This window comes from Eumetopias jubatus, unplaced genomic scaffold (genome assembly GCF_037043125.1).
Source record: "Eumetopias jubatus isolate StellerSeaLion01/CBP00866 unplaced genomic scaffold, mEumJub1_p1.0 scaffold_15, whole genome shotgun sequence".
NCBI lineage: Eukaryota > Metazoa > Chordata > Mammalia > Carnivora > Otariidae > Eumetopias > Eumetopias jubatus.
The window spans coordinates 82,852,729-82,924,817 of NW_028274821.1; the positions used below are offsets into that span (position 1 = coordinate 82,852,729).

At 39.8% G+C, this 72,089-nt stretch overlaps 7 protein-coding genes across 7 annotated transcripts; 6 read left to right on the plus strand and 1 right to left on the minus strand.

Annotated features, from left to right (window-relative positions):
- The first annotated feature begins 510 nt into the window (after positions 1-510).
- LOC114212902 (olfactory receptor 1J2-like) lies at positions 511-3,398 on the plus strand. Its single transcript, XM_088018820.1, is given in 3 exon segments — positions 511-530; positions 2,442-2,889; positions 2,952-3,398. Coding segments are annotated over 3 exon segments (915 nt in total).
- Positions 3,399-9,088: 5,690 nt separating this feature from the next.
- On the plus strand, positions 9,089-10,025 carry LOC114212799 (olfactory receptor 1J4-like). Its single transcript, XM_028107784.2, is given in 3 exon segments — positions 9,089-9,755; positions 9,758-9,829; positions 9,832-10,025. Coding segments are annotated over 3 exon segments (933 nt in total).
- A 10,659-nt stretch (positions 10,026-20,684) lies between these two features.
- LOC114212903 (olfactory receptor 1N2-like) lies at positions 20,685-21,713 on the plus strand. The gene is given in 3 exon segments (XM_088018821.1): positions 20,685-20,934; positions 20,982-21,264; positions 21,266-21,713. Coding segments are annotated over 3 exon segments (939 nt in total). The 5' UTR covers positions 20,685-20,726.
- Positions 21,714-21,990: 277 nt separating this feature from the next.
- On the plus strand, positions 21,991-30,590 carry LOC148162451 (olfactory receptor 1J4-like). The gene is made up of 3 exons (XM_088018822.1): positions 21,991-22,043; positions 29,648-30,080; positions 30,144-30,590. Exons 1-3 carry the CDS (start codon positions 21,991-21,993, stop codon positions 30,588-30,590), a joined length of 933 nt encoding a protein of 310 aa, XP_087874948.1.
- Positions 30,591-38,826: 8,236 nt separating this feature from the next.
- On the plus strand, positions 38,827-39,789 carry LOC114212904 (olfactory receptor 1f45-like). The gene has a single exon (XM_028107925.1). The coding sequence runs from the start codon at positions 38,827-38,829 to the stop codon at positions 39,787-39,789; it is 963 nt and encodes a 320-aa protein (XP_027963726.1).
- Positions 39,790-53,893: 14,104 nt separating this feature from the next.
- LOC114212706 (olfactory receptor 1Q1-like) lies at positions 53,894-54,838 on the plus strand. Its single transcript, XM_028107602.1, has one exon. The coding sequence runs from the start codon at positions 53,894-53,896 to the stop codon at positions 54,836-54,838; it is 945 nt and encodes a 314-aa protein (XP_027963403.1).
- Positions 54,839-63,883: 9,045 nt separating this feature from the next.
- Positions 63,884-64,833, minus strand: LOC114212712 (olfactory receptor 1f45-like). The gene is given in 2 exon segments (XM_028107617.1): positions 63,884-64,593; positions 64,596-64,833. Coding segments are annotated over 2 exon segments (948 nt in total).
- Positions 64,834-72,089: the final 7,256 nt, after the last annotated feature.

The window sequence follows — 72,089 nt, forward strand, 5'->3', positions numbered from 1 at the left end:
GAAGGAGGGAGAAAATGACAAAGTGTAGGGACAGACAGGAAGAAAAAGAAAATAAAAAAGATAAAAGTGAAACAAGAGATAAAGAGATACAGGCAAGCGGTCTTCAGAGGAATTTCCACTTGCTTTAGGCCGTGACATAGTCCAGTTGCTGAATGTGGGAAAGGGTGTTTTATTTTTTTAATTTTTTAAAAAATTCTTTATTTAAATTCAGTGTAGTTAATATATACTGTATTATTAATTTCAGGGGTAGGATTTAGTGATTCATTAGTTGCATATAACACCCAGTGCTCACTACATCAAGTGCCTTCCTTAATGCCCATCACCCAGTTACCCCATCCCCCCACTTCCCCTCCATCAACCCTCAGTTTGTTTCCTAGAGTGGGAGAGGGTGTTTTATAGTCAACTTTGTGACTAGTGGCAAATGCCTCTAATGAGACAGTAACCTCCTGTCCCTACATTTAGGTAGGAATTAGCTTTGCGAAGCAATTGCTTCATTTTGTTGAATACCACATGGAAGTTGGGAAGGACACGTGAGTTTTATTGCATACTGGTGCCCAGATAACCAGAGTATTTAGATATTCCTGAGATCTTTCCAATATTGGTGTATTAGTTTACTATTACTGCTCTAACAAATTACCACAAAGGTAGTGGCTTCAAAAACCCACACATTTATTATCCTATAGTTCTGGAGGTCAGAAATCTGAAATGTTGGGACACCTTGGTGAGAGCTCCAAGGGAGAATTTGTTTCCTTGCCATGTCCTGTTTGTCTGTTTGTGTCCAGTTTTTAGAGGCCACCTGCATTCCTTGACACATGGCCCTTTCCCCACTTCCTACACCAGCAGCATAACATTTTAAAATCTCTTCCTGACTGATTCTTCTGCTTCCCTCTTCTACATTTAAGGATACTTGTGATTATATTGGGCCCTCCCAGATATTCCAGGATAATCTCATGCTAAAGTCAGCTGATTAAAAACCTTAATTCTATGTGTACTTTAACTCTCCCTTGTCATGTACCATACCATATCCCTAGGTTCTGGGCATTAGGATGGGGATGTCCTTGAGGGTTATTATTTCTGCTTACCACAACAGACTAGCAGGTGTTGAAAGATGACAGGAACAACCAAAAGGGAGATGAAAACTTGGGACACAAGCTAAAAACTCACTTCTTTTGGCATCTTTTGATAATAGTCCTAATTTTTCATTATGGGATGTTATTATGTTGCATAGGGAGGAAAGGAAGCATATTCAAAAAGATATACTTGGCATGTAATTTAAAATGTTGTTGCATCATCACAACCTTCTATATGTTGTCAGTAGAAAATAAACTATAAATAAATTTGCATGAAATACTTGCTGGGAGTCAGCCTGATCTTTGCTTTCTCAACATGATAGGAGATCCCAGGAAACCCACAACCACCAAGGGGGAGGAGTCTAAGTGATGTCAAATGAAAATGTGTCTTTCTAAGGAAGTTGGAACAGAGAAGTCAGCAAGAGTGAGAGAGGTGGAGGTAAGGGAGAAGAGTTTGGAAATGCAGGAGAGACACAGATTTTTCAGGGTCTTTAAGACATACTAAGGTTGTAACACTCCATCTTAAAATCAATGGGAATCCTTTGAGGGTTTTCAAACAGGGAGAGTTATTTAGATTTTTAAAAAGAAATATAGGGGTGCCTGGGTGGCTCAGTTGGTTAAGCGGCTACCTTCGGCTCAGGTCATGATCCTGGAGTCCCAGGATTGAGTCCCGCTTTGGGCTCCCTGCTCAGCAGGGAGTCTGCTTCTCCCTCTGACCTTCCTCCCTCTCATGCTCTCTCTCTACCATTCTCTCTCTCTCTCAATAAATAAATAAAAATCTTTAAAAAAATAAAAAGAAATATAGGTTTTTAAGAAAAAAATATCTCTCTTCAGCTGCAGTAGGGAGAATGGATAACATAATTAGGGTTTTGTAAGAACCCTCTACTGAACTGAAAGAACAATCTACTAAATTAAAATAAAAATGTATGTATATCAATGAGTGTTCTTTAGCCAATACTATTTGTATCCTTTTATTTGAAAAATCCACCTCCCATCTGAAATTTAACAATTGAATTCAAATTGTTGAAGTCAAATCTTCTAAAGTTTGCTGTGCTGTGGTTGATGACTTGAAATACCCAGCACAGAGCATTCTTGGGGCAATAGCATGGCTGAGACATCATATGCCATGGTCTGATCCTCAGTGTCACAGATGGAAGAATGCTGGTTTGTCACTAATCCAAGAAAAGCTGGCTCTCATTAACAGTCCTTCATCAACAATTTTCCTAATTCCTTTATGTGCCAACATATAAACAAACATATGAGAAATAGGTTGTTTCCCACTTTCTAAAATAAAACATACATATTTACATATGACTGCTAAAAATGCTTATTTCAGAGTCCTTAATATTTTCAACCATTCTTCATTCCTAGCAGAGGAACGAGTATCACGAGGAGGGAAAACCAGAGCAGCGTGTCCGAGTTCCTCCTCTTGGGGCTCCCCATCCGGCCAGAGTAGCAGGGCGTGTTCTTTGCCCTGTTCCTGGGCATGTACCTGACCACAGTGCTGGGGAACCTGCTCATCATCCTGCTCATCAGGCTGGACTCTCACCTCCACACCCCCATGTACTTCTTCCTCAGCCACTTGGCCTTCACCAATATCTCTTTCTCATCTGTCACTGTCCCAAAAATGTTGATGGACATGCATGCTAAGTACAAATCCATCCCCTATGCAGGGTGCATTTCACAAACGTATTTTTTTATATTTTTTACTGACCTGGACAGCTTCCTTAGTATATCAATGGCATATGACCTCTACGTGGCTATATGTCACCTTCTTCATTATACCACCATCATGAGGGAAGAGCTATGTGCCTTACTAGTGGCTGTATCTTGGATCTTGTCCTGTCCCAGCTCCCTTTCCCACACCCTTCTCCCACCCAGTTATCCTTCTGTGATGCTAACACCATTTCCCACTTTTTCTGTGACCTTAGTGCTCTGTTCAAGCTGTCCTGCTCAGACATCCTCCTCAATGAATTGGTCATGTTCACAGTAGGGGTGGTAGTCATTACCCTGCCATTCATATGTATTCTGGTATCTTATGGCTACACTGGGGCCACCATCTTGAAAGTTCCTTCCACCAAGGGGATCTCCAAAGCACTGTCCACATGTGGCTCCCACCTGTCTGTAATGTCTCTGTATTATGGGTCAATATTTGGGCAGTACCTTTTCCCCAAATTAAGCAGTTTCGTTGACAAGGACATCATTGTGGCTCTTATGTACACAGTGGTCACACCCATGTTGAACTCTTTTATCTACAGCCTTAGGAACAGGGACATGAAAGAGGCCCTGGGGAAACTCTTCAGTAGGGCAACATTTTTCTCACAGTGATATGACATTTATTTAAATCAGAACCTCATTTTGGTTGACCTCATGTATTTGATTTTCCATTTCAATACTTTTTAAAACTTTAATGTTTCCACCCTAAGACAAATAGTGACATGTTGGATGTGCTTGGTAAATATTTGTTGTCCAGAATTTCATTCCCATATTAACAATGCTCTCTTTTATAAATACCTTTTGATCAGCAAATGCTGTTAATTTTATTACTTATTTCTGCAACTTGGGGGCATGAATAATACAATGATCTACAGCTTGGTTATCCCTTATTTGAGATTTTTGGAAACCCTTATATCTGGGGCCCATAATCTCAAGCTTTAACCCATCCCAGAATCTAAAGAATTAGCTATATCATTTCACTACATTCTCTGATGTATCTGTTTTTTTTCAAATCCTCCAATTTTTTTTTAAGATTTTATTTACTTATTTGACAGAGAGAGACAGTGAAAGAGGGAACACAAACAGGGGGAGAGGGAGAGGGAGAAGCAGGTTCTCCACTGAGCAGGGAGCCCAATGAGGGGCTCCATCCCAGGACCCTGGGATCATGACCTGAGCCGAAGGCAGACGCTTAACGACTGAACCACCCAGGTGCCCCAACAAATCCTCCAATTTTTAATAAAAGCTCCCAATTGGATTTTTATGTAAGCTTTCCAGTTTTAAAATACTATATGGATCAAACAAAATGTGTACAGTCAGGGTAAGGTCTGCAAAGGTCACCAGCATTTAAACCCCATTGTAATGGGATAACTCAGTAATGGGCATTAAGGAGGGCACGAGACACGATGAGCACTGGGTGCTATATGCAAACAATGAACCATTGAACATCACATCAAAAACCAATGGTGTACTATACCCTGAGTAATTGATTTTAAATAAATAAACAAACAAACAAACCCCACTGTAACATGTCTTGACCTGTATGACCTGCCCAGGAAGAGAGAAATTACCATAGGCCAGATGGTAGGAGGATGAAGCAGTGGGGGAAGCTAAAGGCCGAGTGTCCTCACTGTACACTTAAGAGAATTAAGGCCCAGGAGAGGGGTGCCTGTCCAGGGAGCAGTGGTCTCTGGGTGTCCCATGCAGAGCACACGTTCTTCCCACTGTTTCCTGTTTCCCTCAGAACCACACTAATGGTGGTAATTGTTCTATCTCCAAGACCCCAGGGACTTTCTGCTGAATGCCTATATGCTTGCCAGAAAAAAAATGTGCAAGGTAAGGGTCAAAGATACTTAAAAGCCTTATTTTGGTAAATCTTATGTATCTTAAACAGATTTTCCTTTCATCTTTATACATCTTTTGAAATCAAAGTATCCTGGGTGGCTCAGTTGGTTAAGCGACTGCCTTCGGCTCAGGTCATGATCCTAGAGTCCTGGGATCGAGTCCCACATCAGACTCCCTGCTCAGCAGGGAGTCTGCTTCTCCCTCTGACCCTCTTCCCTCTCATGATCTCTCTCTCTCATTCTCTCTCTCTCAAATAAATTAAAAAAATCTTAAAAAAAAATCAAAGAATCCAAACTGCTTGTCACTTAAGAGGAAGTGTATTACTCTCTGCCCATGATATAAAACGTTACAACAACAGCTCTAAAGACAGAGGGCCTGTAGGAAATCAAGACTCACCAGCCCCCTTTTGCCAACACTGTGTGGTTGTTGCTGCTTAGCCCCCATACACAGTCATAAATGAGAGCCTGCTTCATGCTGGCCTCCTTTGTAAATTAACCAAATTATAGAGCATACTCTCAGAAAGCATCGTTGCTTTCCTACAAATGCCACTCCAGGTTTAACACTGACTCTCTCCATGGACATTCCACCTTCCCAAGTGAAGAATAAAAGCAAAGCTTCTCAAACTTCAGGGTGCATTTCTGTCACAGGAATAAAAGGCACAGCATAGTGAATATAGTCAGTGTTATTTTAAGAATGTTGTATGGTGACTGATGGTAGCTATGCTTGTCGTAAGCATGGCATAATGTACAGGTAAGTCGAGTCACTGTTGTATACTTGGAACCAATGTAACATCGTTTGTCAACTTAAATTACTCAAACTAAAAAAAAAATTCCTGGAGAAGTGATTTAAACACAGGTTTCTGGACTCTACCACCGAGTTCCGATTCAGTAGTTCTGGGATGGGACCCCGAAATTTGAATTTCTGACAAATTTCCACATGATGTTGATGCTGCAGATCTATGAACTACAATTTGAAGAATACTGGTGTAAAGACTTAAATTATGGAAGTTGTGGGATCCCACGACATCCTAAGCTATGACCTAACTAGGGGAAACAGATATCTGGCAGGCAAGGGCCAGTAAAGAGATCTTTCCACATCTCCTTTTGGGTTCACACTCTGATATTCTTCCTAAGGACCATGTTTCCTCCAAGTCTGCCCTTAGAACCATCTGCCTCTGAATTACCTGGCCCCAGATCTCAGGGATGAGCATCTTGGGAGATGGAGCTGGGATCTGCATCTTTAACAAACTCCCAGGTGATTCTGCTGAACATCAAAGTTTAGGGACATTGCCCTAGGGCATCTGTACTGGAGGGAGGAAGAAGAGAACTGAGCAATTAATCCATGTTTAATGCATGTCTTTAACCAAGAGGTTGGTGCCCTGTCCCCTTGGGCTCTCTCCTGGTGAGAGTGGAGTCTTCACATCTCCATTTCTGAAGCTGGTGAATTGAGAAGAGTAAGCTCCAGGCTCATGACTTTTCCCTGTGTCAGTGAGAGAGTTAGGACCACAGAAGTTGTAGGCTGAATATGATCTCTGGGTATCCTGCCGAGAAGCTGAGAAACCAAATCCATACTCCCAGGAGCAAGATGACTTGAGCATAAAGCTCAGAGCAGAACTGGGTATCCTTCCTCAGGAGCAGGGGTGTGTGTGTGTGTGTGTGTGTGCCTGTGTGTGCTCATCACTTCTCTGTGCTCTCCCTGAAGTCACTTCTTACTAGTTCCTAAACAGAGGGATACCACACTCACCACTGGCCACTGACTGTCAGACCTTTAACCCTCAGCCTTGGGGAGATGAGGAAGAGAGCCAGCTGGCTGCATAAAATTAGTGGGCATATCCCGATCCAGGCTGGGGGCCTCATCTCATCATTCAAGTCCTAGATGTCAGAATTCTAGTTCTCAGTTGCTTAGTGTTAGTGTGGCTTAGTTCTTAGCTGCTCTTAGTGAATGCAGTGTCAACCAGCTCTTTCCAATGCTTATCTCCAAAGTCCCTGATCACTCCCTCCCCTTTAGACAACATTGTTGTTTCCACCTGAAAGTATATTTGAAAGACAACTTTTACCTAGAGAGCTTTGGTTCCTTTTTTTGCTTTACATATAGCACTTATATCACAGTTCTTTCTTAGAATCTGTTTGATGATTTCCTGCCTGAAATCCCTAGTATAAGTCTCATACCTTCATTGAAAGCATCAAACTTTGGGCCCAGGAAAGATCTTTCTTTCTTGTTTTTTTTTTATCTTGAAGGTTTTTTTTTTTTTAACTTAAATTCAATTAGCCAACCTATAGTAAGTACATCATCAGATTCAGATGTAGTGTCCAATAATCTATCAGTTGTGTATAACACCCAGTGCTCATCACATCATGTGCCTTCCTTAATGCCCATCACCCAGCCACCCCATCCCTCCCACCCACCTCCCTTCCAGCAATCCTCTGTTTCCTATAGTTAAGATATCTCTCATGGTTTTTCTCCCTCTCTGATGACTTCCCATTCTGTTTTTCATTCCTTCCCCTACGGTCCTCTGCCCTGTTTCTTGTATTCCACATATGAGTGAAACCATATGATAACTGTCTTTCTCTGATTGACTTATTTTGCTCTGCATAATAACCTCCAGTTCTGCCCACATTGATGTAAATGGTAAGTGTTCATCCTTTCTGATGGCTGAGTAATATTCCATTACATCTCTCCCCCCCCCCATATATATGTCACATCTTTATCCATTCATCTGTCGATGGACATCTCAGCTCTTTCCACAGTTTGGATATTGTGGACATTGCTGCTATAAACATTGGGGTGCATGTGCCCCTTCGGATAACTACATTTGTAACTTTGGGGTAAATACCTAGTAGTGCAATTGCTGGGTCATAGGGTAGATCTATTTTTAACTTCTTGAGAAACCTCCAAACCATTTTCCAGAGTGTCTGTACCAGCTTGCATTCCCACCAACATTTGTCATTCCCTGTCTTGTTAATTTTAGCCATTCTAACTGGTGTGAGGTAGTATCTCATTGTGGTTCTGATTTGTACTTCCCTGATGCCAAGTGATGTGGAGCATTTTTTCATGTGTCTGTTAGCTATCTGTATGTCTTCTTTGGAGAAGTGTCTGTTCATGTCTTCTGCCCATTTCCTGACTGGATTATTTGTTTTTTGGGTACTGAGTGTGACAAGTTCTTTATAGATCTTGGATACTAGCCCCAATTACATTTTCCTGGGTTCCACTGAAGATAAGACCCTGAGTTTTTTCACTGGACTTCTTTGCATTTTATATTTAATAGGAGCAATATCACCTCATGTAGGATGCCTCCTAGGAGTGAGGTGTTTTACATACATTACCTTATTTAATTTTTTTTGATTCAGGAACTAGTATCCCAGTTTTAGAGAGGAAAACCTGAGGCTCCAAGAGGTGCAATGCCTTGCCCAAAGACAGATCTGACAAATAGTGGAAAGGTGATTTTTAATCCATTCTGTCTGATCTCAAAGCCCATGCTTTGCCCTCTACAGGACACAGTCTCGCTGTCAAAGAAATATCAGTTATCAGTAAGCTGTGGTTGAAGTATTATTGACCAGAAGGCTGGATGTGGTGGAGTGAGAGTCCATATGTTCTTTACAAAAGGTTTATGCAGAAAAAAAGAGGTACAATCAAGTTGTATCCAAGGGATTTCTATTAAAATCCCAAATCCTATAGACTAGATAGGTTTACTAGTTTAGGAAGGAGTAGTCCTATTTATAAAGCATGAGGAAAACCAGACAGAATAGAGAGAAAGTGGGAGAAGTCCAGAACAGTGGCCTATTGGAGGTGTCATTCTCTACCAGGCAGGATGTGGTTGGACTCTGCCTGTATTCCCAAATTCATCATTGCTGTATATGACCTTTGCCTACATCAGGTCATAATCCCGCAATGAAGTGGCTTTGTGGCACCTGATCCCTGCTCAAAATCTGCCTGTCGAGGGGAGTGAGCAGTCAAGAGGGAGAAATAAAGGGATCTCATGAAACAGAGGACAGGAAACTAAGACTAATTTGTGCCGACTATCTGCTGAGGTGCTTCACTAATGTTATCTTATTAATATTCACAAATTTATTTTTTTAATTTTATATCCTTCTTTATTGGCTTCATTTTATTTTCAGAGTGTTACATGCCTAAAATCTATTCTTAAATTCACCCTGCTTTACAATATAATTTTATTTGGAATAATAAATAGCATAGCAGCAGAACCCATTAGCCATGTAATTAAACAGTTGTTATAAATTCAATGAGTGAGGTGGGATTGTACATAATTTTTTCATGACTGAGGCTCGTCGTCATGTCTCCAATTTGGAGATAAGAAAATTGAAGCTCAACTGGGTCACTTACCCAGAACTCACAAACATGAAGTGGTATTGCCAGAATGTGAATCTATTTCTAATTGCATTGCTTCTCTAATACCACCATATGGCACTCAGACATGAGGCTCTATCCTTAATAAGAAGAGCATGAGGAAGGAGAACCAGAGCAGCATTTCTGAGTTCCTCCTCCTGGGGCTCCCCATCCGGCCAGAGCAGCAGGGCGTGTTCTTCACCCTGTTCCTGGGCATGTACCTGACCACGGTGCTGGGGAACCTGCTCATCATCCTGCTCATCAGGATGGATTCTCGCCTCCACACCCCCATGTACTTCTTCCTCAGCCACTTGGCCCTCACAGATGTCTCCTTTTCATCCATCACGGTCCCCAAGATGCTGATAAACATGCACTTTCAAGATCAATCCATCCCCTATGCAGGGTGTATAATACAGATGTATTTTTTCGTATTTTTTACTGATCTGGACAATTTCCTTCTCACCTCCATGGCATATGATCGGTATGTGGCTATCTGTCACCCTCTCCACTACACCACCATCATGAGAGAGAGGGGGTGTATCTTGCTAGTAGCTGTATCCTGGATCCTCTCCTGTGCCAGTGCCCTGTCTCACACCTTCCTTTTGGCCCAGCTGTGCTTTTGCGCTGACAACACCATCCCCCATTTCTTCTGTGACCTTGGTGTCCTGCTCAAGCTCTCCTGCTCAAACACATCACTTAATGAGCTGGTCATTTTCACAGCAGGAGTGGCAGTCATTGCCCTCCCTCTAATATGCATCTTGATCTCTTATGGCCACATTGGAGCCCCATTCTGAAGGTTCCATCTGCCAGGGGGATCTTCAAAACCTTATCCACATGTGGCTCCCACCTCTCTGTGGTATCTTGTATTATGGGATAATTATTGGGCTTTATTTTTTCCCCTCATCTGGCAGTTCCAGTGACAACATAATTGCCTCTGTGATGTACACAGTGGTCACTCCATTGCTTAACCCTTTCATTTATAGCCTAAGGAATAGAGACATGAAGGGGGCCCTGGCGAAACTCTTCAACAGGGCAAGAGTCTTATGTCGGTGACATCTGCTCATCTTTATAACAGACATGTGTATTCATGTCTCCCCAGATGCCAGACCCCTAATCTTGAGCCTTGCATGCAGTAAGTGCTCAGTAAATATTTGATAACTTCAATTACATTCTGTCAGTTATTGTCTCTTTTCCTACCAATTCTTTAGTGTGAATTATGAATTCTGAGTTGATAGCACTGATTATTGCTCTTGCCTATTAGACTGCGATATCACATAGCTAAATAGAGTGTATGTCTCTCCTCTTATTTCCTGGGAATTTATTAGTTCTTTTCTTAAATGGCTTTATTGAAGTATAATTGACATATAAATGTTATATGTATTTAAAGTGTGCAACTTGATGTTTTGATATGTACATGTTGTGAAATGATCACCACAACCAAGCTAATTAATAATCACTTCTACATAGTTATCATTTTATTTTATCTTTGTGTGTATGGTGACGAGATTTAATTTAAGAGCCACTCTCCTAGCAAACATCAAGTACACAACACAGCATTGTTATCGATAGTCATCTTGCTGTACATTAGGTCTCAAAAACTTGTTCATCCTACATAACTGGAACTTTGTACAATATGTCAGGTGAAATAAGTCAGACTCAGAAAGACAAATCCTGCATGACCTCACTTTTATGTGGAACATAAAATAGTCAAATTCATAGAAGCAGATAATTGGATGGTGGTTGCCAGGAGCTAGGAGGAAGGGGAATTGGGGTGATATTGGGAAGTTATGGGCTTTTAAGAACCTTGGAAGACACCGACTAACAGGGCTCCTTTGGCATAGAAAATCTGCAGAATTGGGAATCTGAAAGGTATTCCTTTTCCTTTCCTCACCTCCTATTCTGTGCTCTTCTATTTGTTGGTGGTGGTGGTGCTGATGGTAGATCAGAAGACAGTGTGTGCTGTCCTTTATAGCTCTAGGAAACTATCCACTGTTATGAGTTCAGCTGCTCTACCTAGGAACCTGAGGCTTCTGGATTTTAGGAACACTGATCACTCTTAACAGACTATAGAGACCTTCAGTCAGCAATTCACTCTCAGACCAGTTATCTATGAAGCTTTCTGACTGCATGTGTGATTTTCAAGCAAGAAACAGCCTCAGTTTGTTCATCTCCCCCTCTGATTTCCCCCTCTTCATTCTTCCCCTCCTGCTATCTTTTTTTTTTTTAACATATAATGTATTATTTGTTTCAGAGGTACAGGTCTGTGATTCATCAGCCTTACAAAATTCACAGCGCTCACCATAGCACATACCCTCCCCAATGTCTATCACCCAGCCACCCCATCCCTCTCACCCCCCACCACTCCAGCAACACTCAGTTTGTTTCCTGAGATTAAGAATTCCTCATATCAGTGAGGTCATATGATACATGTCTTTCTCTGATTGACTTATTTCGCTCAGCAAAATACCCTCCAGTTCCATCCACGTCATTGCAAATGGCAAGATCTCATTCCTTTTGATGGCTGCATAATATTCCATTGTAGATATATACCACTTCTTCTTTATCCATTCATCTGTTGATGGACATCTTGGCTCTTTCCATAGTTTGGCTATTGTGGACATTGCTGCTATAAACATTGGGGTGTACGTACCCCTTCGGATCCCTACATTTGTATCTTTGTGGTAAATACCCAGTAGTGCAATTGCTGGGTCATAGGGTAGCTCTATTTTCAACTTTTTGAGGAACCTCCATACTGTTTTCCAGAGGGGTTGCACCAGCTTGCATTCCCACCAACAGTGTAGGAAGGTTTCCCTTTCTCCGCATCCCTGCCAACATCTGTCATTTCCTGACTTGTTAATTTTAGCCATTCTGACTGGTGTGAGGTGGTATCCCATTGAGGTTTTGATTTGGATTTCCCTGATGCCGAGCGATGTTGAGCACTTTTTCATGTGTCTGTTGGCCATTTGGATGTCTTCTTTGGAAAAATGTCTGTTCATGTCTTCTGCCCATTTCTGGATTGGATCATTTGTTCTTTGGGTGTTGAGTTGGATAAGTGCTTTATAGATTTTGGATACTAGCCCTTTATCTGATATGTCATTTGCAAATATCTTCTCCCATTCTGTCTGTTGTCTTTTGGCTTTGTTGACTGTTTCCTTTGCTGTGCAAAAGCTTTTTATCTTGATGAAGTCCCAATAGTTCATTTTTGCCCTGGCTTCCCTTGCCTTTGGTGATGTTTCTAGGAAGAAGTTGCTGTGGCTCAGGTCGAAGAGGTTGCTGCCTGTGTTCTCCTCAGATTTTGATGGACTCCTGTCTCACATTTAGGTCTTTCAACCATTTTGAGTCTATTTTTGTGTGTGGTGTAAGGAAATGGTCCAGTTTCATTCTTCTGCATGTGGCTGTCCAATTTTCCTAACACCATTTGTTGAATAGACTGAATGACATACCTTTCTTTTTTTATTATGTTATGTTAATCACCATACATTACATCATTAGTTTTTGATGTAGTGTTCCATGAGTCATTGTTTGTGTATAACACCCAGTGCTCCATTCAGTACATGCCCTCTTTAATACCCATCACCAGGCTAACCGATCCCCCCATAACATACCTTTCTTAAAGAATTCTCACCCTTCTAGCTAAAGATGTTCTATTAAGGTCATGTATCTAATTTTACTCTCTCCTAAAACCCTACTAAAAGTAAAGTGATTTTTTAAAAAGTCATAAACCCCACAAGGACAGAGAAGAGTAGAAAGCACAAAATAGTAACACAATTTAGAAAGCTGGAAACCATATGGATGAGGAAGTGGTGATCAAGATGATATTAACACTGCCCTCAACTTGACTAAGCTGCAGACAGTTTCTCCTGGCTATGTGCTAGTATAATTTTTTTTTGACAGTGGGACTGAGTTAACAGACCTGGAAAAGTGGAATCCTAAACTGGTAGTAGATAAAATAAAAGAGTCAATCTTGTCAGCACCAAAGAATACTCAAAAAAGGCCCAGAAACTGGAATCCCTTGGTACCTTGGGACCCAGGAGTAAAAGGGACGTCTAAGAGGTGACAGTTATTTCAGAAGAAGCTAGGTCCCTAGATTACCCTTCACATCCCACACTATGGGAATGCTGTCCCTCTCCTATCCCAGCGGAAACTGGGAGATTTACTTCTGGAGAAGCTTGGGACTGGGGGTTGCCACCTACAGCTCAAAATCTTATTATTAGTGAAGCATGTGAAAAACAAGGAAATTATATGATTATGCATGCACACCAGATGTGGAATGCTGAGACCCACAGCCCTTTATCCAGATGTTGCTGCCAGACCTCTATCGTGGATGTAGAATATTAGAAGAATCTTCTTTGGAGGCTGAACAGGAAAGAACTAAAGATACTGGCATTGGAGTTTCCCTCCTCAAAATAGGTTTCCCAGCTAGATTGCACTTCAGTGAAACTCAGTCAACAGCTCTGTCTATGAGCACCAAGCTGCCAGCCAGTTTCCCAAAAATGTACTGGATTATGGCAGAAGTCAGCACAGGACACAAATTTGAATCGCACAGCCCAATGAGGTTTCCATATGTACATGCCAGTGTAACCACCCCACAAATCAAAATATATAACATTTCCTTCCGGTTAGAAGGCTCCCTCTTTTCCCTTCTGAGGCACTATCCTCTCAGAGGTGACTACTCTCGTGATACATATTACCAGAAGGTTAGTTTTGTCACTTCTTAAAGTTCATGTAGAAAGAATCATATGGTAGAATGCCTACATCTGGCTTCTTTAGTTCAACATGACATCTGTCAGATTCAATCATGTATGACCTATTACAGGAGTTTGTTCTCTGTATTGCTGTAACATTTCATTATACAAATATTAGTTGATTCATTTTTCTGCTGAAGAATATTCCAATTTTTGGCTATTATGAGTAAAGGTGATAGGAAGCATGCCTTTTGTGGGCCATATGTATATATTTCTCCCAGGCATACACCCAGAAGTGATATGTCTGGGCATTAGAGTAAGCAATATTTAGCTTTAGTATATGCAGGCAAACTATTTTCCAAAATGCTTCTACAAATTTACGCTCTCACCCAAAATAATTGAGAGTTCTAGTTGCTAAATATTCCCAATAAATGTAGTAGTGTTCATCTTTTTATCTCTGGGGTATTGTTGAGGAATACTAGGGTGATGGAAATGTCCTATATTTTTGTCTGCAGAACGGCTACATGGATATATACATATGTAAACATTCATTAATTTTACAGGTATTATTTGTGTTTTTTGTTCCCCGCATTTTTCTTTTAATGTAAGGACAACACAAGGCTAATATGAGCAACTTTAAGCTAAGGAATGTTAATTTGAGTAAATAGAGAGATGCTTCAGAGATTAAAAATACACTAAAGCTGACAAAAGAAAAGAAAATCTGTCTTTCTCTGCTTGACTTATTTCACTTAGCATAATCCCCTCCAGTTCCATCCATGTCAGTGCAAATGGTGGGTATTCAGCTTTTCTGATGGCTGAGTAATATTCCACTGTACATATGCACCACATCTTCTTTGTCCATTCATGTGTTGAAGGGCATCTCAGCTCCTTCCACAGTTTGGCTATTGTGGACATTGCTGCTTATCATATGGTTTCACTCATATGTGGAACATAAGGAATAGTGTGGAGGACCCCAGGGGAAGGGGGGGGAAAACTGAATGGGAAGAAATCAGAGAGGGAGATGAACCATGAGAGACTTTGGACTCCGGGAAACAAATTGAGGGTTTCAGAGGGGAGGTGGGTGGGGGATGGGGTAGCCAGGTGATGGGTATTAAGGAGGGCACAGTGTTGTGATGAGCACTGGGTGTTATATGCAACTAATGAATTGTTAAACACTATGTCAAAAACTAATGATGAAACAAACAGGGTTTTAGAGGGGAGGGGGGGATGGGTTAGCCTAGTGATGGGTATTAAGGAGGGTACGTATTGAATGGAGCACTGGCTGTTATACGCAAACAATGAATCATGGAACACTACATCAGTGCTCGCTTTGGCAACACATATACTAAAATTGGAACACTACATCAAAAATTAATGATGTAGTGAATGGTGACTAACATAATAAAACAATATTAAAAAAGACTAATGATGTACTATATGTTGGCTAACTGAACATAATAGAAAATAATAAATAGAAAATCTGAGTATCATGCTATCTACTACAGAAATGGAATCCATTATCAAACGTTCCCATAATGAAAATATCAAGTCCCAGATGATTTCACTGATGGATCCTTCCAAACATTTAAGGAAGAAGTAACCAGTCTTACAACGCTTCACCAGAATAGTAAAAGAGGAAAAAGCTTGTAACTCTTTTTGTGAGGCAAGCATGGTCCTAACACTAAAATTTGAGAGGTAGAGGAAAGGAAAGGAAAATCAGAGAATGATCTCTGAAGTTTCAAAATTCTAAACAAAATATCAGAAAATTAAATCCAGAGATATACAAAAAGCATACTACACTGAGCCAAAAGGTTTATTCTGTGATGATACATTAGTTTAACTTCTGAAAACCAATCAAAGAAATTTATTCCATTAACATAAAAAGGAGAATAATCATTTCAAAATTTCAAATGGGTAAACTTCAACACCCATTTGCATTAAAAACCTATAGGAAACTAGGAATATTTCCCTTCTTCTTCTGGCTTTTGGCTTCATTTGTTTTTCTTTCTCTAGCTACTTTAGGTGTAAGTTTAGGCTATGTATTTGAGACTTCTTTGCTTCTTGAGGTAGGCCTGTATTGCGATATACTTCCCTCTTAGGACTGCCTTTGCTGCATCCCAAAGGTTTTGGACTGTCGTGTTTTTATTTTCATTTGTTTCCATGTATTTTTAAATTTCTTCTTTAATTTCCTGGTTGACCCATTCATTCTTTAGTAGGACATTCTTTAGCTTCCACGTATTTGTGGTCTTTCCAAATTTTTTCTCGTGGTTGACTTCAAGTTTCAGAGCATTGTGAGAAAGAAAGAGAAAGAAGAAAGAAAGAAAGAAAGAAAAAGAAAGAAAGAAAGAAAGAAAGAAAGAAAGAAAGAAAGAAAGAAGAAAGAAAGAAAGAAAAAGAAAGAAAGAAAGAAAGAAGGAAGGAAGGAAGGAAGGAAGGAAGGAAGGAAGGAAGGAAGGAAGGAAGGTAGGAAAAGAAAAGAAAAAAAAGGAAAGAAAGAAAATACACAAGGTATGACCTCAATCTTTTTGTACTTCAGGGCTGATTTGTGACCTAATATGTGATCTATTCTGGAGAATGTTCCGTTTGCACTTGAAAAGAATGTGTATTCTGCTGCTTTTGGATGAAATGTTTTGAATATGTCTGTTAAGTCCATCTGGTCCAGTGTGTCATTCAAAGCCATTGTTCTCTTGTTGATTTCCTGCTTATGTGATCTGTCCATTGCTGTAAGTGCAGTATTAAAGCCCCCACTATTTTATATTGTTATCAGTGAGTTTCTTCATGTTTGTAATTAACTGATTTACATATTTGGGTGCTCCCAAGTTGGGGGCATAAATATTCACAATTGTTAGATCTTCTTGTTGGAAGACCCCTTTATTATGATATAGTGCCCTTCTTCATCTCTTGTTACAGTCTTTGGTTTAAAATCTAGTTTGTCTGATATAAGGATTGCCACCCCAGCTTTCTTTTGATGTCCATTAGGATGATAAATGGTTCTCCAGCCCCTCACTTTCAATCTGGAGGTGTCTTTGGGTCTAAAATGAGTCTCTTGTGGGCACCTGGGTGGCTCAGTTGGTTAAGTGACTGCCTTCTGCTCAGGTCATGATCCCGGGGTCCTGGGATCGAGTCCCACATCCAGCTCCCCCTGCTCTGTGGGGAGCCTGCTTCTGCCTCTCCCTCTGCCTGCCACTCCCCCTGCTTGTGCTCTCTCTCTAATAAATAAATTAAATCTTTAAAAAAAAAAACAAAAAATAAAATGAGTCTCTTGTAAGCAGCATATCGATGGGTCTTGGGTTTTTTTTAACTGAATATAGTTTTATTTATTTTTACAGTATATATATGTTTTTTTACTATGTTCAGTTAGCCAACATATAGTACATCATTAGTTTTTTACATAGTGTTCAATGATTCATTAGTTGCATATTCACATCACATGCCCTCCTTAATACCCAGCATGTGGTTATCCCGTCTCCCAACCCCTTCCTTCTGTAACCCTCAGTTTGGTTCCCAGAGTCCAGAGTCTCTCATGGTTCATCTCCCTCTCTGATTTCTTCCCATTCAGTTTTCCCTCCTTTCCCCTCTGGTCCTCCATGCTATTCTTTATGTTCCACATATAAGTGAAACCACATGATAATTGTCTTTCTCTGTTTGACTTATTTCACTTAGCATAACCCCCTCCAGTTCCATCCATGTCAATGCAAAAGGTAGGTATTCATCCTTTCTGATGGCTGAGTAATATTCCATTGTATATATGGACCACATCTTCTTTGTCCATTCGTCTGTTGAAAGGCATCTTGGCTCCTTCCACAGTTTGGATATTGTGGACATTGCTGCTATGAACATTGGGGTGCATATGGCCCTTCTTTTCACTACATCTGTATCTTTGGGTAAATACCTAGTGGCGCAATTGCTGGGTCATAGGGTAGCTCTATTCTTAACGTCTTGAGGAACCTCCATACTATTTTCCAGAGTGGCTGTACCAACTTGCATTCCCAACAGTGTAAGAGGGTTCCCCTTTCTCCACATCCTTGCCAACATTTGTTGTTTCCTGTTTTGTTAATTTTAGCCATTCTAACTGGTGTGAGGTGGTATCTCATTGTGGTTTTGATTTGTATTTCCCTGATGGCTAGTGAGCATTTTTTCATGTGTCTGTTAGCCATATCTTCTTTTGAGAAGTGTCTGTTCATATCTTCTGCCCATTTCTTGACTTGATTATTTGTTTTCTGAGTGTTGAATTTGAGAAGTTCTTTTTTTTTACTTTGCCCATTTTTATTTTATTTTTTTATTATGTTATGTTAATCACCATACATTACATCATTATTTTTTGATGTAGTGTTCCATGATTCATTGTTTGCATATAACACCCAGTGCTCCATTCAGTACATGCCCTCTTTAATACCCATCACCAGGCTAACCTATCCCCCCACCCGCCTCCCCTCTAGAAGTTCTTTATAGATCTTGGACACCAGTCCTTTATCTGATATGTCATTTGCAAATATCTTCTCCCATTCTGTGGGTTGCTCTTAGTTTTGTTGACTGTTTCCTTTGCTGTGCAGAAGCTTTTTATCTTGGTATCTGTCGATTTTGACTACAAAAATAATTGTTTAAAAGTTGTATACATGTCAGAATGGTAAGCACAGAAAAAAACCACTTTTCATTTGTTTTGTCTTTAACATCCATTTAAAAAAGCACAAGCAACCCAGTAGAGAAAAGGACAGATATAATAGCAGGATAATTTGAGGAATAATTCCCATGGTTAAGAATCAGATGAAACAAATATTCAATCTCACTAGTAACCAAAGACATGCAAGTTAGAACAATATTATTTTATACATACATATGAAATTGTTAATGATTAAACCCAGCAATGATACTAGGACAAAGTGTGGTGGTTAAGAGCATGGACTCTAGGGTCATGCAGATCTAGGGTGGAATTCTATCCCCTCCATTTAGTAGTTGTATGACCTTGGTCAAGTCATTATCTTCCCTGGACCTCAGTTTTCTCACCTGTAAAATGGGGATAAGAATAGTTTCTGTATCCTAAGCTTGCTGTGAGTATTGTCTGAGATAGTGTAATGAAAGTGTTCAATATTAAAAATGGGATTAATTCAATAGTATTCATAAAAATACAGCAGATGTAACATTTTTAGCAGTTGTTATGTATCAGACATTATGGCTGGTGTGCTCTATATAGGCTGCCTCATTTCACTGAGACTTTAGGACTTAAGGGGGCTGCTTCATATTGGATTACTCTGTTTAGGAAAATCACCAGCAGAAATAGTCACATTATAATTTATACTCCTGACATCTCCCTCAATCCAGTTTTACCTAGGGTATGGAACAGGCATTCAACTGTCTAGTGCATAGGCATGAGTTCCTAGGAGGCCTGCCAGTCAGGCTGAAGTGCACTGTATCCCAACAAGAGGCCTCAGAATCACTCTCCTGAGCTCCACATTGAGCTTAACCCCTGGGAAAAGATGCCCTCAGTTCCCCCAAGACCTAGCCAGAGTTGGCTGGAGGACAGGCTGCACAGTGACACTGAGGTTGGCTCTAATGAGCACTTTGGGAAATGGTGTTCCAGGAGCCTTTAAAACCCTAAGAAAGACTCTTGTCTTTTCAGGCCTAGGGAAGCTGAAAATGAATCATACACTCCATGTTCCTAGTGAACCCTCAGTTCAATAGACCCCAACTTTACTGACAGAGTCTGAAAGGTCCCAGGCACTTCCTCATTGTGGATTATCCATACAGGAGAGAGAAATGGGGAATTTGAAGATGCCTGACACTGACTCATGCTTTCACAGGTGAGAATCTGGAAGGGACAGCGCGTGCGCGCGCGCGCACACACACACACACACACACACACACACACACACACACACCCCTCTCTTTTCCCAGCCTAACAGCTAAGCAAAAGTTCCCCGGGTAGATATAAGCCTCTCTATGAACCAAAGAACAAACAGAGGATTAAATATTCACAGAAGCTTCTAAGGTCAAAGTTTCTACAAGGCCAATATGAAATGCCCTCTCACACCAGCTCCCTCCAAATCCTAGGGGAGCAGAAGAAAAGAATGGCTCCTTTCAAGCCCAGGAAACCAGAGCCTAGTTCCTTTCACCTTCCTTCCCCTGAGGAAATATTGAGGCGATGTGGTACAACTGTAGGGGTGAAGGCACAGGCTTTGGATTAAGGCATACCTGCATTTGAATCTCATTTACTAGTTATCTGAGTACACCAAGTATCTCTGAAGCTCAGTTTCACCATTTGCAAAGTGGTCAAGGATACCTACTTCATAGCCTTGTGAAGAATAAAACAGTGCCATGAAGGTGTCTGATATTTAACCAGTCTCTACAAACAGGGGCTGATCATGACAAGAGGCCAGGAGAACTGAAATATCAGCTCCTAGAGCAAATACAGGTGCAGAGGAGCCGAAAGGGGAAGACGACAAAGGAGAGAGAGTGATGTAGGGGCAGAGGTGGCCCTCTCCCTGTTTATGGAGGGGAGGTCCTAGCAAAGGATGGAGAGGATGGTATATCACAGACACTCACAGCCCCCAGCCTATATATCCTGTGCCACCAATTAAGGAAAGGCACAGAAGATGACCACAGGGAATGGTGTGATCAATTTCTAGGGATTGGGGAGGCAAGTAGAGAGGAGGCTATTTTGTTTAATTGTGCGTGTGTGTTGGGGGAGAGGCAGCAACGGAGATCATCCATTTCCTTTTCAATTGGTAAACGTAAACGACTTTTCCAATCTTGCCTTCAAGGATATGCTCAATTCTTACCTCCTCCAATAGCTTACAATGACTAGTCAAAGTGATCTCGTCTCTGGACCCTATTATAACACAAAAAGCACAATTTGCATTTGTATGGATATTATCTTGCCTTTCTATGCTCCATGGGTGTTTTCTTTCATCCCCCGTGAGATTCAAGATTTTCATTGGCAAGGTGCATTTATTCCCCCTTTTTTCCCCCAATATAGTTCTGGCTACCCAGATACATATCTGTGATTGATCTAGTAATTAAATACTAACACATGGAAGGGTTTTATCTGAACAGATAACAAGAACTAGGGGGGATGGGAAAACCAAGCAGAGTGAACCAAACTGCTGTTTCAGACTTCCTCCTTCTTGGACTCTCTGAGAAGCCAGAGGAGCAACCCCTCCTATTTGGCGTCTTCCTGGGCATGTACCTGGTCACCATGACAGGGAAGCTGTTCATCATCCTGGCCATCAGCTCTGACCCACACCTTCATACTCCCATGTACTTCTTCCTGGCCAACCTATCATTAACTGGTTGCATTATGATAGGTTGCAACCTATCATTAACCAGGCATTAACTGATGCCTGTTGCACCTCTGCTTCAATCCCTAAAATGCTGGCCAACATTCATACCCAGAGTCGGACCATCTCCTATTCTGGGTGCCTTGCACAGGTGTATTTCCTCCTTATGTTTGGTGGCCTTGACAACTGCCTGCTGGCTGTGGTGGCATACGACCGCTATGTGGCCATCTGCCAGCCACTCCATTACAGCATGGCTATGAGTCCCCAATTCTGTGTACTAACGCTGGTCATGCGCTGGATGCTAACCAACTGCCCTGCACTGATGCACACACTGCAGCTTCTGTGCCCACAAGGCCATCCCTCACTTTTACTGTGATCCCAGTGCTCTACTGAAGCTGGCCTGCTCCGATACCCACATTAATGAGCTGATGATCATCACTGTGGGCCTAATGTTCCTCACTGTTCCCCTCATGCTGATCGTCCTCTCCTATGTCCGCATTTCCTGGGCTGTGTTTGGCATCTCATCTCCTGGAGGGCAGTGGAAAGCCTTCTCTACCTGTGGTTCCCACCTCACAGTGGTCCTGCTCTTCTATGGGTCTCTCATGGGTGTTTATTTACTTCCTCCATCAACTCTCTCTGCAGAGAGTGAAAGTAGAGCTGCCATTCTCTACATGGTGATTATCCCCATGCTAAACCCATTCATCTATAGCTTGAGGAACAGAGACAGGAAGGAGGCCTTGGGTAAACTATTCGGTAATGGAAAAATGTTTTTCTTACCATGACAGTGATGCCTGATCCTGGTATCCTGATCAACCCCTGCCCTTCATCATTTCAGTGATTCCACCACTCTGACTGATTTTTAAGGGAAGATTATCATGTAACTCTGGGTTAGGGGTGTAACAAAAAGGATATTTCCACTCCTTTACTTGGCTCTAGAATGAGCTGTTCTGTCTCAGTCTCTCTCTGGATTCCAGTGAAGCATCCATTACTAAGGGCAGGACACCATTTCCCCTTCCTCATCTCTAAGACCAAATTATTAGCCAGAGTGGACTAAAGGATATGATTCATGCTCTGGAGCCAAGTAACCCTGCCCTTGGGTGCTATGGCACAAGGTAAAGGGATGAGAATACAAACATGTATTGAATATCTACAAGGTTCCTCATTGTTCTTCACATCAGTTCTTTGAGGTAGGATTGTGAAAAGTGTGAGTCAGAATGTAAATAACTTCCCCAAAACAGGTAAATTTGATTCCAATACCCATCCTCTTTCTAGCACACCACATTGTGGAGATCCTGACAAATAATGAGTGATCGTGATAGGAGATAAAGAATTAAATTAATATATATTTTACAGTATTTCCTTAATATTTCATTTCTTTAACTTAAGAACACTCCTTTCTGTTATTCTAGGTGAAAGAGAGTCAATATTTATGTGTGCCTACTGTGTGCCAATTTTGTACTAAGTACATGATTCATCCTCTGGGTTCTTTCATAAAATATTCAAAATACAAACACAAAACCCTAAATCAAGTATACTGGAAATTTTAGAGCAATAATTTGAGGAAAGGTAATCTGGTAGAAATGGGTGTTCTGAGAAGTCACAAGCTTAACAGAGGTTATCTTTTTGCAGTGGGATTACAGTTTACTATTTTTTTTATATCTAAATGTTTTGAAACATCTAGATAAAAATGTTCCAAATATAGATATTTTTAGAACCAAGGAATGAAATTTGAGGGTTGGCACAAAAATATTCCAATGATTAGCAAGTCACTCCAGAGAGATAAAGAAGGACCTAAAAACAGAGCTCGCCAAAGTTTCAAGGTCAAGTTCATCCTGTTTTTTATTTTTATTTTTTCAAAGATTTATTAATTTATTTTAGAGAGAGAGTGAGTGGGGGAGGGACAGAGAAGGAGGGAGAGAGAGAATCGCAAGCAGACTGCCCGCTGAGCATGGGGCCTAATGCCCCCTGGATCAAGTGTTTTAAAAAGGAGGATATGTGGGATGCCTGGGTGGCCCAGTCTGTTGAGCATCCAATTCTTGGTTTTGGCTGGGGTGATGATCTCAGAGTCATGAGATTGAGCCCCACATCAGGCTCCATGTTCAGTGTGGAGTCTGCTTAATACTCCCTCTCCCTCTCCCTCTGCCCCTTCACCCTACTCTCTCTCTCTAAAATAAATAAATAAATCTTAAAAAAAAAGGAGGGTGTGACTTTTTGATGTCTTGTACAATAGCTCTTGCTTTGAAAGGAAGATTGCACCTGTGCGTGTTTCCCTTTGGCCATCATCCCTTCTCCCCTCTGTGCTTTCTTGGATAGAAGAGGTGGGAATAATGTGACAGCCAGCCAAACCAGACCATTAGACCATCCTGGCCTTGAAGCAGGTTACTTGGCCCTGATCACAGCAATCTACTACTGCAATTTCCAGTAAGAAAGCAAAGTTTAAAAGAGCAAGTTTTGTGTTTGTCAGTAATATCCCTCTTTTCTGAACCAATTTACTACATGTAATATCCCCACCTCTGCCCTCCAGTCATCCAGGTAGACCATGTTGTTTACCATCTATTCAGTCTGCTCTCTGCCCTGTATTAATAGACTACCCTAGATCAAACTCCCATTCCTGAAGCATTGAGCCAAATATGATTATATCCCTTAATAGACATGCACTCAATTTGTAAGGTTCATTCTTCCATAGGACCATTCACACTTTTGAAGGTGATCTTTTTAAACCAAATGGATCTCAAATGGATGGGATATTTCTGAAGATATTTGAGTCCAGAAATTTTAGGTGCAGGAATATAGCTAAATATAGGGCGGGCATACCTTATCAGTTTCTCCTTTTCCCATGTTCTCAACTACAGCTGCCCCTTATAAGACTCAGAAAATACAGTGGGATACTGTTTACGCAGAGCAAATGAATTGGAAAAGAAGCCTGCATATATACTGTAAATAAGGACTCCATAAATTAAATATTCATCGGTGCTTTACTTTTTTCCCAGAAGTTATATATGCTTCATCTGTCATTTTAATCAAACTTTAATATGTGTTAATTAGGAAAAGTATTTCTTTTGCATACACAAATTTAGAGACTAATATCTAAGAATTCTACTATATCCTGTGGGATATAGATAGCTAATTACAACTAATAAAATTCTAAGAATGGAAATAGTCCTTTGTATAGTACAGAATAATAATGGAAAGACTTTTGGAAATAACACCATCTTAAATTTATATTTTCAAATGCTGTTAAAATACTATTATAATTGGGTTTTTAAATGACAATAACTGATATTGGCATAGATTTCCAGGAAATAAGTTCATAATATATATTATAAGCACAAAAATATTTGTACCTTATGACCTACTCTTTCACTTCCAGGAGTTTGATCAAGGAAAGAGTAAAACAATATTGTTAAAAACTTACATATAATGATGTTACTCATAAGAGAAACAGAAACCACCCAAATTTCAACAACTGCAGCTTGGTTAATTAAATTATGCTATGTCAGTATGATGGAGTAGTATGTGGGCTTTCCAATTATTTGATAACACATTTTTAACACAGAATAATGTAAACAGAAAATTCATTATTACTGAATTCATTATGAATTTATTCTTCATTATTCATAATACTTGGTTAAAAAAACTTGAGTACACCAAAATATTAAAAGTGGCTATCCCAAGATGATGGAATTATGTATGATTGTCATTCACTTTCTTTAACATCCACTTTCAACTTGTATTTTCCACAATAAAATGTTACTTTGATAATCATAAATTGAAATATTTTTAAAAATTTATATCAATTTATTTTAGCCAACACCTATACTTTGGTTACCTGGAGTATGCTGTGGAGATAAAATTAATCTTTCTTAAAACAAACAAACAAATAAATAATCTTTCTCTTGTTTAAGAGAGAATTGCTAGAAAATTCCATGCTTTTGATGAATAGATGCTAGACAAGGTTATTATATACAGATCTTCCTTAACTTACAATGGGATTATGTGCTGATAAGCCCATTGTAAGCTGAAATGATCCTAAGCTGAAAATTCATTTAATACACCTAACTTACTGAACATCGTAGCTTAGCCCAGCCTACCTTTAAACATGCCCAGAATACTTACATTAGTCTACAGTTGGACAAAATCATCTAACACAAAGTCTATTTTATGAAAAAGTGTTAAATATCTCATGTAATTTATTGAATAGTCTACTGAAAATGAAAAAGAAAATGGTGGTGTGGGACAGAATGGTTCCAAGTGTATCGGTTGTTTACCCTACTGATCACATGGCTGACTGGGAGTTGCTGCTGCTGGCATCACGACAGCATCATGATATGTGCCACACATATTGCTAGCCTAGGAAAAGATCAAAATTCAAAATTCAAAGTACTGTTTGTACTGAATGCATATCACTTTTGCACCATGTACAGTCAAAAAATCATTAAGTTGAACCATCAACCATCTGTATTCTGCTACAAGGGAAAGGAAGCAGAGGGCTTTTTAAAGAAAATGAAGTATTTTTAGAAAAGCCAAAATAATGAGGTATTTAAAAAAATAAAAGTAATTATTCCATTGTGTTAGAAATCAGTTGTGTTGTTTTCATTTGGCACTGAAAGAATTTTTGTCTATCCATACAAGCGTAAGGAGCCTGACATCATAATTATTCCAGGGTTAAGTCTACATTTCATTATCTATTTTATTAATCAACATACTGGGTAGCATGAACAGACATTTATCCAAAGAAGACATACAAATGGTTTATAGACACATGAAAAAATGTTCAACATCATTAGCCATCAGGGAAATTCAAGTCAAAACCACACTGAGATACCACCTTACACCAGTTAGAATGGCAAAAATTAACAAGGCAGGAAACAACAATGTTGTAGAGGTTGTGGAGAAGGGGGAACCCTCTTACACTGTTGGTGGGAATGCAAGTTGGTACAGCCCCTTTGTAAAACAGTATGGAGGTTCCTCAAAAAGTTAAAAATAGAGCTACCCTATGACCCAACAGTTACACTACTGAGTATTTACCCCAAAGACACAGATGTAGTGAAAAGAAGGGCCACATGCACCCCAGTGTTCATAGCAGCAATGTCCACAATATCCAAACTGTGGAAGGAGCTGAGATTCCCTTCAACAGATGACTGGATAAAGAAGATGTAGTCCATATATACAATGGAATATTACTCAGCCATCAGAAAGGATGAATACCCAACTTTTGCATCAACATGGATGGAACTGGAGGAGATTGTGCAAAGTGAAATAAGTCAAACAGAGAAAGTCAATTATCATATGGTTTCACTTATATGTGCAACATAAGGAATAGCAGGGAGGACATTAGGAGAAGGAAGGGGAAAATGAAGCAGGGGAAACAGAGGAGGAGAAGAACCATGAGAGTCTATGGACTCCGAGAAACAAACTGAGGGTTTTAGGGGCGCCTGGATGGCTCAGTTTGTTAAGTGGCTGCCTTCAGCTTGGGTCATGATCTCAGGGTCCTGGGATCGGGCCCCGCATCAGCCTCCCTGCTCGGCGGGAAGCCTGCTTCTCCCTCTGACCCTCCCCCTGCTTGTGTTCCCTCTCTCGCTGTCTCTCTCTCTCTGTCAATTAAATAAATAAATAAAATCTTTAAAAACAAAACAGGGTTTTAGAGGGGAAGGGGGTGGGGGAATGGGTTAGCCCAGTGATGGGTATTAAGGAGGGCACATACTGCATGGAGCACTGGGTGTTATACGAAAACAATGAATCATGGATCAATACATCAAAAACTAATGATGTAATGTATGGTGATTAACATAACATAATAATAATAAAAATAAATAAATAGATAAATAAAATAAAAAACTAATGAAGTACTGTATGGTGACTAACAATATAATAATTTTTTTTCAGTGCTCCACACAGAACGTGCCCTCTTTAATACCCATTACCAGGCTTACCCATCCCCCATCCCCCCCCCAGAACCCTCAGTTTGTTTTTCAGAGTCCATCGTCTCTCATGGTTCGTCTACCTCTCCGATTTTCCCCCCTTCATTCTTGTTAAGAAAAAAAAAAAAGAATTTTTTAAAATTTTTTGTTATGTTAATCACCATATATTACATCATTAGTTTTTGATGCAGTGTTCCATGATTCATTGTTTGTTCATAACACCCAGTGCTCCATGCAGAACGTGCCCTCCTCAATACCCACCACCAGGCTAACCCATCCCCCTACCCTCCTCCCCTCTAGAACCCTCAGTTTCTTTTTCAGAGTCCATCATCTCTCATGGTTCGTCTCCCCCTCTGACTTACTCCCCTTCATCCTTCCTTTCCTGTTATCTTCTTCTTTTTCTTTTTTCTTAAAATATGTTGCGTTATTTGTTTCAGAAGTACAGATCTGTGATTCAACAGTCTTGCACAATTCACAGCGCTCACTGTAGCACATACCCTCCCCAAAGTCTATCACCCAGCCACCCCATCCCTCCCACCCCCAACCATTCCAGTAATATTCAGTTCGTTTCCTGAGATTAAGAATTCCTCATATCAGTGAGGTCATATGATACATGTCTTTCTCTGATTGACTTATTTCACTAAGCATAAGACCCTCCAGTTCCATCCACGTCGTTGCAAATGGCAAGATCTCATTCCTTTTGATGGCTGCATAATATTCCATTGTGTATATATACCACTTCTTCTTTATCCATTCATCTGTCGATGGACATCTTGGCTCTTTCCACAGTTTGGCTATTGTGGACATTGCTGCTATAAACATTGGGGTGCACGTACCCCTTCGGATCCCTACATTTGTATCTTTGGGGTAAATACCCAGTAGTGCAATTGCTGGATCGAATGGTAGCTCTAATTTCAACTGTTTGAGGAACCTCCATACTGTTTTCCAGAGGGGTTGCACCAGCTTGCATTCCCACCAACAGTGTAGGAGGGTTCCCCTTTCTCCACATCTCCGCCAACATCTGTTGTTCCCTGACTTGTTAATTTTAGCCATTCTGACTGGTGTGAGGTGGTATCTCATTGAGGTTTTGATTTGGATTTCCCTGATGCCGAGCGATGTTGAGCACTTTTTCATGTGCCTGTTGGCCATTTGGATGTCTTCTTTGGAAAAATGCAAGAGACTGTTTTCTAAAAAAGATCTGTTATCATTTCATATACCTAAGTGTGACTGAGTGGCTCAGAATTTTGTAACCTTGCACATTCACTTAACATACCAAGAAATGTTAGTTGTCATGCCCAGTGAAGTTAGAGCACAGAAGCCCCACCAAATGGTGGCAGGACCTTGGGAAAATCACTCAATTCTTTGGCCTCAGTATACATATCTATAAAATGGAAGCTTACAGGCCCTCAATAAGTATTTATGGCTTGAACAGAAGTTAATGTATGTGAGAGCCTTTTGTCAATTGGAAAATATATAAATATGAACGAAAGGAAATATCTAGACAGGGCACTAAGAAAACTTTGGACAACTTCAGTTTCCTTGCAAACCTAAAATAACATAGTGTGTCTGGCATTTATAACCAACGAAATGGGAGAGTTCCATGTTAAAAGCCTGGGCACTGATCACACAGTATTAAGTTGAACTACATGAAGTGACCAATAATTGATCATTTTAGGCTACAGAAAATGGCAATTATATATATAGGACTATAGTTCAATATATATATATATGCATACATACATTACAGTTGACCCTTGAACAACATGGGTTTGAACTGCACAAGTCCACTTATACATGGGTTTCTTCCGATAAATATAGAATACAGTAAGTGTGCTTTCTCTTCCTACGGTCTTTTGATAACATTTTTTTCTAGATTACTTTATTGTAAGAATACAGTATATAATACATATACAAAGTATGTGTTAATCAACTGTTTATGTTATTGGTAAGGTTTCTGGTCAGCAGTAGGCTCTTAGTAGTTAAGTTCTGGAGGAGTCAAAAGTAATATGTAGATTTTCAAATGTGTGCAGAGTTGGTGCCCCAACCCCCATGTTATTTAAGGGTTACCTGTATATTGCATATATGTGTGTTTATGTATATGTATATTCCATGTGTATGTTTATATATATTCCATCTAAGTATATGTATATGCATAGATGGAATATAGAGAGAGATGGAATATACATATGTACACAAACATTGCTCTCTCTGTGCATATGTATGTGTGTATATGTATCCCCTTTTATATGTATGGATATATATATTCACAGGAGGAATGTGACAATATTCCAACAATGCCACCTCAGCACTGGCATTGCATGTCACTTTATAGCAGAAACAACTGATACCAATTTGCCAAGGGTCATCTACTATTTCTGCTACAGTGAACTGTTATGGTTTGGCTCTATCTCAGTGTCATGAATTATCCCAGTTAAGTGCATAAAAAATAGACCCATAGAAGGAAGGGACCCTGCTCTTCTTGTTTGCTGCTGCATTCTCAGTCCTTAGTAGAGGGCCAGGTTCAGTCTCAATGTTCAATAAATAATGATCAAATGAAAGAGTGAACACCTTCTTGCTTCTGTGCAATGAGATCTTGTTGGCTGCTTTTGGTTGTAATGTTTTCCCAGAACCAGACTAGGATAGAATGAAGATGCATGCATCCACAGGTGTGAGAAATTAATAGGAATGTAGTTTAAAATGCATTGTCTTTTCAGAAATTTACAGTATGGACTGTATCCCTATCATTCTTCCTTTTATTCCCAACACTTCTTTATCCCCAGCATGTAAAAGCACAGCACGAATCTGGAGAACCGGAGCAGCGTGTCTGAGTTCCTCCTCCTGGGGCTCCCGATCCAGCAAGAGCAGCAGGGAGTGTTCTTCGCCCTGTTCTTGGGCATGTACCTGACCACGGTGCTGGGGAACCTGCTCATCACCCTGCTCATCAGGCTGGATTCCCGCCTCCACACCCCCATGTACTTCTTCCTCAGCCACTTGACCTTCTCGGACGTTTCCCTTTCATCTGTCACAGTTCCAAAGACACTGATGAACATGCAGACTCAGCAACAATCCATCCCCTACGTGGGGTGCATTTCACAGGTGTATTTCTTTATGTTTTTTGGTTGCCTTAACAATCTTCTTCTCACAGTGATGGCCTATGACAGGTATTTGGCTGTCTGTCGCCCTCTCCATTACACCACCATCATGAAGGAGGGGCTTTGTATTATCCTAGTGGCTGGATCCTGGTTTTTCTCTTGTGTCCAAACTCTGTTGCACACCCTCCTCGTGGGCCAGGTGTCCTTCTGTGCAGGGACTATCATCCCCCACTTCTTTTGTGATCTTGCTGTTGCGCTCAAGTCCTCCTGCTCAGACACCTCGCTCAATGAGCTGCTTATTCTCACTGAAGGAGGATTGATCTTCATCCTGCCATTGAGTGGTATCTTGGGCTCATATATCCGCATGGCAGGCATCATTCTGAAGGTCCCCTCCTTCAAAAGAATCTCCAAAGTCTTGTCTACATGTGGCTCCCACCTCTTTGTGGTGTTTTTATACTATGGGACAATTGCCGGTGCTTACTTTTTCCCTTCATCAGGCAACTCCAAAAATAAGAATATAATTGCTTCTGTGATGTACATGGTGGTCACCCCTAGGCTGAATCGCTTCATCTACAGCCTGAGGAATAAGGATATGAAACATGCTCTTCAGAAAATTTTTAGAACCAAGGACTCCCCCTTGGTGTGATTAATTTAACCCTGCTGTCATGGCCACTCATTGGGCTATAAACATGTCTCCTTTAAAAGTTGTGACTTGGCAGGGCAAGAGGATGGGTTAAATGGGTGATGGGTATTAAGGAGTACACGTGTTGTGATGAGCACCAGGTGTTGTGTGTGAGTGATGAATGACTAAATTCTATACCTAAAAATAACATTAGACTGTGTTAACTAACTGGAATTTAAATAAAAACTTAGGGGGTTTTGATTTGGATTTCCCCGATGCCGAGCGATGTTGAGCACTTTCTCATGTGTCTGTTGGCCATTTGGATGTCTTCTTTGGAAAAAAGTCTGTTCATGTCTTCTGCCCATTTCTTGATTTAGATTATTTGTTCTTTGGGTATTGAGTTTGATAAGTTCTTTATAGATTTTGGGTACTAGCCCTTTATCTGATATGTCATTTGCAAATATCTTCAGGAGAGAGAATCTAAAGGAGGCTCCATGCTCAGTGCAGAGCCTGATGTGGGGCTCAATCCCACAACCCAAGATCATGACCTGATCTGAAATCAAAAGCTGGACGCTTAAGTGACTGAGCCACCCAGGTGACCCTCATTCATTTTAGTTTTGATTGACATTTGGGTTGTTTCCAGTTTGGGACTTGTGTATATACTGGAGAATGGGTCACATATTTTCAGCATTAATAGATGATATCGGAAAGTTAGATAAAGTGCTAGTACCATTACACTCATCCCTGTAATATATGAAAAAGTGTGGTCCACTTCCTCAACAACACATATACTGTCTATCTTCTCCAATGTACACATTCTAATGGGTTTGTAGAAACATGTGTTGTGGTTTCTATTTGTCTTCTCTGATAACTCATGTAGTTTATCTCTTTTGCCTATGCTTATTGATCATTTAGGTATTTTCTCTTGTAAAGGACTTGTTCCCAATCCTTTGCTGCTGTTCTATTGGGTAGTCTGCTTTTTAACATTAATTTGTAAAAATTCTTTATATATTCTAGGTATGAGTCCTTTGTTAAATATATGTATTAAGGACTTTTTCATTATGTGGCTTGCTTTTTCAATATATTAACAGTCTATTTTGAGTTAATTTTGTGTAATTAACACACAACAAAAGGTTCAACTTCATTCTTTTGCATATAGATATTCAGTGTTCCCAGAGCCATTTATTTAAAAGATATTTCTTTCCCCTACTGATCTGTCTTGGCATCTTATAAAAATTCAGCCGGATATAAATTTGAGGGATTACTTCTGGATTTTCAGCTCTTTTCCATTGGTCTATATCTATCTTCATGCCTATATCATAATATCTTGATTACTGTAGTTTTGTAGTAAGATTTGAAATCAGGACATATGGAACCTGACACTTTGTTCTATTTCTTTGACATTGTTTTTTTTAGTTGGGATCCCTTGAATTTGTAGTAGTTTAATGTGTAGTTTAAAATCAGCTTGTCAATTTCTGCAAAGAAGACAGCTGGGCAATGACAAGCTGATTTTAAACTACATATACTGTATTCTTACAACAAACTAAGCTAGAGAGAAGAAAATGTTATTAAGAAAATCATAAGGAAGAGAAAATACATTTACATACTGTCCTATATTTATAAAAAAAAAATCCACATATAAGTGCACCCGTGCAGCTCAAACTTCAGTTGTTCAAGGATCAACTATATATACAAAATCATCAGAAAATAAAGACAGTTTTGCTCCTTCCTTTCCAATCTAGATGCCTTTTATTTTGGTTTTCTTTTTTGCTTGACTCCCCTAGCTAGAACCTCCAGTAAACATTGAATAGAAGTGATATTGTTCTTGAACTTAAAGGGGAAGCCTAGATAGAGGTGATGGTCGCACACCACAGTGAATATATTTAATGCTACTGAGTTGTACACACTAAAATGGTTAAAATGGTAACTTTTATGCAAATTTTATGTGTATTTTAGCATAATAAAAAATAAACAATGCAATTTATCCCCTAAGCAAAATAAAAGAAGGACTAATGAAAAAAACTATATGAATCTCAGAAGAACAAAAAATAAAATTGGAGAAGAAATATTTAGAAAAATAACGGAGACAAATTATTCAGAGTTAAATATTAATGACTTCAGAGTTCAAGGGTCTAGAGAGTGATAAAGAGGAAAGAAAATGAAAAGCTCGCACATTCATAGGTTTAACAAATTTTAAGAATTTCAAAGTCAAAGAAAAATTCTGAGAGAAAGGGAAGTTTGCCTGCAGGAATCATACTCATATCAGACTTCTTAATAGCTACACTGGATGTAAAAAAAAAGCAATGAAATATTTTTATTTTTTTATTATGTTATGTTAGTCACCACACAGTACATCATTAGTTTTTGATGTAGTGTTCCATGATTCATTGTTTGCATATAACACCCAGTGCTCCATGCAATACGTGCCCTCCTTAATACCCATCACCGAGCTACCTATCTCCCACCCTCCTTCCCTCTAAAACCCTCAGTTTGTTTCCTGGAGTCCATAGTCTCTCATGGTTATCTCCCCCTCTAATTTCCCCCCCTTCATTTGAAATATTTTTAATGCATAAAAGGAATACAGCTTTAAAATCAATAATTTATATCTAGCAAATGTAGAAACATATTACAAATATTCTTATATATCTAAATAAAGGTAATTTATATATCTATATAAAGCTTCAGAAGGTTTGCCTCACTGAAATTTGTGAAGGAAACACTACACCAAAAACTAATGATGTTTTAAGAAAAAAGAAAAAGAAGAAGATAGCAGGAGAGGAAGAATGAAGGGGAGTAAGTCAGAGGGGGAGACGAACCAGGAGAGATGATGGACTCTGAAAAACAAACTGAGGTTTCTGGAGGGGAGGAGGGTGGGGGGATGGGTTAGCCCGGTGATGGGTATTGAGGAGGGCACATTCTGCATGGAGCACTGGGTGTTATGAACAAACAATGAATCATGGAACACTACACCAAAACAAATTATGTAATATATGGTGATTAACATAATAAAAAAATTTAAAAAATAAAAAAATAAATAAATAAATAAATAAACTAATGATGTACTATACAGTGGCTAACTGAACATAATTTAAAAAAAGAAACACTTAAAAGATAAACATTTTTTAAGGAATCGTTGAACACTACATCAAAAACTAATGATGGCTAACTGAACATAATAATAAAAAAGAGTAAAATGTTAAAAAATATTTTATTTATTTATTTATTTATTTTAGAGAGAGAGCATGTGTGAGTGTGTGGGTGGAGGAGAGAATCCTCAAGCAGACTCCTTGCTGAGTGGGGAGCCTGATGCAGGGCTGGATCCCAGGACCATGGGATCATGACCTGAACCGAAATCCAGAGTCAGCCGCTTAACCAACTGAGGCACCTTAAAGGATAAACATTTTTAGGAAATGCTGCAAGATGTATGGAAATTAAGGATGGTTAAACATCTTGATAAAATTTGGGGTTTTTTAAGTCTTAAACTAAAGGAAAAATGAGAAAGTATATCTATTATATATCAGAATTAAAATTCCTACAAATCATTATCAAAAGACAATTAACCCAATAAAAATGGGCAGACTCTTCATAAAAAGAAGATACAAGAATGGCCAATAAGCACAAGAAAATGTGCTGAGCATCATTAAGGATTGGGGAAATATGAAATAAAAGCACAATGAGCTACCACTTCATACACTTAGGATGGCAAAAATGGGAACTCCAAGATTTTTTTTCTAAACACACACACACACACACACACACACACACACATATATAATCTCACGTGATTAACTAAGATTAGAACTTTCTGTTCCTAAAATAGCTAGAAACATAGAGAAGCATTTAATGTTCAGCTAGCCAACTGAGAATTTCCCAGATTGAAACCTCAACACTAAATCACTCCATCTATAACTTTTCTGCTTTCCCTATAAAAATCAAAGCAAAACCACTCAAGGGAGACATTTTAATTTTCAGATATTGGTTGTTTTCCCTATAGAAATTAGCCTGAATGAAATTGACCTTTTTATTTGTTCAGCTCTTATTTTTCTGTTATTATTTAAATTTCAGTTAGTTAGCATACAGTGTAGTATTACTTTCAGGTGTACAATATAGTGATTCAACACTTCCATACAACACCCGGTGCTTATCACAACAAGTGGACTACTTAGTCCCCATCAACTATTTGACCCATCCCCCTACCCACCTCCTCTCTGGAAAAGATCAGTATATTCCCCACAGTTAAGAGTCTGTTACTTCATTTGCCTCTTTTGTTCCCTTTGCTTGTTTGTTTTGCTTCTTAAATTCCACATATGAGTGAAATCAGGTGATGTTAGTCTTTCTCTGACTTATTTCACTTAGCGTAATACTCTCTAGCTTCATCCTTGTTTTTGCAAATGGCAAGATTTCATTCTTGTTTATGGCTGAGTAATATGCCACTGTGTGTGTGTGTGTGTGTGTGTGTGTGTGTGTGTGTGTGTGTGTGTGTGTACATCTTCTTTATCCATTCATCAGTGGATAGATACTTGGGCTGCATCCATAATTTGGATTTTGTAGATAACGCTGCTATAAACATTAGGGTGTATATACCCTTTGGCTTAGTGTTTTTGTACCCTTTGGGTAAATATGTAGTAGTACAATTGCTATGGAGGTTCTCTAAAAAGTTAAAAATAGAACTCTAAGATTTCTATTGTGAGAGAACGTTGTTTTCTGACTTACTTACCTGAGAAAATCAAAGTCCAGAGAGGATAAGTGAACTTCCCAAAGTCACAGAGCAGTTCATTTAGAGTTTGAGGACTGGGCAACAGACGAAGGTGTTTCCCACAGTGAATACTTCATCTGGGAATACTGGTGTTCCCAGATGTCTCTGCAACTTCCAGCAGGGAGCTCTGGGTATTGCTCCAGAAACTGCAGGTAGATAGCTTCTTTTTTTCTGGGTTTCTAGTCAGTTTGGCTGACTCAGGATCTAGGATGACCTGCTCTCATTTCTCCATCCTTGGAGTAGATGAGGGTTCCATGTCCCAGGAGCCCCTTATGCCTTAAATATAGAGGAAGATGCTGTCTTTTCATCTGGTCATCAAATATGGTTTCTCCACTCTCGACAAGTGAGAACCCAGAGCAGATGAGTCAAATCTCTACCTTAACGTGAAAAAATGAGGCGCTCTTTGGGGCCCAACTCAGGACTGAGCGTAAGTCACTGGCCATGCTTTCCCCCTTCCCTGTCAGTCAAGAGAAGCAGAATGGTCCTTTGGAAATTGTTTCAGGAATCCTGTTTTTGTTATCAGTTGTGGTGCTGAACTTGGACAGATTACAGCAGCTCTTTGAGATTCTGTTTACTCAGTCATAAAATTGAGTTGTATAAGATGGCTTAATATCCATTAGTCCTTAAAGGGTGGAGTGGCAGGATAGCTTTGATCCAGAGCACTATTTCACTGGGTTATGAATTTAACCCTCTAGTACCTGAAACTACATTCCTGAAACCTCTCTATATTCCTGAAAGGGACTTGACATGTGGATGGAGCATGTCAGGTCAGATTGACTGTTTTCAAATATGGAAAAGCAAGATATTTGGGGGAACATTTCTCAACACTCAGAAGGGGCACCTAAGGAGCGGATTCAGACCTATGAGAAGATATGTTCCTATTAAATCTGAATTCCAGGCATCAATTTTCTTTGCATTTTTAAATTAAAACCCAACAATATTTAATTCAAATGTAAAATGTAAACCACACATTCAGTGCTTGTGAAGATGCGCAACCAATTAGACTTACTAATTCAACATTCACAATACTTTTTAAGTTTTTCACAATTTTGAATACCTTCAATGTATTAGAATGCATGCTAAAAAAAAAAAAAAGAATGCATGCTAGGCAACCTAAGATCTTCACACACCTGTTCCATTAACTGTAATTTACTTATAGTGTAAAAGGCAATGCTGGTAGCTAAATGATAGCATCGTACAATTTCATCATAGCTTAAGAAGCCATTTTACTGCCCATCCGTCCACTATCTTATTCAACAGTACATACGAAGTACATACACAAGATGAAACAAAATGAAGAAAAATGAGTCCCTGGCCCTGAGGGACACACCATCTAATGGGGATGAGCAACTAATTATACATCAAGTGTTCCAGCAAGAATACAGGGTTGTGGGAGCACAGAGGGTAAAGCAATGAGTTCCAAAAGGAGAATGTAAAGTATTGTCCAATGTTGGCACCTAAGCTCTTGCCAGGTGGAGAGGAGGAGGAAATATCTAGGAAGATGAAAGGGCTAACTACCAAAGTCACGCAGGCGGGATGCGTGAGCCGTCTGATGACCGTGAGCAGTTTCATAGGTGAGACGGGGGAGTGGGGCACAGCATGACGGGGAAGTGTCACTGGACAGAAAGATGGAGACAGACTCAAGAAGGGCTAATTATGTCATGATAAGAAAGAGCCTGGATGTTTTTCTGATGGTTAGAAGGAGACCGACATAGTTATCCTTCTTCGCAGAGGGGAAAACTAAAGTTTGAGAGGTTAAATGAATTATTTGAAGCCGTATTACAATGTTTGATAGAGAAGGTGAGTCAAAATTTTCTGAGTACAAACTAAATTTTGCCCTTTACGCTATGTAACCTAAATACTCTCCTTGGAGACAAATAAATGAGTCTCATGTAGCAGTTTTAAGTATATAGATATAGTGGGGATTCAATTTTGAGAAGTACAGGAAATGCCCCAGGTGGCTCTGACACCCTCCCACAGCTTGGACCACTAGCCATAGGGTTAGACAATCTGTCATAATACAGTGGAGACCAAGGGACCTATCTTTTTCCCAAAAGTCAATTGTTTTAGGTTGTATTAGTTTATTTGCCCAGAATATCAGAAGAATTCTGAGAATATTAATTTGTTTTTGTAAATTTTTCCTTTGGAATCAATGGAACTGTTGATGATGGGCTGTATGCTTCTAGTAAATAATTCGATTCCTGAAGGTTAATTACCTTTGAGCAAGAAAAGCAAAAAGTGGAATAAATGTTCCTTTATTTCTAATTCTGACTGTAAAGGTGACATGATTAAATGAAAACAATGAATTACATCACTGTACTTCCTGCTATTTGCTAAGCTCCTGAGTCTGGACTTGGTTGCAGTTGGTGGTGAAAGAGACAGAGATACCAGAAAGAAAAGAGTCCGAGCCTCTCAGAGTAATAATCATAGTCTGAGGCTATTAGCTTTGCCAAGTATAGAAAATGGATCTTATCCAAGCATTGGGTTAAACTGAAATGGACTGACTCACATCAATCACACTTACAAGAGACAGATGCATAAGCCAAGAACATCAATATCTTCACTTGCCATGAGAACTGTAACTGCCAAATTGGGTATTTACATTCTCTAAGGCAAAAGATGTGTGAATTAATTTGACTGTGATCATCATTTTACAATGTACATGTATATTAAAACATCACACTGTATACCTTGCATATATACAGTTTTATCTGTTAATTTTATCTTGATAAAGTTGGAATGAATGAAAAATGAATTTATTTATTTTTAAAGATTTTTTAAACTTATTCATTTGAGAGAGGGAGCATGAGTGGGGTGGAGGGGCAGAGAGAGAGGGAGAGAGAGAATCTTGAGCAGGCTCCACACCCAGTGGGAGCCAGACATGGGGCTGGATCCCATGACCCTGAGATCATGACCTGAGCGGAAGTCAAGTTGGAGGCTTAACTGACTGAGCCACCCAGGTGCCCCAAAGAGCTGGGAACTTTAAAAAAGGGACTGAATGGAGTAATTTAATTTTAACAAAAATGGAATTATAAATACGTATGTTGTTCTGAATTTTTACCTTAAAAAATCTTAAATTGATTACATAATTATTTATAATTATTAGATATAGTGTTAATTATTTTCATTTCGTTTTAATTAATTTTTAAATATAAGTAAAACATTATTTACTTAATTATATTATTCTTCAATGAAAAAAACTGACGGGATCTGTGCGATCAGAGCACACTTGTTTTTTCATAAGGTACTGCCATGTGTCATGGGGAAGCTGCAATAGTTTGAAGGAGCCTTGGATAGCTGCTCAGGTGCTGACACCAATCTATAACTTTACAAAGAGTTTGATCCAAATGGGTCTTTTATAACACGCACAATTATAAATTTGAGCTTTGCCAAAACAAAATTGTCTAAACCACATGAGGTTTCTAATAGGAATATGATATACACAGCATTATTTTACTTTTTTGCTACTTGTAATAAAAATTTGTTTCATACAGAATTCCAGACATGGACAGAAGAAACCAGACCAGCATCTATGAATTTGTTCTCACCAGCTTCTCTGAGCGGCCAGAGAAGCAACCTCTCCTGTTTGGGCTTTTTCTGGGCATGTACCTGGTCACCATTGTGGGGAACCTGCTCATCATCCTAGCCATTGCCTCTGACCCACACCTCCACACCCCCATGTACCTCTTCCTAGCCAACCTGTCCTTTTCTGACATTGGTTTTATCTCCACAATAATTCCCAAGATGCTAGATAATATTGGCTCAGGAAGTAAATTGATTTCTTATGGTGGGTGTCTGACACAATTTTATTTCTTTGGCCTGTTTGCAGATCTGGACAACTTTCTCCTGACTGTGATGGCACTTGACCGCTATGTGGCCATCAGCCACCCCCTCCATTATGCCATGACCATGAACTCCCAACGGTGTATCCTGTTGGTGACTGGGTCTTGGGTGGTCACTACCTTCCATGCCCTAGTGCATACCCTCCTGGTGATGAGGCTTTCTTTCTGTGGCCCCAATATCATCCCCCATTTCTTCTGTGATCTGGTCCCACTCCTGAATCTGGCCTGCTCCAGTACTTATGTCAATGAGCTGGTGCTCATCCTTGTGGCAGGAACATTGCTAATTGGACCCTTCATCTGCATCCTTACATCTTACTTTTATATTGCTTTGGCTATTCTAAGAATCAGTTCCACAAAGGGTAAGACAAGGGCCTTTTCCAACTGCATCTCCCACCTCTCTGTGGTCTCTCTGTTTTATAGCACAGCTATTGGGGTCTATTTATGTCCTCCATCAACCCACTCAGGTGGAAAAGACAGAGTCTTCTCAATAATGTACACAGTGGTGACCCCTATGCTGAACCCATTCATCTACAGCCTAAGAAACAGGGATATGAAGGGGGCTCTGGGAAAACTATTCAAAAGAAAAACACTCTTAACATTCTTTCCCAGGACCTTACAGTCCTGACTCCAGGACTCAGAGCTGGGAGTTGAAATTGGCCTCCTGAGAGCCTAACCACTGTAGTTTCCCTGAACTTGAGACTTCTTTTTTCTTAGGTTTATATTTCAAAGTGCAGATTGACATCTAAGGACAGGGAGGGACCAGTGATAACAGTAACCTCAGATCATCTCTGTGAAATGCCCACGCTCTGAGTAGTTTACTACCTACTCTCAAAATGGCTCTTGTTATTTTTACTGGTCTTTAAGCAAAGCCTGTGGGGGGCAGGGGGCTTGTATACATATAAAATGCAAATGAAATTCCAAATTTTTGTTTAGATCAAGTTATAACAGAACTATGGAGGATGTCCTTGGCCCAAGAATATAGGATTCATTATGTTTGGTAGCAATAAATACAAAAGAAGTAACCTGACACTTTATACTTAAACAGGCAGTGTTCTATTGAAACATCAGAATGGGGCGTTAGTTTAAGCCCCGGGTTCCAGGGTGCACTTTGCCAGAAATGAACTGTGTGACAGTGGATAATCACTTGATTGTCTCTGAGCCTCGGTTTCCTGAAACATTTATAAAATAAAGTGACTGAATTATGTTAGTCTAACACCCTACATGCATATACCCCAATAATATTTAGTGTTATAGTGACAAGAACTAAAGACTTGAAGTCAGAAGTTACAAATCAGGACCAAAAGCCCTCTACTCTCACACTATGTAATTTGGGGAACATTCTTCCATTTTGAGGTCTGGTTTCTTTATCTGTAAGACTGGAAAAACAACTACATAATAAGAGTAATGAATAATAAGTAATATATAAGCTTACTTGGGTCACAGTTAGTGCTCCACAGATGTTTATGGAATCTGAATCTTCGGTTCTGTTATTTATCTTAATCTTAGGACTTCCCTCTGTCTGTTGGGACAACCCTCAATCACTCCCTCTCTGGAAGCCCTGTTTCCAGTCTTCTTATCATTTATGAAGGCTCTTCTAGGTGATTGCTCTCTCTGGCAAATATTTTGGAGGTTTCTATTTTTTTTTTTAAAGATTTTATTTATTTATTTGAGAGAGAGAGAATGAGAGATAGAGAGCACGAGAGGGAAGAGGGTCAGAGGGAGAAGCAGACTCCCTGCTGAGCAGGGAGCCCAATGCGGGACTCGATCCCGGGACTCCAGGATCATGACCTGAGCCGAAGGCAGTCGCTTAACTAACTGAGCCACCCAGGCGCCCTGGAGGTTTCTGAACATGGAGGTCGAAACCATGTTAAGGAGAATTCTTCCAGTGATTACTTAATTCCTCCATATTTGCTTCACGTGGGTCACCAAAGGTTGATTCAATATAGGTGGAAGAGTGTGCTAGTGTTGGGAAGAATATTTCTTCACCCAGCTTGACTTGTACCTCAAAGTGGAGGAGATTCAATTCGTGTAATAACTGCCCTAGTCTGTTCCCTTACTCACTCTGCCCCAGAAAAGAAATTGGGGCACACTCAGCCCAGACCATCCCTGTTTCTTACTGGGAACCAGCCTGTTCACACGGAGCATGTGCTCTGCTATTTACCTCCAAGGGCAAATCGGCCACTCATATACACCTGGGAACCCTTCCTAACCCAGCAATAGTTGCTTCTGGGGTCAGTCAGAAAAACATTTAGGTTCTCACCTCAAGTCATGTCTCCAACCTAGACATCATCAGGAGTAAAGTAGCAATTTGGCCCCCATCTTTTGTTTGCCCTTGTCTTAGTAAGTTGATTTAGAACCCAACTGGGAAAGTGGGTATTGTTTATTGAGATCCCTCAAACACCCCCAACAATCTGAAAATCATAGCCCCAGCACATATCTAGAGTCTGGGAGTCTCTAGAGTAAGTTATTTAACATCTCTGAGTCTCCTTGTATGTAATAATGAGGGAAAAATATGTTTTTATAATTTTGAAAAAACAGTAAATAACTGAACAACTATAACTGAAGTGCTTATCATTATCCCTGACATGTAGAAGGGACCCAAACAATAACTGTTCGTCTTGTTGTACAGCTGCTGTTGTTTTCACAGTGGCTCTTCTCGTTGTTGTCGGTCTTATGAGCCTGACCCCTCCCTGCTGAGTAATCAGGCAGCCGACTGAATCATACGCTTTTTAAAGGTTGTAGTTCTTCACATTTACTAAAAAGAAGACACATAGAATTTGGCAGGCATATTTTAGGCCATTTCCTTGCCAAATAGCATCCACCATGAAATGAGAGATTTGACATGTCCTGGCCCAGTGCTTTCTAAGAGAGGTGGACCTCTACAAGGTGTTTTTAAGCCATAATATTGGAAGCTATTTGGGTTCACTTAGAAACAGGTCCTGAGACAAGAGTTTGAATACAAGCAGCTCCTTTGGGAGGCGATCCCAGGGAACACCAGGAGGGAGTGGGGAACCAGGACAGAAAAGGGAAGGTAGGCAATAAAGGGACACTACCACGTGGCTTCCTCCTGTGCGTAACTAGCCCTTACTATTGCTGGGGAACTCTGGAACCAGTGCAGAACAGATACTCTAAGTTATCCTACCCGAGGGAACTAAGTTATCCCACCCAACTCCCACCAGCTGAGACTGAAGGCCGCTCCTAGGGAGCGTTAATTCCTCAGCACTTCTTCTCTGCTACGCATGTCTATCTGGAACTCCTGGGACTCCCCGGGACACCTCCGGCTGCCAGAAATAGCTCTCAGACGTAGACAGACATGCTGCTATCTGAAAGTAGGTGGGGGAAAGTCACATACTTCCTGTCAGTATCATGACAATGATAAGACTTGAGGGTACATGGATGAGGCAACAACAGTGTCTACTACTGTTTACCCCTTGCGCCGCTCAGACCCTCTCGCACCCTACATTAAGTTCACTACACCCTGTCACTGCTCCTTTAAAATGGTGGCTGAGTGCCATTTTTCTTTTCAAAAAAGGTAACAGGAGGGTTCGTAGGACAAGCTGTAGTCCCCACTGCTACAGTTTGCCTCAAGATTGTAGTTAAAATGTCGTCCCCTCCACCAGATCTCCCTTCTACTTGTTCCGTGCTTCTACTGATCTAGGTTGGTTGTCAAATGGTGTCTTTCAGGTCTGACTTTAGGTTCTCTGACTCTGCTTTCCATGGCCTTGTTAGCTGTGCTTGGTGCAGTTCTCTGTGGTTGCAGAACATTATTACAATGTTAAAGGTCTTTGTACGATTACTTGACAAAGGAAATCTGTGAATTGGAGTGGATCTAAATTCCAGTAATGCTGGGGGCCCCCCAATTAAAAGAGTTGTTTCTCTTACCTTCCCCGTATAAATTACATCCTCCCTAAGCATTTCAAGCAGAGGTTGTGTGGAAAAGACACCCCTGGAAGCCTTAGCTGAGTGTCACAAGCACATGAGCTTTATTACCAATTATGTCATATTGTTTACAGAATTTATCTAACAACGATTCACTCTTAGCGATGCCCTGATTTCTTCTTCTATAATATTGACTTTATCACTCTGAAACACTGTACCTGTGCTATATCATAACTTTGGGTCCTCAGTGAACAATCAGAATCAGGGTTCTCTGCCCACACTACCCATTATAGGTCTAACTCATTACAACCATTCATAAAGCACCTGCTGGTGTCCCAGTGAATCCCACGAGTTCCAGACATATACTTCCCTGCCCTCATTAATTAGCAGCAATCTTATTTCCTTGTAATAATTTGGATCAACACTGCTATAGTTTGAATGTCTGTGCCTCCCCCAAAATTCCTTCTGCCTAAAATGCTTTTTTTTCTTTTTAAATTTATTTTATTTTTTTAATTATGTTATGTTAGTCACCATACAGTACATCATTAGTTTTTGATGTAGTGTTCCATGATTCATTGTTTGCGTATAACACTAAAACTCTTTCTTCTCCTCCACTTCTCAGATCTCAGCTGAAGCACCATTTCCTCAGGAAGGTTAGGTTAGATCTTTGTGATTTACATTTTCCAAACTCCCTGTGTTTCTCTTTCAATGCACTTATCTCAATGATATTTTAACAAGTAATTGCCTAAGAAACTACTTTACTTATTCTTCCATTCATTCTACAAATATGTACTAAGTTCCTATTAGGTGCCTGACACTCGATCCTGGGGCTACCATGAAGAACAAAATACACCTTGCCCCTGACTTCATGGAGCTTGTAGTCTAGTGTATAACATATCTTATGCTTTATTGTAAGTTCTATGAAAGGAGGAGCTCTGTCTTATCCACTACCATATCCCATAGGATCTAGCTAAATAAAAGAATAAAGAAATCAATATAGAAATTAACGAATAAGTGAGTGAGTTCTATTTGGAATGTTTAAATTTTTTTGAAATTTTTAAAAATGTATTTTGATTTCTAATTTTTGTTTTTATGGTTTGATGATTTCTCCCAAGGCAAACCCTATGCATCTACCACCTGTTTAGGAAATACATCATTGCCAGCTTCCCAGAACCTGCCTTTGTGCCTCTGTCAAATTGCAACTCCCCTCTCCCCCACTATTCTATGTTTTATGTTAATCACTTCTTTGATTTCCCTTCTAATTTTACCACATATACATCCGTGCCCAAACAGTATAATTTAATTTTTCCCATTTAAAATTTTTTTACTGTTTGTTTTTTCCAGCTTTCCTGAGATACAATGGATCTGTAACACTGTGTAAGTTTAAGGTGTAGAACTTGATGGCTCGATATACATATATACTGTGGAATGATTACCATGGTAAAGTTAGTTTACACATCCATTATCTCATAGTTACTGTGTGTGTGTGTGTGTGTGTGTGTGTGTGAGAGAGAGAGAGAACATTTAAGATCTATGCTCTTAGCAACTTTAAAATATACAACAGTATTGTTAGCTACACTCACCATGCTGTACATTATATCCCTAGAACTTACTCATCTTAATAACAGTTGAAGGATATACTTTTGACCAAGCTCTCCCCATTCACCCACTTCCCACCCCAGCCCGGAAACCACCATCTACTCTTCGTTTCTATGAGTTTGGCTTTTTTAGATTCCACATATAAACGAGATCAGATAGTATTTGTGTTCTCTATCTGACTTTATTCACTCAGCATAATAGCCTCAAGCTTCATCCATGTTGTCACAAATGGAAGGATTTCCTTTTTTGTATGGCTGAGTAATATTCCATTGGGTGTATATCACATTTTTTTTACCCATTCATCTGTCGGCAGCACTTAGGTTGTTTGCATGTCTTGGCTATGGTGACTAATGCTGCAATGAACGTGGGGGTAGCTCATATAGTCACTGGGAGGATTAAATGACACAAAAGCATCTGAGCACTTTAAACAGAGGGCCTGACTCATAGTAAACACTCAACTTATGTAACCTATTATGATTGCCAACTATGTGCATTCCATGACATCTGTGTCCATGTAAGTTTCAGATGTTTGGGAGCAGACTAACATGAGAGCTGATAAGAATGTTCCATTTTTCTTTCTAGGGAGATGAATGATTTGTGTTCCCAGAATGAAGAGAGCATAAGTAAAAGGGAAAACATCTATTCAAACTGCATACTGAGAACAGAGAGTTATCAGTCAGATCAAGAAAGAAAACATAACAGAATATCTCTTAAGCACATTATAACCCTTGCAAAGTAATAATAAAAACAAAGCAACCACAGAGAAAAAATGGGGAAGGATTCAGCTGGAAAATTCAAAGAAGGGAAACACTAAAATGGTCAAAAATACAAAAAAATTCCCCCAGCAACTAGGAAAAAAAGTAAAACTGTAATAAAGTATTGTTTCTTTTTCCATCATCAGACTGAGAGATAGAAAAGAGTTTGCAAAAAAAGAAAAAAGAGTTTGCAAACAGTGCTGTTAGGCCGTGTGGAAAAGGACACTCTTATATATGCTCTTGGACGCTGTATAAATTGACTCCAATTGTTTGGAGGATAATCTGGTGGTGCCAATTGAAATTAAAAGTGCACATACACTTAATGATGTATGGTGACTAACATAATAAAATTAAAATTAAAAAAAAGAAAAAAGTGCACATATACTTTCTTTTTTTTTTAAATTTTATTATGTTATGTTAGTCACCATACAATACATCATTCGTTTTTGATGTGGTGATCCACGATTCATTGTTTGCGTATAACACCCAGTGCTCCATGCAGTACGTGCCCTCCTTAATACCCATCACCGCGCTAACCCATCCCCCCTCCCCCCTCCCCTCTAGAACCCTGTTTGTTTCTCAGAGCCCATAGTCTCTCATGGTTCATCTCTCCCTCCAACTCCCCGCCCCCTCACTTTCCCCTTCCTTCTCCTACTGTCCTCCCTGCTATTCCTTACGTTCCACAAATAAGTGAAACCATATGATAATTGACTTTCTCTGCTTGACTTCTTTCACTTAGCATAATCTCCTCCAGTCCCATCCATGCTGATGTAAAAGTTGGGTATTCATCCTTTCTGATGGTCGAGTAATATTCCATTGTATATATGGGCCACATCTTCTTCATCCAGTCATCTGTCGAAGGGCATCTCAGCTCTTTCCACAGTTTGGCTATTGTGGACATTGCTGCTATGAACAGTGGGGTGCATGTGGCCCTTCTTTTCACTACATCTGTATCTTTGGGGTAAATACCCAGTAGTGCAACTGCTGGGTCATAGGGTAGCTCTATTTTTAAATTTTTGAGGAACCTCCACACTGTTTTCCAAAGTGGCTCTACCAACTTGCATTCCCACCAACAGTGTAAGAGGGTTCCCCTTTCTCCACAACCTCTCCAACATTTGTTGTTTCTTGCCCTGTCCATTTTTGCCATTCTAACTGGTGTAAGGTGGTATCTCAATGTGGTTTTGATTTAAATTTCCCTGATGGCTAATAATGATGAATATTTTTTCATGTGTCCGTTAGCCATTTGTATGTCTTCTTCAGAGAAGTGTCTTTTCATATCTTCTGCCCACTTTTTGATTTGATTATTTGTTTTTTGGGTGTTGAGTTTGAGAAGTTCTTTATAGATCTTGGATACCAGCCCTTTATCTGTAGTGTCATTTGCAAATATCTTCTCCCATTCTGTGGGTTGCCTCTTTGTTTTGTTGACTGTTGCCTTTGCTGTGCAGAAGCTTTTTATCTTGAGGAAGTCCCAAAAGTTCATTTTTGCTTTTGTTTCACTAGCTTTTGGAGATGTATCTTGAAAGAAGTTGCTGTGGGCGATGTCAAAGAGGTTACTGCTTATGTTCTCCTCTAGGATTTTGATGGATTCCTGTCTCACATTGAGGTCTTTCATCCACTTTGAGTTTATCTTTGTGAATGGTGTTAGAGAATGGTCGAGTTTCATTCTTCTGCATGTGGCTGTCCAATTTTCCCAGCACCATTTATTGAAGAGACTGTCTTTTTTCCATTGCATGTTTTTCCTGCTTTGTCAAAAATTATTTGACCATAGAGTTGAGGGTCCATATCTGGGTTCTCTATTCTGTTCCACTGGTCTATATGTTTGTTTTAAAAGTGCACATATACTTTCATATAGCATTTCCATTTCTAGGAAAATATATATACACAAAGACATTTGTAAAAAGAATATCCATGTAGCATTGCTTTTGTGATAGCCCCCCAAAAAAGGAGATACACGGCCTGAGGAAGGAATCTCTATAACTTGTGGAACATCCGATAATCATTACTTTTAAAATAACGAGGTAGGTCTGATGGTGACGTAGGAGATCTGTGATATATTGATGAGAGAAACAAAGAAAGCTCCAGAACAAATGACCCCATTTTTTGTAAAAACAAAATTATACATATACATATATGCATAGAAAAGTGTCTGGGTAAGTACATGTCAGAATATTAACAGCGATTACTCCTGGAGAGGAATGGGGAAGGTGGGAAACAGATTCTCACTTTTCACTTGATACATGTTTCAGTGCTAAGTATTTTTAAATAAGGGTGTATAACTTAAGTGAAATGTAAAAATAAGAGGCGAATCTTCAAGGACCTCTCAGAGTCAAATTTTGGAGCCCACATCAGAGAACTCCATGTCCAGGCTGATCTCCCAGGTCCTGACCACTCCCGGGATCACCTGCCAAGCCACAGGTAGTCACTAACGCTAATATTGGAAGCGCTGCCTCTTGGGCCCCACTCCAGGGACAGCCTCGGATTTGGACAATGACACGCTTGGGGCTCTGTGCTAGTGAGAACCATGGAATCATGCAGAAGCATGTGATAAAATCTCCCATGCCTTTCCCAGGCATGCCTTCCTGCCCCTGACCAGCAGAAGCCCCACCCCTCCTCCCCCCATGAGGCTGGCTGCCCTTTCCCTTTAACTCCTTCCTGATGCCTTCCTTTCTGCGATGCTGGGCAACTTCCTCTGTCCTCCCAGAGTGGTTGGCTCTATGCTACTGTTAAAAGAAGACATGATGACACATGCTGCCTGAGGGAGGAAGTACCCAGCCCAGCCCGTTCCAGTCCAGCTGGAGGCCCACAATAAGGTGAGTCTCTGCACTCAGGGCTTCACAAGCACACTGCGGTTGCTGAGCCAGTCAGGTAATTCCCCCGCAAGAATTGCTCTCTGCAGTTTCCGGAGGGATAACCATCTTTCTCAAATTGGATCCTTTGCACAGTATTGTGCATTTTGTGAAGTTTGTCTTTGACTCCCTAAGTTTTCTTTTTTTTTTTTTCCTTTTCTTTCCCTTCATAGTGCCTCTTCCTTATGCCACCCTCAGACATGCTATGTCTTCATGGACTCTCCCCTCCCTTTATTAAAACCTAGCCACACACACACACACACACAAAACCAAAAACCAAAAACAAACTGAATGATTTAAACAGTCAAGAGTGTTTCCTTTCAGGGAAATTTTCCTGAGTCAAAGAGAAAATATCTGATGGAATTCCAGAAAGCTTCAATCATTTGGGGAGGTATCATAGGTAATCAGGATTGGATGATTCTAAAATGAATCCCTGGACATAGCTGTCAACTTCATCTTTCTTAAAAACTGACCCAGACTTTTCTTTCCACTTCTAGGAATTAGTGATCGAACTGACAAACCCAGAAAATAGACTAAGTCGTGTTATCCAAGTGCCTCTTATATTTATCAAGGTCATTTTGGAAAGAGAGGCAACTCTGTTATCAGGGAAGTCTGTGGCTCTGACTGCCAGGAGTTGTGGGGACCTATTCTGTGATAGGGAAGCCAAGTTCCTATAGGAATTTAAAACAAACAACCCTGCACTGTTTCACAGACTTGTTACAGGGCCTTTAAGTCCCCACTCTCTTTTTGGGTTTTTTGGTTTTTGTTTTTGTTTTTTACAAAGCCTCTTGTATTGAAAGCAGGGGTTCTTCTTCCCATCTCCCAAAAGAAGAAACTGAGGCTCCCAAGAATGAAGAGATTTTCATAAGGTCCCCAAGAAAAGTTTCATGGCAACCTGAGACCAAAGCCCAAATCTTACCATTCTTGGATTAAAACTATTCTCACACAACACACTACTTTTTCTCTGTCCACATTCCTATATAAAGACTCTTCTCTAGTAGTTCCCCATTCCTGGATTCCCAGCCCTTGCCCCATACCACATTATTCTCCTTTATCCACAAGGAGCTGATATGCCGCACTATGCGTCAGGTAGGGTAATCTCCAGCAGCTATGAGGGAGATGAAGGGGACTCCAAGGTCCCAGGCAGCCCGCCCTCCAACCACTTCTGGGGCTTTCTCCAGTCTTATGAGCAGCTTTGTCACAGAAACTTGATACCAAACTATCTGGTAGAGGTCATTCACTTCTTTTTTTTTTTTTTTAACATATAATGTATTATTTGTTCCAGGGGTACAGGTCTGTGATTCGTCAGTCTTAAACAATTCACAGTGCTCACCATGGCACACTCCCTTCTTAGAACTTTTTACAACTTCCCTAAGAACTGAGGGGAGACATCTCATGTTTCCTAAATAAACTCAGGACCCCCTGCTCTGATTTGGAGGCTCCAATTACAGTGACAGACTAGTAAGGGGAAGGAAGCACAGGACAAGAACAAAACATTAGGTGCTAAGTGGGTGAGCTGGGGCAGAGGAGCATCACTTCTGAGTTAGCTCTACGACCCGACCCTATGCTCTGCGGCCCTGAGGAAGTTAATCTATCCCTCTGATTCTCAATTTAATAATCTGAAAATGGGAATGATAATATCTACTCTCTAATTCTATAATGAGAATTAAAGTAGGAAAAAACGTGATAGACACATATCACTGGCCAAAGGCACAAGACCGCACAGTGGAAAACAAGAAACATAGAGTAAGGTAGGAACTGGAATAGTTAGGGAACGCTTAAGGCATGGCACAGTCCACTGGTTAAGAACATAAACATTGAGGAGCATCTGGGTGGCTCAGTCGGTTGACATATGACTCTTGGTTGGTTTGTTTGTTTTTTTATGTTCGGTTAGCCAACATAGAGTACATCATTAGTTTCTGACGTAGTGTTCAATGATTCATTAGTTGCGTATAACACCCAGTGCTCATCACAACACGTGCCTTCCTTAGTACTCATCATCTGGCTACCCCATCCCTCCAACCCCCTCCTTCTGTAACCCTGTTTGTTTCCCGGAGTCCAGAGTCTCTCATGGTTTGTGTCCCTCTCTGATTTCTTCCCATTCAGTGTTCCCTCCCTTTCCCTGTGACTCTTGGTTTTGGCTCAGGGTCATGATCTCATGGGTCATGAGATTGAGCCCCATGTCAGGCTCTACGCTCAATGGGGCGTCTGCTTAAAGATTCTCTCCCTCTGCCCCTCCCTCCACTCTCTCTCACTCTTGCACATTCTCTCTCTCTCTCTCAAATAAATAAATAAATCTTTAAAAAAAAGAGCACAGACTCTGGGCTTAAATGAAACTGAATGTAAATTCTAGTTCTACTACTTACTAACTCTGTGACTTTGAGCATGTCACAGAACCCCTCTGAGCTTCAATTTCTTCACCTATAAAACAGAGATAATAATACCTACGTCACATAATTTCTGTGGTCACCAAATAAAAATCATATAGGTAAAGCTCTTAGAACTATTCCTGGTTTACAGAAAGTGCTCATTAAAAGAGTGGCTACAACTTTTAGATCTCATTCATTATCATACCATATTGAAATCAATAGTTCAATAGCATACTATGAATTTCCAGATCTTGGTAACTGAAAAGTCTCATGTTCACTCTCTTGAGTTGTATCATGGTGACATCCTTTAGTTTGAAATATAAAAGCAGACAGTCCAGCAGTGATGGATAAATCCATTTCCATGGGGAAAGAGCTAAGTAAACTAAATGAGCAGTGTGATGTAGCCCATGTAGAGAACTCAAGGTATCCAGTTGTAAGGTGAAGCCCAGCCAGACCACTTACCATTGAGTTACGCTGAGCGAATCACTTCATGTCCCAAAGCTTTGGTTCCTCATCTGGGAGATGAGAATAGTGAGTGACTGTTGCTGTTGGAAGTGTCTTCAGAATTGCTGATGATTATATGTGATAATGCATGTGCAAGTGCCTTACAGAGAGGCTGTTCTTAATTGTTCATACTTTTTCCCCCAATGATCTAATTGTAAAGAAATCTTGGGTTAGGGGCACCTGGATGGCTCAGTCATTAAGCATCTGCCTTCAGCTCAGGTCATGATCCCAGGGTCTGGGGATTGAGCCCCTCATTGGGCTCCTTGCTCGGTGAGCCTGCTTCTCCCTCCCCCTCTGTCTGCTGCTCCCCCTGCTTGTGCTCTCTCTCTTTTTCAAATAAACAAATAAAATCTTTTAAAAAAAGAAATCTTGGGTTAGCCATGGACACAGCCAACTCTCATCTCCCCCAAAAGGCTATGATTTATGACCAGCCCAGATCATTATGAACCTGTGACAAAAGACCAGACTCACAGAACTTTGCTTAGTTCTTGGGAACCACATTTTTTTTAACTTTTCTTTTTATTATGTTATGTTAATCATCATTAGTTTTTGATGTAGTGTTCCATGATTCATTGTTTGCGTATAACACCCAGTGCTCCGTTCAATACATGCCCTCTTTAATACCCATCACCAGGTTAACCCATCCCCCTACCCACCCCAGAACCCTCAGTTTGTTTCTCAGAGTCCATAGTCTCTCATGGTTCATCTCCCCCTCCGATTTCTCCCCCTTCATTTTTTCCCTTCCTACTATCTTCTTCTTCTTCTTCTTTTTTAACATATAATGTATTATTTGTTTCAAATTAAGACAGTGACAGTGTGGAGCAGGTTCACTGTAGAGAGACCTGGACAGCAGAAACACTTACTCTCCGAAAAACCTGGAGAAGAGTAGAACAGGACTGAAAAATTGATAGGCATAATTTCCAGCATTTACTGAGCACTTGCCATGGACCAGCCACTCTTATTTCATTCTCATACCAACTTCATGAGTGATGTACTATTAATATTCCCCCATTTTAGAGATAAGGAAACCAAGGCTTTTTTGAGAACAAAAGATTGGAAACCCCTTACCTAAAAAAGGACTTATTATTTGTTATTAAAGTAATCCATTTCGTTCATATTCTGATTGTCCATTCATTAGACTCCTTTGAGGTTTTTCTATCCTGGATTTCGGACGGATGAAAGTATGTCTTTCATTTGCTAAGCAGGAGACAGAATAATGCATAACGTTCAAGATATCTTGAAGACAAAATGATTTCATAAAAGAGAAATATAGAAGCTGAGAATCTGGAAACTGTTTCTCCTAAGATGTGTCTGTATACTCTTTGAGAAGTCTGGGTACCACCAGGAGTATGCACTCCCCAAAATAGAAATTGTTGGACCAGATAACCTCTGAAATCCCTTTTAGTAGGCAGATTACCTGGTTATATAGCCCATCAAGAGGTCTTATTACCAGGAATAAGGTGCGTTGGTTTTATTTGCAGAGTCACGCTATATAGTATCACTAGCATAGACTTTGGAACCTGATAAGCATGACTTTAAGATCAGATTTTGCCCTTCATGGGCAAAAAAAGGTTAAACTTTCCATGCCTTAGTTTTCTAATTTATAATACCGGTGCATCTGTACAATTTGTAATAGTGATGATGCTGTTGATAATGAAAAATCCATACCTCACTATTTTGGAAAATAAGCACTTGATCCCATTACCAACACTGTGTGCAGTTTGTATCAGAGCACAAAAGTGATAGAAACCAAACAGACTGCTCAGATGTCCAAGCCTATAAAAATAATCTTTTTTTGGAAAAGAGTATGGAGTTACCTCAAAAAAAAAATTAAAACTGCAACTACCATATGATCCAGCAATTCCACTTCTGGGTATTTATTCACAGAAAGCAAAAACACTAATTCAAAAAGATATATGTTCACTTATGTTCACTGCAGCACTATTTGCAATAGCCATGACATGGAAACAACCTAACTGTTCAACTATGGATGAATGGATAAAGAAGATGTAGTATACATATACAATGGAATACCATCCAGCCATTTTTTAAAAATGGAATCTTGCCATCTACAACAACATGAATGGACCTTGAGGGCATTATGCTAAGTGAAATAAATCGGAGAAAAATAAATAACATATGATTTCACTTATATGAGGAATTTAAAGGGGGAAAAAGGCTCTGGGGCGCCTGGGTGGCTCAGTCATTTAAGCATCCAACTCTCGATTTCAGCTCAGGTCATGATCTCAGGGTCGTGGGATCAAGCCCCACATTGGGCTCTGTGCTGGGTGTGAAGCCTGCTTAAGATTCTTTCTCTCTCCCTCTCCCTTTGCCACTACCCCGCTGCTCATGCCTGCTCTCTCTCTCTTAAAAAACAAAAACAAAAAGAAACAAACTCATAGATGCAGAGAACAGACTGATGGTTGCCAGAGGCAGAGGGCAGGGAGTGGTGAAATGGGTGAAGGGAGTTCAAAGGTACAAACTTCCAGTTATAAAATAAACCATGAGAATGTAATGTATAGCATGGTGAATATACTTAATAATACTGCATCGCATATTTAAAAAGTTGCTAAGAGAGTATATCCTAAAAGTCTTCATCACAAGAAAAGAATTTGTAATTATGTATGGGGATGGATGTTAACTAGAGTTAATGTGGCGATCATTTTGCAATATATACGGATATCGAATCATTATTGTGTACACCTGAAATATAATGTTATATGGCAATTATATACCTCAATAAAAAGTGATAATCCTGTTTATTCTTATGGCAACAGATGGTCAATACCAACTGGACCGGTGTATCCCATTTTGTTCTCTTGGGCATTTCTACCCACCCAGAAGAGCAGATTCCACTCTTCCTTCTTTTTCTACTGATGTATGCAATCAACATTTCTGGGAACTTTGCCATCATCACACTGATCATCTATACTCCACACCTCCACACCCCCATGTACATCTTCCTCAGTAACTTGGCTTTGGCAGACATCTGCTTCACTTCTACCACAGTCCCCAAGATGCTGCAGAACATTTTCTCTCCTACAAAGGCTATTTCCTACATGGGATGCTTAACCCAGACTTATTTCTTCATTTGCTTTGCAGCCATGGAAAACTTCCTTCTGGCTGTGATGGCCTATGACAGATACATCGCCATCTGCTACCCTTTCCGCTACCCTATGATCCTGACCAGAACGCTGTGTTCACAGATGGTGGCTCTGTGCCATATCCTCTCCCATCTTCATGCCCTGCTGCACACCTTTCTCATGGGCCGATTGATCTTCTGTGCAGATAACAAGATCCCCCATTTCTTCTGTGACCTCTACCCTCTGATGAAGATTTCCTGCTCCAGCCCCTACCTCAACACCCTGATGATTCACACAGAGGGTGTTATTGTCATCAATGGTGCTCTGGCCTTCATCATTGCCTCCTATGCCCACATCATCTCAGTGGTCCTCCAGAGCCCCTCGGCCAAGAGCAAGTGGAGAGCCTTTTCTACCTGTGGCTCCCACCTCACTGTGGTGGCTATCTTCTATGGCACACTCACATGGGTCTACTTCAGGCCCCTTACCAGCTATTCAGTGACTGAGGGTCGCATCCTGACAGTCATGTACACGGTGGTAACCCCCATGCTGAACCCCTTCATTTACAGCCTGAGGAATGGGGATGTCAAGGGAGCCTTCAGAAAATGGGTGAGCAGAATATGGACTTCATTCTTTAGATAAAACCCCAAACACAGTTCCTAGTTTTCCCAGTGATTCTGGGAAAACAGTTTTGTCCCTTACATATGTTTCCTTTAGAACTTCCCAGAAATATCTAAATTAGGTACATATTATGGATTTTCCCATTGAATATTGTCCTGACCTATCCCTTAAACCAAAGTACATGAGACTATGTATTTAGCGTAAGCCACTAGCATGACTTTAATTATAATTTAGTGTTCTCTGGGCCCGCCATTAAACAACAGGGTTGTAACATACTTAGATATAGGCAACAGAAAACAATTCTGGTTGATTTGTAGAGGAAATAAGTTTATTGAAAGTGTATGTGGGGGTGCCTGGGGGGCTCAGTTGTTAAGCGTCTGCCTTCGGCTCAGGTCATGGTCCCAGGGTCCTGGGATCGAGCCCCACATCAGGCTCCCTGCTTTGGCGGGAAGCCTGCTTCTCCCTCTTCTACTCCCCCCGCTTGTGTTCCCTCTCTCGCTGTGTCTCTCTCTGTCAAATAAATAAAATATTAAAAAAAAAAAAGAAAAGAAAGTGTATGTGGAACTCCTGAATTTCCACAAAGGCTAAGCAACCAGGCTCAATAAAATGGACAAGACTAAGAAAGGTCATATAGTCAGAACCACAGTCAAAATCATATCCCAGAATTGTGTGATGAGGTCACTGCTGTAGACACTAAACTCTTTTCACTCATACCGCCACCAGTACTATCAGCAATAGTCACTGGGCATAACCCCCAGAGGCCTGAAAACTAGATGTGACCACCTCCAGGAAAAAAAATGCCCACTTCTTGTTCTTTATACCAATACATCTAGATTCAAAATAAGGTGATCCATGCGGCTGGCCAAGACTTGGTCAGAAGTCCATGCTCTAGTTCCCAGGGAAACTGGGCAAGCAATACTGCTGCTTTTATTTTCTGTAAGTGGGAGAGAGGTTCTGCCACCCACCAAGACAAATGAAATGGCAGAACTACTCCAATACGGGAAGAGGGACATGATGACAAGTGTTTACTGTATAGGGTCAGAAGTTACAGATGTTGCAGAATTAAGCACTGTCATTCTTGTGCATCTATTGTACTTGTATGAGTTAATTTAGTAGTCAGTATCAGTGAAATAATGTAAAGGGCTCTCCAACTTGCATTTTCTTAACCTTCATTAGCTGCACCATTCAAGAATAACCTAACTCCTTTTATCTCAGCATGCTCCTAATCTTCTCTGTAGCTGATAATGTGGAACCTGACTATTTTACTGGGTAGTTACCTGTTGATCAATCAGTTCTGGAAACGAGAAATAGGTCCAAGAGCCAAAATGTCTACTAAAATGTCAATTCTTTAGTTTCATGGGTGTTTCCAGTTTCCTTTTCAAAAGGAAAAGGTGAGAAGGACCTCCCTGGACATGGGGCAGAAGTTGCAAGTGCAGGCCGATTTACAGGCCATTTGACAGTAGAAAGTTTCTTTTGTAGGATATAAGCAGTTACGGCACTGAACTGAGAAGCTAAAACTGTGGCAAATTTGTGTAATGAGCTAGAAGAAGGGTTTCTTGGGACCTATTTGGAAGCCTTGGTCACCATCAAAACTGGTTTGAGGTGCTACACTCCTTAAGTTTTTGGCTGCATCAGGATAATAAACTCTTCCAAGATAAAGGGGGCCTGACATTTATAATATGATAATAACAAGGCAATGAAACCAACTTTTGGTTACTTAACTCTGGTTCTTCACATCTTCCAGAAAGTATCTTACATACCCAATATTTTTCTTCTGGATTCCACTGTTCCCCCTTATTTTCTTTCCTGCCTCCTTGGCCCACCGTCCTCCTTTCTGTGTCTTTAGGAGTCAGTTCCATGGCTGAACCTACTTTACCAAATGATTTTCCTCAGCTGTTAGCATTGTAGCTTCTTCTAATTAGCCCCAAATGCCCCCACTGAAAGAACTTTCTTAAGGTAAAGAAGTTGACAGGAGAGTAAATTAATATATTAATAATTGAAGAGCAATTGGGAAATGCTATCAAACAATTTTGTATTTAGATGATACACTTCTACTTCTCGGAGTTTATCTCATAGAATTAATATATATAAGGAATGAATATATTATATATACGTAAATACACTCATATATTTTATGTTCAATACACTTTTGTCTAGGATAGTGAAAAGTTAGAAATCATCTTCATGCATGCTAATGGAATTGTGGTTCATTTTGTTTTGTAGTTAGATAGATGTTGTTATCTGTTCACAGTTCTTCCTTACTTTCCTGTCTTTGCCATGGCTTTGCTGGGGCAGAATACACATCTCCATCCCATTGACTTTGGGCTGGCTTTAGCTAGCAATTTATGAACAGGCATAACAAAAGCTGTTTCCAATAAAGAGATTTGAATGGGTTCAGATCATCTGGTTTACCCTCTTGGGCTCTGGCCTTCATCATGAGAAGAAAAGCTCATCTCATGTAGCTGAGGCCCCTTAGCTTGAATCTCAGAATGAGAAACACATAGACCAGACCTGAACTTGACCCAGGGTCTGAAACACAGTTCCCTCTTTCAACCTGCAGACTTTTTTTTTTAAAGATAAGGCTGATGAAGTCCCAAAAGTTCATTTTTGCTTTTGTTTCACTAGCTTTTGGAGATGTATCTTGAAAGAAGTTGGTGTGGGTGATGTCAAAGTGGTTACTGTCCATGTTCTCCTCTAGGATTTTGATGGATTCCTGTCTCACATTGAGGTCTTTCATCCACTTTGAGTTTATCTTTGTGAATGGTGTTAGAGAATGGTCGAGTTTCATTCTTCTGCATGTGGCTGTCCAATTTTCCCAGCACCATTTATTGAAGAGACTGTCTTTTTCCATTGCATGTTTTTCCTGCTTTGTCAAAAATTATTTGACCATAGAGTTGAGGGTCCATATCTGGGTTCTCTATTCTGTTCCATTGGTCTATGTGTCTGTTTTTGTGCCAGTACCATGCTGTCTTGGTGATCACTGCTTTGTAACATAGCTTGAAATCAGGCAACGTGATGCCCCCAGCTTTGTTTTCTTTTTCAACATTTCCTTGGCGATTCAGGGTCTTTTCTGATTCCATACAAATTTTAGGATTGTTTGTTCCAGCACTTTGAAAAATGTCATTGGAATTTTGATCGGGATGGCACTGAAGGTATAGATTGCTCTGGGTAGCATAGACATTTTAACAATGTTTATTCTTCCTATCCATGAGCATGGAATATTTTTCCATCTTTTTGTGTCTTCTTCAATTTCTTTCATGAGTGTTCTGTAGTTCCTAGAGTATAGATCCTTTACCTCTTTGGTTAGGTTTATTCCGAGGTATCTTATGGTTTTTGGTGCTACTGTAAATGGAATCGTTTCTCTAATTTCTCTTTCTACAGTTGCATTGTTAATGTATAAGAAAGCAACTGATTTCTGTGCATTGATCTTGTATCCTGCCACATTACTGAATTGCTGTATGAGTTCTAGTAATTTGGGGGTGGAGTCTTTTGGGGTTTCCACATAAAGTATCATGTCGTCTGCGAAAAGAGAGAGTTTGACTTCTTCTTTGCCAATTTGAATATGTTTTATTTCTTTTTGTTGTCTGATTGCTGTTGCTAGGACTTCTAGTACTATGTTGAACAATATTGGCAAGAGTGGGCATCCTTGACGTGTTCCTGATCTTAAGGGAAAGGCTCTCAGCTTTTCCCCACTGAGGATGATATTCGCTGTGGGTTTTTCATACATGGATTTTATGAACTTGAGGAATATTCCCTCTATCCCTATACTCTGAAGAGTTTTAATCAAGAAAGGATGTTGTATTTTGCCAAATGCTTTTTCTGCATTAATTGAGAGGACCATATGGTTCTTCTCTCTCCTCTTATTAATGTGTTCTATCACACTGATTGATTTGCGAATGTTGAACCACCCTTGCATCCCGGGGATAAATCCCACTTGGTCGTGGTGGATGATCCTTTTAATGTATTGTTGGATCCTGTTAGCTAGGATTTTGTTGAGGATTTTGGAATCCATATTCATCAGGGATATTGCTCTGAAATTCTCCTTTTTGATGGGGTCTTTGCCTGGTTTGGGGATTAAGGTAATGCTGGCCTCAAAGAATGAGTTTGGAAGATTTCCTTCAGTTTCTATTTTTTGAAACAGCTTCAGGAGAATAGGTATTATTTCTTCTTTGAATGGTTGGTAGAATTCCTCAGAGAATCCATCAGGCCCTGGACTCTTTGTTTTTTGGGAGGGTTTTGATCACTGCTTCAATCTCATTACTGGTTATTGGCCTATTCAGGTTGTCAATTTCTTCCTGTTTCGGTCTTGACAGCTTATAGGTTTCCAGGAAGGCCTCCATTTCATCCAGAGTGCTCAGTTTATTGGCATATAGATGTTGATAATAATTTCTAATAATTATTTCTATTTCCTTGGTGTTAGTCGTGATCTTTCCCCTTTCATTCATACTTATATTAATTTGGGTCCTTTCTCTTTTCTTCATCAAGATAAAAAGCTTCTGCACAGCAAAGGCAACAGTCAACAAAACAAAGAGGTAACCTACAGAATGGGAGAAGATATTTGCAAATGACACTACAGATAAAGGGCTGGTATCCAAGATCTATAAAGAACTTCTCAAACTCAACACCCAAAAAACAAATAATCAAATCAAAAAGTGGGCAGAAGATATGAAAAGACACTTCTCTGAAGAAGACATACAAATGGCTAACAGACACATGAAAAAATGTTCATCATCATTAGCCAACAGGGAAATTCAAATCAAAACCACATTGAGATACCACCTTACACCAGTTAGAATGGCAAAAATGGACAGGGCAAGAAACAACAAATGTTGGAGAGGTTGTGGAGAAAGGGGAACCCTCTTATACTGTTGGTGGGAATGCAAGTTGGTACAGCCACTTTGGAAAACAGTGTGGAGGTGCCTCAAAAATTTAAAAATAGAGCTACCCTATGACCCAGCAATTGCACTACTGGGTATTTACCCCAAAGACACAGATGTAGTGAAAAGAAGGGCCATATGCACCCCAATGTTCATAGCAGCAATGTCTGCAATAGCCAAACTGTGGAAAGAGCTGAGATGCCCTTCGATAGATGACTAGATGAAGAAGATGTGGTCCATATATACAATGGAATATTACTCAGCCATCAGAAAGGATGAACACCCAACTTTTACATCAACATGCATGGGACTAGAGGAGGTTATGCTAAGTGAAAGAAGTCAAGCAGAGAAAGTCAATTATCATATGGTTTCACTTATTTGTGGAACATAAGGAATAGCAGGGAGGACATTAGGAGAAGGAAGGGAAAAATGAAGGGGGGGAATTCGGAGGGAGAGATGAACCATGAGAGACTATGGACTCTGAGAAACAAACAGGGTTTTAGAGGGGAGGGGGGAGGGGGAATTGTTTGGCCCGGTGATGGGTATTAAGGAGGGCACGTACTGCATGGAGCACTGGGTGTTATACGAAAACAATGGATCATGGATCACCACATCAAAAACTAATGATGTATTGTATGGTGACTAACATAACATAATGAAATAAAAAAATAAAAAAAGATAAGGCTGAGTTGTCATCCAGAAATGTTGAATGGTATGCTTTATTTTATTTTATTTTTAATAAGATTTTATTTATTTGATAGAGAGAGAGCGAGAGCAGGAACACAAGCAGGGGGAGTGGGAGAGGGAGAAGCAGGCTTCCTACTGAGCAGGGAGCCCGACATGGGGCCCGATCCCAGGACCCTGGGATCATGACCTGAGCTGAAGGCAGACACTTAACGACTGAGCCACCCAGGCGCCCCTCAACCTGCAGACTTTTGACTGAGAAATAAACGTCTGTTGTTATAAGCCACTGAGATTTGGGGTTGTCTCTTATTCAGTACTTTGAAGGAAATCTGAACCAAAACAATACACACATATTATGAACTGCTGTTCAGTCAATAAAAAAAAAATGAGGCAGATTAATTACTGGCCTTACTCTCATTTCATCAATAGCCTTTAGGTACATACAGATATCCAAACCTTTAGCCACCAACTCTTTGTTCTTTTCTCTCATTATTTCTTCATCTGTAGGGTATCGATAGTAATAATAATAATAATAGTATACACATATAGTACTCATGAGCTGGTCTATTATTATGAGTGCTTTACATAGGTTTTATTCATAAAATCCTTTTGACAATCCTAAATTATAGATACTGTTTCTCTCTTCTTTACAGATGGATAACTGAGGCAGAGTAGTTGGATCATTGTCAAAGATCACTATAGTGTAAGCCCTACAGTTGGTTTTACTTTTTGTAGACCAAGTACTTGACTTAGCTTTGATTTGGGAGGTTGCTTTTGGGTTCCGCATCAAAAGGCTATCTCACTAAATACATTGCCAGCCACACTGACTAGTAAAGAGCCAGAACCTTCCAACCTCCTATGCCACTGTCCCCCTGCTCATTTGTTTCAGAAATCTTGGTTGATTTATATTAACGGACTATTTGCTTTTTCTCTTCCCACGCTTTAAATTCCTGCTCTTATGTTTTAAGTCCACCCATAGAATCAAACTGTGAAACCCAAGGCCCCTTCCCTCAACCTCAATAAAAGCAGAACACCAAGCCCATGCCCTCCCATGCTTTCTCTCTACCTGTGACCTCACTGTGTGGCCCCAGGTGTGCAATATGCTTTCCAGGACCTGAGAGTAATAAAACTTGTTTTTTTCAAAGTTTCCTGATTATCACTGAGGGCATCTTGAAATCATAATAACTATAAGGGCAGGTCCAGGTACAACTCTGATTACCAACAGCCTGAGAAAAAAACCACATGGCAAGTAATGACAATAGTGGGCTTCTAATTTGTGTTATCTGGCTCCAGAGTCCATCCCCTTGAACATGACCCTACACCACCTTCAACAAAGCCCCTTGGCATTTTCCCTTGGGTTTCTGAACTCTATTTCATTCTGACCTCTTCAAGGAGAATAATTTCTGGAAAATCATGTTTGTACCAAAGAGCTACTTACTTCTATTGTTTCAGTGTAATTATAAATACTGCCCCCTTTATCTCTCAAAGCTATGTGTTTCTTTACACCAACAATACAGAGACCATCGCATATAAATAAATGTTTCCACCCATTTCCATAGTCCATCCTTGATTCTTCTTTTCCCCTTACATATTACATCAAGTCTATCAGTGTGTTTAAACAGCTCTACTTGCCATATGTCCCAAATGGTACCACCTACTTCTGGTGTTAGAGCCACTGTGAAGACTCTCTCTCCCAGTCTCTATCATCAGTGACCTATACTGTCTTTTGCGGAGTGACATGAAAGTGCAGATGGAACAATTCAGTCACTGTAAGTACTGAACTGTTTATTATTACGGTGAGTTGAAAATAATGGGAGACTGTAAAATTATTACAACTTTAAAAGAGTTTTAGGCTATTCTATGGTCTACTCCAAAATCACTCTCCTGGGTGAAACACCTATATGCTGAAAACTATAAAATGTTGATGAAAGAAACTGGAGATCACACAAATAAATGCAAAGATATTCCATGCTCATAGATTGGGAGAACAAATGTTGTTAAAATGTTCATACTACCAAAAGCAAACTACGGGATTTAATGCAATCCTTCTCAAAATACCAACAGCATTTTTCACCAAGCTAGAACAAATAATCCTAAAATTTGTATGAAACCACTAAAGACCCCGAATAACCAAAGCAATCTTGAAAAAGAAGAACAAAAGTGGAGGTGTCACAATCCCAGATTTCAAGATATACTACAAGGCTGTAATAATCACAACAGTATATATGGTACTGGTACAAAAATAGACACATAGATCAATGGAACAGAATAAAGAGCCCAGAAATAAACCCACAATTATATGGTCAATTAATCTTTGACAAAAGAGGCAAGAATATGAAATGGGAAAAGGTCTCTTCAACAAATGGTGTTGGGAACAGCTGGACAGCTACATGCAAAACAATGAAACTGGACCACTTTCTTGTACCATACACAAAAATAAACTCAGAAAGGATTAAAGACATAAGTGTAAGACAGGAAACCATAAAAATCCTAGAAGAGAGCACAGGCAGTAATTTCTCTGACATTGGCCATAGCAACATTTTTCTAGATATGTCCCCTGAGACAAAGGAAAGAAAAGCAAAAATAAACTATTGAAACTACATCAAAATAAAAAGCTTCTGCACAGCAAAGGAAACACGCAATGAAACAAAAGAGACAACCTACTAAATGGGAGAAGATATTTCCCAGTGATATATCTGGTAAGGGGTTAGTATCACAAATATATAAATAACTTATGCAACTCAACATCAAAAACCCACAAATAATCCAATTAAAAATGGGCAGAAGACATGAACAGACATTTCTCAAAAGACCTACAGATGGCCAACAGACACATGAAAAGATACTCATCATCACTTATCATCAGAGAAATGCAAATCAAAACTACAATGAGATATCATCTTACACCTGTCAGAATGCCACAATATCACTAAGATGATCAAAGTTCTGCAGGCCTTACTGATGTATAATAATTTGGCTTAGTAATCCCCTATGCCCCATATTAGTTTTGAAAGATGAGAGGTTCAGGTTTGGTGATCTAAAAACATCTGTCCAGGGGGTGCGTAGGTGGGTCAGTTGGTTAAATATCTGACTCTTGATTTCGGCTCAGGTCATAATCTCAGGGTCATGAGATGGAGCCCCACGTCAGACTCTGTGCTCAACATGGAGTCTGCTCAAGATTCTCTCTCTTCCCCTCCTTGTGCCCCTCCCCCATTCTCTCTCTCTCTCAAATAAATAAATAAAATCTTTTTAAAAAATAAATCAATAAAAACATCTGTTCAGTTCCAATATGATGAGATTCTAGGTCAGTCAATGGGGACCAGAACTATTTATTCATGAACTCACTTCTTCCCGAATCCAAAAAAGAGGGAGCCAATAAGGAAAATTATTCCACAGAAATATGAACCATACCAGTTATTAGGAATGTAACCCATCTATATGAGACATTTTCAAGTTAGATCTTAACTCCTTGGGCTCAGGAGATGTGCTGCCATCCCCTATTTACCTAGGAACCATGTTGGAAGTTTCCTGAGATGCAGACTTTCCTGAAAAGCCTTCGCAGAGCTCCCTTAACTTCCTGGTTCCTCAGGCTATAGATCAGTGGGTTTAGTATAGGGGTAACTACTATGTAAAAGATGGCAACTTGGCGATCCTGGTCCAAGTCATAGCTGGAAGATGGCCGGAGGTACAGGCGGATCACAGAGCCATACAGGAGCAGCACAACCAGAATGTGGGAGCTACATGTGGACAGGGCTTTGCACAGGGCAGCAACTGAGTGCATGTGGGCTGTGGCAATGCCAATGCGGGCATAGGAGCCAAAAATCAAGAAGAAGGGGCTGACCACCACAGCTACACCCTCAGTACATATTAGCATTTCACTGACCACTGGTTGGGTGCAGGAGAGCTTCAGCAAGGGTGTGATGTCACAGAAGAAGTGGGTGACCTGGTTGTCGCAAAAGGGTAAGTGGGTGACCAACACACTATAAGGGAGGTTGTTGAGGCTGACAACCACCCATGAGGTCAAGGTTATGCATAGACAGAGATGATGGCTGATGATGGCAGAGTATCTTAAGGGGTCACAGATGGCAACACAGCAGTCACAGGCCATGACAGCCAGCAAGTGGCCTTCCATGCTGCCCACAGCCATAAAAAAGAACAGCTGGATCATGCAGCAATCAAAAGAGATGGTTCTATTCACAGACAGTGTGTGCTGTGTTGGGGAACAGTGATGGTTGTCAGAAACATATCAATAAAGGAAAGCTGACTGAGCAGGAAATACGTTGGTGTCTGAAGCTTGGGGTCTGTGAGGGCAACAATTACTAATAGGGCATTGCCCAGAAGCGCCACCAGGTACATGGCAAGGACGATCCTGAAAATAACTGGCTGCGTCTCTGGCCAGCTGGACAGGCCCAATAAGACAAATTCAGTTACTTCTGTCCTGTTTCTAGTGGCCATAACACATGATCAATATCACCCACAAACAGCAAGTGTTAGGATCAAATAATGCTAAAGTTTATTCTAGGATAGCTTTAGGAAACATCTTTTCTCGCACGGATGCCCCTAGTTTCCAAAAGAGCTTTTCCTTTCATCTCTTTCCTTTGTCATTATCTTTCTCTCCATCCACTCAAGTACCCACCCACACTCTTCAGTTTATTCCAGGCTCATTTATTGACCACTTACAATCTCTTGATGTGATATATATTAAGGGCAGTAGGATAAATCACACATGGTCCCTGTATAACAAAGAAGGCATCATTAAATACAGAATTTCTTTGTTGTTTGCTATGCGCTGAAGAGCACACCAAATATCATACATTTAATTGTCACAACAATACCATATGGTACAAACTACTTTTATATTACAGATGAGAGAGCTAAAGCAAAGAGACTACTTTGTTGAAGGTCTTATAGGCTCTGAGAGACAAAACCTGGACTCAACCCTGTATAGTTTTATTAGACATAAGCACCACATTTTCCTGATTGTCAGAGTTGTAAAGAAAAGGGAACTATGTCAAGGCTCCAGGCAGATGTCCGAGTCTCTATATCTTTGATGGAGCACTGGAGTGAAGATCTGGTCCTAACTTTGTATGTCCAGAAGCTACTGTTCTTTTGGTAGGGGAATTCTTGTTCCATTAAGTCAACTGAACTTACCTGGGATGAGGGTAGAAATGATTAACATCATCATTGATTTTATTAATGATTAATTGTCTTTTTTTCTTTTTTTATTATGTTATGTTAGTCACCATACAGTACTTCATTAGTTTTTGATGTAGTGTTCCATGATTCATTGTTTGTGTATAATTCCCAGTGTTCATTGCAATGATTAATTTTCAATAAATAATGTAATCTGCCAGCGGATGGGAGTCTTGTTTCCTTTCAGCTCAGGTTTTCCCTGTAGACAGATGTACATGGTACACCAAAGAGGTAACATTTTGAGGCCATTATATGGATAAGGATATTTCAGTGAAATACTATATTTTTTCATGAATGAGGGAAAAATTGTTAAAATAGTAAAGTAAAAGTAAAAAAAAGTAAAAAGAATATACAATAAAAAGCAGAGTCTCTAACCCTAACTTTGCTTCATGTTTAGTTTTATCTCTTCCAGTGGTTCACACCTCTATGCCTCTAAATCATAAACAACTTGTTTACGCATCTATGTACCAGTTTTATCAATTTATCTTCTGGCTCTCTACTATGAAAGATGAAGTTTTATCTTGTTTACATTGTCCCCATTCTTCTCTCATCCTTTCCCCAATTTTTGATGATTATTTTAGTTCTTAAATTAGTTGTTTTTCTGCTTTTAAATGGTATACTTAAATCTATATTTCTTATTCCATCAACTTCAGACTCCACTTCTCTTCCCCATCCCTATACCCTTCCAACCTTGGGAAAGCTGTATCTTGACTTGTACTGAAGACATATAAATTGAGTTGTAACCACAGTTAACTTTCCAGGTAAAAGCTAAAAATTAGTAGACCACATTTACATTAGTTTAACTACATAAATATTCTTCACGCAGAGCCAAATGACGTGCTACAGTTGCATTTATTCTTTGATGAATCCAGTGTTCTACCCCACTAAAGGAGAGTATTCCTAATATTCAGATAAAGAATCAAAACTATTTTAAGGACATCTCTCTTGGCGATTTTCTTTACTCTAAAAATCAAGAAACAGGAGCTTAAAAGATAACAAAAACTTCTATTTTCCAGTGTCTTTTAGTATTTATTTCTTCCTGTATCCTTCTCTATGTCTGTGGATATAGATCAAGCTATACCCTCTTGCAATCCTATTACTCATTCAAGGCAGCAGCCATACAAAGACTTCCACAGGGAGATATGAATGAAGGTGAACAGAAAGGGTGGGAAGGAAGAGAGATGGGATAAGTCCCTTCACGGGGAAAGGGTGAAAGAAAAAGATCTCCAAGAAGGAAAAAGTAGCAAAGGGTATAGATTTATCCATTATGGAAAGAATGCAATAACATAGAGTCCATTTTCTTCCAAAAAAAGCAAAACTGCATTTGTAAACTAATTATGCAAAAAGAGTAATAAGCAGTGGTAGTGCTCTTGTTGGCTGATTTCTTCAAGACTCATTTCAATAATATAAATAAATAAATAAATAAATAAATAAATAAATAAATAAATAAATAAAATCTTCATAAAAAAAGGGGGAAAAAAGACTCATTTCCGTATACTTTCTATTTCCCAATAGCTCAACATTAGTCTCATCAGAGTCCAAGTTCGGGAGGTCCTGTTTAGACAACTTTGAGGGATCAAGGATGCTGATGCTAGGGGGAGATAGAGAAAGGAGTAGTCCATTTAGGAAAGGTATGAAGATACACACATATACAGATTTGAACACCTTAAGACAGTAAACTAAATTGAAATTGGAGAGAGAGAAAAAAAAGTAAGAATCCCTGGAATGAAACAGAAAAGGATCTCAGGTTTCCCCATTCCCACCTGGTTCTTCGGGGACATCTAAAATCATGGAGAAGGAACAGAGCTAGGGTGTCAAGCCTTAATCCTGCTTATTCTCATTTTTCTTCTTTGATGGAAGAACCAAAAGACATGAGATCATTCACTGCTTTATCAATATCTAAATATTAGGAATATGCTCTATTAAATGCTTCTTGGTCTAAATTCTACTTCTAGTCTGTTCTCCTGTGTTGATGAATCATAAAGCTTGAATCTGAGATGTATAAATCAGAACCTCCTTTTCTCTGTCTCAAAAATGTATCTTCCAAATTATCACAAAATAAATTCGGTCCTCTGTCACACATTTCTTGCACCTGAGAACTGTGAAATGTCTTTCCATCCCCTCTCTGATTTCATGACTATATTCTCCATCTAAGCCTTCATATTTTCACTCAAGATCCTATTTTTTTCTGTATTATAACTGACAATGCTTCTATCCCATTGCTTCCCTTGACTATAATATTTGTACCTCAAACTATTCTTTGATCTTCTTGGCATCAATATCACACCACTTTCTAAAAGAGGATTATGATTATTTTCTGTGCCCTTTCTGTTTACTGTGAGGGCAGAGTATAACCTTATTCTCACCTTTTCTCTGTATCTAACACCATACACTCAAGACAGAAAGTATGAATAGACCTACGCTCCTTCTTCACCACGTTCTCACAAAATTAAGGATTCCCTTTTCATCATTTTCCATAAAAGCCTTCCTATATGGTAGCTCATCCCAAAGAAGCAGCATCACTTACACAGACTCATTCTACCAACCTCAGGAGCCTCCAACTGTGTTCAGATAAAATATTAATTACAAGGGACTGAGCCCATCTACCTTCCTTCATCAGCAGGGACTGTAGCTCCAGCATCTGCTCCCTCTCCTTCCTTATACCTAGATCTCACCATGGAGCTTCTGAAAACAATTGTGTCTATAGGGAAGGACTACCCTTTGACGTACACCATGGCCTTCCTTGCATAATGTCAACAGTTGAGCAAGAAAAAACCCCAAGAGGAAATTGATTCCTATTTCATCATTTCAAGAAGCCAGTTTTCCCAACCTGTCCTTCCTGTTATTGAGTGTTTATTACTAATCCAAACAGCTTAACCCAGCTGAATTAGCTGCAAGGCATGAGGCTTTATGAGATACCAGTGGGACAACTCTGACCAATGCTACATTTCTATTCTCCTCTCCCACGACTTCCGCCTTTCCTGTCCTCACCCAGTTGCATCCTTTGCTGAATTTCATCTACCCATTTTGCTTATCTATTTTAGAACTATCATCCACAGAATACCTGATTTGAACAAGCCTTTGAGTATAAAAGCAGCAGCAGGAAGTGGAGCACCACCCTGAAAAATCTGACATTATATGCCAATTGGATATTCTTTGTCCTACTATAAAGTAATAATGACATGTGGCTTACTGATATAGATTAGATATTGTGGAAATGACTATAAATTGGATACATACCAGTACGGTCCACCATTAACCTGCAAAGAAGGTTAGTCACAAACTAGAAAACCAAATTATTAACTGACGAATATGATCAGAATTCAGTGGAAACAAAGAGATTTTAATCCATCAAAATAATATTAATTTCTGGGCACCTGGGTGGCTCAGTTAGTTAGGCGACTGCCTTCGGCTCAGGTCATGATCCTGGAGTCCCGGGATCGAGTCCCACATCAGCCTCCCTTCTCAGCGGGGAGTCTGCTTCTCCCTCTGACCCTCTTCCCTCTCAAGCTCTCTATCTCTCATTCTCTCTCTCTCAAATAAATAAATAAAATCTTTAAAAAAATAATATTAATTTCCTCAAAAAATGTAATACATTTATTTTTGTTTGCAGAGGATCTATTGGACTTTCTAAAAGCCCTCCTTACTTTGGGAAAGTGACTTATTTCCCCAGTGGACACAGGTTGATGGCATTGTCAAATGGATGTGATTCATTTCTATCAGTCTCATTCTGAGCAGACAGTCTGGATTTTAGACTGTTCTTTCCTCCTTCCACCTGATTTCTTACCCCTTCCATACACATATACCTCTGCTTTAATTACTGCTCTAATGAGTAGATCTAGACATTGAATAGCAACAGCTGCTAATTTCACCAAAAGGTGACCTAACCAGACATTACATCTCCCACACCACCTATGGAGTAATCTCTCTTTTCCAAAAGTCAAACATGAATCTGATAAAGCTTCTACATCCAACTTCCAACTTATGGAAAATACAGAACACAGAGGAACACATTAAACTGCAATATAATGATGAACTCACACAAATTCAGACTATAGGGAATTCCACAGGAAAATTATATGATATCATCTACAAGCAAATTGCTAGAGATAAAGGACAGCAGGGGAAAGAGGAAGAAAAAAGGGAAGGGAGGAAAGAAAGAGAGAAGAAAGATACTGAAAAGACCAAATAACCAGTCACAATATGTAAACCTTATTTGGGTCCTAATTCTTAAAAACTATAAAGACATTTTATTATATTTATGAAATAACTGGAAATTTCAACACTGGCCATTTGATAGTATTAAAATAATTTGTTTCTTTTTAAAGATTTTATTTATTCACTTGACAGAGCAAGAGAGCACAAGCAGAGGGAGCAGTAGAGGGAGAGGGAGAGAAGCAGGCTCCCTGCTCAGCAGGGAACCCGATGCAGGGCTTGATCCCAGGACCCTGGGATCATGACCTGAGCCAGAGGCAGATGTTTAACCATCTGAGCCACCCAGGTGTCCTAAAATAATTTGTTTTAGTATGAAACTTAAATTTATTTATTTTTTCTTTTTCATGAATATTAAGGAGGGCACTTGTGGTAAGCACTAGGTGCTGTAAAAGATGACTCTCTAAGTTCAACACCTGAAATTAAAAGAATCATTTACATGAGAGACTCTGGACTCCAGGAAACAAACTGGGGGTTACAGAAAGAAGGGGTGTGGGAGGGTGGGGTAACCACGTGATGGGTATTAAGGAGGGCACGTGTGGTGATGAGCACTGGGTGTTATAGGGAACTAATGAATCAAATGATTCTACTAATGAATCAAACACTACATCAAAAACTAATTATGTACTATATGCCGGCTAATTGAACAAAATAATAAAAAAATAAAAAATAAAAAATAATAAATTTTTAAAAAAGAAAACAGTTTAAAAAAAGCTACAGGAGTCAAAATAATGTGGTACTTGCACAAGGAGAGATATATAGATCAATGCAATATAACTGAGAGTCCAGAAATAAACCCATTTAACTTTGTCAATTGACTTTTGACAAGGAAATGAAGAATGCTCAATGGGGAAAGAAGAATCTCCTCAAGAAATGGTGTTGGTGAAACTGGACAGCCACATAGAGAAAAACGAAACTGAACCCCTATCTTATACCACACATAAAAATTAGTTCAAAATAGATTAAAGACAGAAACATAAGGCCTGATAATGTAAAACTTCTGGAAGAAAATGGGGAAGAAGTTCTTTCACATTGGCCTGGGCAATGATTTTCTGGCTATGACACCAAAAACACAAACAACAAAAGCATAATCAGGTGAGACTATATCAAACTAAAAAGCTTCTGCACAGCAAAAGAGACAATGAAAAAGCAACCTAGGGAATAGGAGAAAATATTTGCAAACCAAATATCTGATAAGGGGTTAATATCCAAAATATATAAGGAACTCATACAACTCAACAGCAAAATTAAAACTCACAAATAACCCAATTAAGAAACTGGCAAGGGAGGGCGCCTCGGTGGCTTGGTCCATTAAGCGTCTGCCTTCGGCTCAGGTCGTGATCCCGGGATCCTGGGATTGAGTCTCATATCAGTATCCCTGTTCCGCAGGGAGCCTGCTTCTCCCTCTGCCTCTGCCTCTGCCTCTCTCTCTGTCTCTCATGAATAAATAAATAAAATCTTAAAAAAAAAAAAAGAAGAAATTGGCAAGGGATTTGAATAGACATTTCTTCAAAAAAGACAGTCAAACAGCCAACAGGTATATGAAAAAGTACTCCACTTCACTAAATCAGCAGTGAAATGCAAATCAACACTATAATTAAATATCACCTCACATCTGTTAGAATAGCTATTATCAAAAAGACAAGATGTGGAGAAAAGGGAACCCTTGGGCACTAATGGTGAAAATGTAAATTGGTGCAGCCACTCTGGAAAACAGTATGGAAGTTCCTCAAAAAATAAAAAATACAGGGTGTCTTGGTGGCTCAGGTGGTTAAGCATCTGACTCTCAGGTCATGATGTCAGGGTTGTGAGACTGAGCCCTTGTCAGGCTCCACACTGAGCGTGGAGCCTGCTTAAGATTTTCTCTCTCCCTCTCCCTCTGCCCACCCCCCCTTGAGAGCAACGCTCTTTCTAAAAAAAAAAAAAAAAAAAAAAAATTAAAAATACAACTATTGGGCGCCTGGGTGGCTCAGTTGGTTAAGTGACTGCCTTCGGCTCAGGTCATGATCCTGGAATCCCAGGATCGAGTCCCGCATCGGGCTCCCTGCTCAGCGGGGAGTCTGCTTCTCCCTCTGACCCTCTCCCCTCTCATGCTCTCTCTCTATCTCATTCTCGCTCTCAAATAAATAAATAAAATCTTTAAAAAAATACTATTATATGAACCAGCAATATCATTTCTGGATATATGTCCAAAGGAAATGAAAGCAAGATGTCATAAAGATATCTCACTCCCATTTTTATTATAGCATTATTCACAATAGCCAAGATATGGAAACAACCTAAGTGTCCGTCAACAGAAAAAATGG

What these genes read in the sequence shown, in the direction of transcription:
- LOC114212706 (XM_028107602.1), top strand. Translation starts at nt 53,894, where the DNA reads ATGGTCAATACCAACTGGACCGGTGTATCCCATTTTGTTCTCTTGGGC.
- LOC114212904 (XM_028107925.1), top strand. Translation starts at nt 38,827, where the DNA reads ATGGACAGAAGAAACCAGACCAGCATCTATGAATTTGTTCTCACCAGC.
- LOC148162451 (XM_088018822.1), top strand. Translation starts at nt 21,991, where the DNA reads ATGATTCATGCTCTGGAGCCAAGTAACCCTGCCCTTGGGTGCTATGGC. An exon ending in CTTGGGTGCTATGGCACAAG is followed by an intron (nt 22,044 to 29,647) that starts GTAAAGGGATGA and finishes GTAAAAGCACAG; the next exon opens with CACGAATCTGGAGAACCGGA. An exon ending in AGGGGCTTTGTATTATCCTA is followed by an intron (nt 30,081 to 30,143) that starts GTGGCTGGATCC and finishes CTCGTGGGCCAG; the next exon opens with GTGTCCTTCTGTGCAGGGAC.